Raw genomic sequence first — 72,089 nt, forward strand, 5'->3', positions numbered from 1 at the left:
CTCCCCTTCCTCCCGCTCAACAGCCTCACAGCACTCCCCTTCCTCCCGCTCAACAACCTCACAGCACTCCCCTTCCTCCTGCTCAACAACCTCACAGCACTCCCCTTCCTCCCGCTCAACAACCTCACAGCACTCCACTTCCTCCCGCTCAACAACCTCACAGCACTTCCCTTCCTCCCATTCAACAACCTCTCAGCACTCCCCTTCCTCCCGCTCAACAGCCTCACAGCACTCCCCTTCCTCCCGTTCAACAACCTCACAGCACTTCCCTTCCTCCCGCTCAACAGCCTCACAGCACTCCCCTTCCTCCCGCTCAACAGCCTCACAGCACTCCCCTTCCTCCCACTCACTCCCCTTCCTCCCGCTCACTTCCCTTCCTCCCACTCAACCTCTCAGCACTCCCCTTCCTCCCGCTCAACAGCCTCACAGCACTCCCTTTCCTCCCGCTCAACAACCTCACAGCACTCCCCTTCCTCCCGCTCAACAACCTCACAGCACTCCCCTTCCTCCCGCTCAACAACCTCACAGCACTCCCCTTCCTCCCGCTCAACAACCTCACAGCACTCCCCTTCCTCCCGCTCAACAGCCTCACAGCACTCCCCTTCCTCCCGCTCAACAACCTCACAGCACTCCCCTTCCTCCTGCTCAACAACCTCACAGCACTCCCCTTCCTCCCGCTCAACAACCTCACAGCACTCCACTTCCTCCCGCTCAACAACCTCACAGCACTTCCCTTCCTCCCATTCAACAACCTCTCAGCACTCCCCTTCCTCCCGCTCAACAGCCTCACAGCACTCCCCTTCCTCCCGTTCAACAACCTCACAGCACTTCCCTTCCTCCCGCTCAACAGCCTCACAGCACTCCCCTTCCTCCCGCTCAACAGCCTCACAGCACTCCCCTTCCTCCCGCTCAACAGCCTCACAGCACTCCCCTTCCTCCCGCTCAACAGCCTCACAGCACTCCCCTTCCTCCCGCTCAACAACCTCACAGCACTCCCCTTCCTCCCGCTCAACAACCTCACAGCACTCCCCTTCCTCCCACTCAACAACCTCTCAGCACTCCCCTTCCTCCCGCTCAACAGCCTCACAGCACTCCCTTTCCTCCCGCTCAACAACCTCACAGCACTCCCCTTCCTCCCATTCAACAACCTCACAGCACTCCCCTTCCTCCCATTCAACAACCTCACAGCACTCCCCTTCCTCCCGCTCAACAACCTCACAGCACTCCCCTTCCTCCTGCTCAACAGCCTCACAGCACTCCCCTTCCTCCTGCTGAACAGCCTCACAGCACTCCCCTTCCTCCCACTCAACAGCCTCACAGCACTCCCCTTCCTCCCGCTCAATAGCCTCACAGCACTCCCCTTCCTCCCACTCAACAGCCTCACAGCACTCCCCTTCCTCTCGCACAATAGCCTCACAGCACTCCCCTTCCTGCCGCTCAACAGCCTCTCAGCACTCCCCTTCCTCCCGCTCAACAGCCTCACAGCACTCCCCTTTCTCCCGCTCAACAACTTCTCAGCACTCCCCTTCCTCCCGCTCACTCCCCTTCCTCCCGCTCAACAGCCTCACAGCACTCCCCTTCCTCCCGCTCAACAGCCTCACAGCACTCCCCTTCCTCCCGCTCAACAGCCTCACAGCACTCCCTTTCCTCCCGCTCAACAACCTCACAGCACTCCCCTTCCTCCCGCTCAACAGCCTCACAGCACTCCCCTTCCTCCCGCTCAACAGCCTCTCAGCACTCCCCTTCCTCCCGCTCAACAACCTCACAGCAATCCCCTTCCTCCTGCTCAACAGCCGCACAGCACTCCCCTTCCTCCCGCTCAACAACCTCACAGCACTCCCCTTCCTCCCGCTCAACAACCTCACAGCACTCCCCTTCCTCCCATTCAACAACCTCACAGCACTCCCCTTCCTCCCATTCAACAACCTCTCAGCACTCCCCTTCCTCCCATTCAACAACCTCTCAGCACTCCCCTTCCTCCCGCTCAAAAACCTCTCAGCACCTCCCGGAGTGGTCACACCGGACAAAACCACAAGTGGGGCCCCCTACACTTCTATCTCCATTGTTGGTTGGCAGTCACGGTGATGTGATCATTACCAAAGCAAATCACGTGGCCTTTCCAATCCCGGATGTCCGGTGGCTCTCGTGCATCCGGCAGCAAAAAGGTTAAGAGCCTCAGGCGTGCGTGCGTGCGTGCGTGCGTTTTGTATGTGGAACATAGTAACTGCTACAGTTTTCCTTGAAGATGTTTGTGTTCAAGACCTGTTATTAACCATGATTATTTTACCTAACTCTTGTGCAAGACGGCAAACAAGAGGCTAGCCGCAAGTCCCGGATGGACGTTGGAAATACTCTTCGTAGCCGGAATTACCCAGAATCCAAAGCGACAGAAGCGAGGGTTGGTGCTAAGCAAATAACGTTTACAGCAATTTTTCTCCTCTGAAAAGGTTTAGCATCATATTAACTTTTCTAAAGGAAATTCTATACATATATGTTTCTTTGCGGCCCCACTAGAAAACAGAAGCTATCGTGGGAAAGAAGTTCTGGACTAGATTGTTTAAGAACAAGTTAGTACAGTTGCGGAAATGTGTTCCAATTTGCTTCGCCAGCGTTGTCGTGGTTTTCATCTTCCTTTTGCGTTTCGCTAACTGTTCGAGACAGTCGACATGGGTCAGGAATGTACATTACCGCTCTATTTTGCGCCTTTCGCTCTACTTTTGCGCAATTGGTCGTATAAACAGTAGAAAGCGCATGTGACTGGACGCCAGTTGCTTTCTCGTTGGCATTTTCCGTTGACGTTTGATGCTTGGCAAACGTTTTGCGAAGGCTGCCATTTTTGTGAAATTTAGTTTGATTTTAGCGCAGAAATTCTACCCTAAAACACAACCCCCAAAAAATATTACCTTAGCTGAATCAGGGGTCTCCCAAAGTAACTCGTCCCTCCCAGACTTAATTCCTGAAGACCCCCAGTTCCAATAATATTTGAATACTTGGGTCCCAATATAATTTAATTGATAACAGCCCATGTTTACTAAGCAGTGGTACTGTATAAGACATCTTCAGGCGATTCTTACCACCCATTTAATTTGCTATAAGGTACTAATGTATTGTGAAAAAGATACTAGGCAACGTCTCCTTTCCTCCTGTGTATCTCCCATACCTATACAGACTGTAAGCTCTTAAGACCAGTCACTATATACCTACATTATACCTCACATCTCTACATATGGAATGTAAGCTCGCTGGACTTAATGCTACATACCTACTGTATACATATGTAGAGTGTGAGCTCTACGCACAAGAAACCGCCTGTGTACCTCACATACTTGTTTATACATTTTAAGCCCTTAGGACGTACTCTCCATATAGCTCATGTATATCTATATATAAAGTATAGAGGGTAAGCTCTTATGGCATGTTTCTATAAACCTTTAGTATACACCACATACTTGTATATATATTGTAATCCCTTAGATCAAATTTCCATATAGCTTATCAATATATATATATATATATATATATAAATATATATATATATATATATATATATATATAAACCTTGTGTGTATACTGTACCACATACTTGTGCATACATCGTATGCCCTTAGGGCAAGTCTGCCTCATACCTATATACGTAAATTGTAAGCTCTAAGAACAAGTCACTCTTCCTTTAACTATCAATAAAGCTCTCTCTCCCCACAACATCGCTATGATCTGCACTGCCTAATTAATAACCCCTCCCCCTCCCCCTTCTAAGCATGTGTTACTGGCACTGGGCGCGTTCCGTATAATTTATCAATAGATATAAATAGAGTCATTGTTACCCTAACTCCGACGCAGAAGCGAGGGTGCTGTTGTTTTTGGACTGCTTGCCCAAACTTGCAGTGCTCACACACTCCTTTTTAGACGCAGACATTATTAAGGGATTTTAGTTGACATTTAACAATTTTGTACGTTAATATCCCCCTCGCTTTTTCCAAACTCTCTCTAATCCGGCTAAATCCAAGTATCAACAATCATTACTCCAAAAGAACAAGATGATACCAGTGCCTGCGCTCTCTCTATTACAGTGGCTGTTAAACAACATATGTTAAAGATGTAGTCCCGCATCGGGCAGGCGTCAACTGGTGACTGCAGAAGAGAAATCATTTTGTTCGCCAACCACGTGAAATTTGCCTATTTTGCTGTGCAAATAAAATGGTAGGAACCTTTTTGGCAAGCGTGAAAAGTCGACGTGCCAAGGCCTTTTGTGTACCGCCATTTTCACAAAATTCTGGTGAAAATGTTGGCCGAATTCTGCCTATTGGTGAAATTAACAAAAGGTGCGCTTCCGCCCCCCCAAAAATTCGGATACATTCAGAAAAGGAATTGCCAAAGATTTTGGGGAGCAAATTCACGTGGACCACCAGGGAGACAAGGGACGTCGTGGTCCCTGTAACCCTTTGGTGCCCACAGACTAGCGTTTTAGGGACCCAGCGACATTGTAGCTACATCATAATCATCTCGCTCGTTGTTGTAGGGGAAATCGCGTTCGGGCTGCAGAACCCGATCTTAAAGGAACGGAAAAGGAGGACTACCGTTCCATCGTCAGTGGCGGAGAGCGTTCACGTGGTCACTTTGGAGAAGCGGCCACGTGATCAAGAGTGCAGGAGGGGCCGTGGTTTATACTTTGTACTTATCTTGACAGTGATACTTACCCTAATTTTGTAGAATAATAATTGTTCTTGTATGGCGCTGCTAGTTTTACGTAGCGCTTTACAAAGACATTTTGCAGGCGCAGTCCCTGCCCCGTGGAGCTTACAATCTATGTTGCTTGTGCCTGAGGCACAGGGAGATACAGTGACTTACCCAAGGTCACAAGGAGCCGACACTGGGAATTGAACCAGGTTCCACCTGCTTCAAACTCAGTGCCGGTCAATGTCTTTAATCACTGAGCCACTCCTTCTCCCATTATAACATTATAACATTATAACATTGTTATTAAACTGTATTACGCTATTGCCATTTATTTGCACCTTCTCTTTTTTTCCTTGAGTCAAAATGAATTACCTGTATTGGTCTGATTTTTCTTTTTAAATGCCTCAAACCTCAATTATCAACTTTTAGCACATTGAATGAAGCCAGTAGCTCAAAAAAGCTTTTTACTGCTGGATGAAGCCTCCCCAATGATCTTCCAGGGACTGCAGCTGCAAACCTCTCCTCTCCACATTGCTCCAACATATTTTCAGATTTCATCTTCCCGTCTTACTCTTGGTCTTGAAATCCCTTGGAATCCCGTTGAGTGCCATCTCTGTCCAATGATGGCCATTTTGTCTTCTTTGATATGACCGGCCCATTGCCCATTTTAATTTCGTCACCCTTCTGTTGATGTCTCACACTTTTGTTTGCTTCCGAACCCATTCATTCTTTTTCCTGTCTTTCTGGGTAATACCCAGCATGCCTCTCTCCACACTTCTTTGGGTTGTCTGCAGCATTCGGAATTATCTTCGCAGTTAGGGTCCAAGTACTATTACATCCGTAAGTCGGCATGAGCAGAAAACGCTGGTCGAAAAGGTTTACTCTTGAGTAAAGACGGGCGAATCGCCCCCAAAATCCGTTCCGCGGTGTAAAATCCGCAAACGGTTTTGGGCGGTTTCAATCCGCAACGGATTCTTCAAAAAAAACGCCATCGGATACCACCCGTGGACGTATTTCGTAGAATCCGTGGATTGGAGTCTACAGATCCGTCCACGGATTGCGGAATCCGCGGTGATATTGGTCATAATAATTAAAAAATCCACAAAAGGCAAATCGCCCTTTTCAAATTGATCCGCTGAAATCCATGGACCACAGGAACCGGCCAATCCGCAGCAGATCCAATTTCGGCCAGAACATTTGCCTATCTATAGTCTTGAGGTTTCTTCCAAATGTGCTCCATCCCATCTTTATTGTCCTCTTCGTTTCATTCATACGGTTCTGATCCACTGATACCCGCTGCTCGAGGTAGATGTAGCATTTGATCACATCACGCAATATATATACTATACTCATCAAGCGCTCAATGGGTTAAAATATCCCACTTCAGGGGGCTCGCTATGATACTCTGCCTTGAAAACCACATTTGTTTTGTTAACCCCTTTAAGCGCTGGAGGAACCAGCAACGCGTGGCTGAGTATCACACGGGAAGGATGGAGCTTTTCAGGATAGCGGGGTTTACACTAACTGAGGACTGAGAAAAAGGTAACAAAGTGTCAGCTTCAGCTGCCATATTTAATGCATCCCATTGTAATATGCCTACATTTGCATTAGTAGTGATAAAAAAATAAATAATGGTTACATTCATTACCATGTTTTATGGATGTTTAAAGAAATGAACCATTAAGTCAAAAGCGATCAGTGATGTTTTTTTTACCTGGTCATTCTTGATGTTTTTTTTTCATGGGCGTATTTACTTATCGGGGTTGCCCCCAGGTGGGTCGGGGGGTCGGTGCTGCGCCTCCCCAGCTCCCTGACCACCTGCAATACTCCTCCTCCTCCTGTTGACGCCAGGATCAATATTCCGCCCCAACCAAAGGAGGGCGCTGCAGAGTCAGGCGCAGGAAAACTCCTCACTGCAAGGTAAATGTGTGTGGGTTGGAGTGAGGGGGGGGGCCCTCCTGCAGCGTCGCGTTGTCATGGCAACCCGATGTCACACGACGCAACATCGCAATCGCGACACGTTGCCATAACAACGTGACGACACACGACGCCGTGACGCTGCAGGAAGAAGGCCACTCTTCAAGTATTTCCAAACCTGCCATTGGCTGACATTGGGACGAGAGAATTATTTTCAGGGAGAAAGTAAATCTGGAAATCTTTCCCACATAAACAGGGAGCGTTGGTCGGGATACTGAGACTTCCGCATATATTAGAAAATTCCTGGCATAACCAATAATATTTCAGAGAGTCTTTATAAGTAATTAAGTATGATTAAACGTTATTAAGCCAATTATTTTTTTTATTTTTTTTAAATCATTTTTGAAGAATAGCAAATTATGTTATGAAGAGCAATCTGTGTCTTGCTCTCCCAAGAACCGAATAGATGCTTCATTATAAGAGGCGAGAATTAATGCCAGGGGGGTCTATTTTTGGAAAGCTGCTCCCTTGATGCTCAGAAAAAAATGCTCTTTTTATTGCCTGTCCTTTAAATAAAATAAAACATGCAATGTTTGCGGCTGAATATGTATAGGAGGTTGTATCGCCTAATCCCTAATGTATGCTGAGAGCAGTGTGAATCAGATTTATGACTTCATATGTAATGAAGGTGTTTAGATTATCTCAGGATCATTCAATCGACTGAAGTCGTTCTTTAGTATGAATTAGGATCTGGCTGGAATGAACAAAGATCAGGTTCTGTATAAGTACAGGCAGTTATAGTTTGCTCTGTGCTATGTTAATATAGACTAAAGATCACGCTTACTGTGCAAACTGAACCATGATTTTCACATAAGTACATTCACGTGTCCCCATCATCCCTTAGAACACAATGCGTCAACTGCAGCCTAGGATTCTGGGAAATTTCATGTGAATGATCGCACAGTGATACCTTTTGCATCAAACCCACGTTAACATGGGACCCCTAAAAGCGTATGCCTGCCGTATTACACAGCTTTTCAGCACAGCTTGGGTTAAAGAAGTGCAGAGCCGGTAACCCTACTCAGAGACTATTTATTTATTTATTTATTTATTTATTTTACCTTTTGAGTCACATCAGTGTCAGGCTGGTTATACTGGCTATGCCATCTGAAGCTGGGCTAAGTTTCAACCACACATTAAATAAGTTATGATGGGTAAAAAAAAAAGTCACGAAACCCGTCCACCGTACCGTGCGCAGCAAATACAAATCCCACGTGTGAGCACGTTCACGTCTCAAGACAGGTCTGCAGCGCTGCCCTTCCCCATTATCTCTTAGCATACAGTGCTTCCACTGCAGCCAGGGGTTCTGGGTAATGACATGCAAATGAGCTCGCAGTGCTTCTTATCCGTTTTAACATGGAACCCCATGGACTTGCTGTACAGGAAATCTTAATATTGTTATTTATTCGAACTATATTCTTGGTGCGCAAAATATAAGTTGGCAATGAAATATGTGTAGCATGTCTATATCAGAGCTGGCCAACCTGCGGCCCCCATCATCATTTGGAATGGCCCATGGTGCACCCGGCGCCTGAAGAGGGGCCTTCTCCGGAAGTCGGTCCCAGCTTCCACAACTGCCCGCGGGGCCCAAACTCCCCTCTGCCACGGGACTTAAGGTTTCCTCTCACCCCCCCAACATAAAATTCTTAGAGGGGGAGGGGGTGAAATTTAGTGAGAGGAGGAGGGCTGAGGGGGGCAGTAAGAAAGCGGACACCCCAAAAATGTTTACCCATTTACTGACACGCCATGTAACTCCCCAACTCCTCCTACTGACACCCCTCAAATCACACGCTGGGGCAGAGACGCAGAATGTGATACATCTCATTATAATCTGTGCCCCATGTAACTCTCCCCAACTCCTCCTACTGACACCCCTCAAATCACAGTATGGGGCAGAGACGCAGAATGTGATACATCTCATTATAATCTGTGCACCATGTAACTCCCCCCAACTCCTCCTACTGACACCCCTCAAATCACACGCTGGGGCAGAGAGACGCAGAATGTGATACATCTCATTATAATCTGTGCACCATGTAACTCTCCCCAACTCCTCCTACTGACACCCCTCAAATCACACGCTGGGACAGAGATGCAGAATGTGATACATCTCATAATAATCTGTGCACCATGTAACTCTCCCCAACTCCTCCTACTGACACCCCTCAAATCATACGCTGGGGCAGAGAGACTCAGAATGTGATACATCTCATTATAATCTGTGCACCGTGTAACTCCCCCCAACTCCTCCTACTGACACCCCTCAAATCACACGCTGGGGCAGAGAGACGCAGAATGTGATACATCTCATTATAATCTGTGCACCATGTAACTCTCCCCAACTCCTCCTACTGACACCCCTCAAATCTCACGCTGGGGCAGAGACGCAGAATGTGATACATCTCATTATAATCTGTGCACCATGTAACTCCCCCCAACTCCTCCTACTGACACCCCTCAAATCATACGCTGGGGCAGAGTGACGCAGAATGTGATACATCTCATTATAATCTGTGCACCGTGTAACTCTCCCCAACTCCTCCTACTGACTCTCCCCAAAGTGTAAGCCGGGGCAGACAGGGCAAAATGTTTTGTAACATACAGTAGGGGCAGGGTAAAAATTAGCCCTTTTTCTTTCTTCCAAAATTGCCTTTATATATAGTGCAGACTTCTAAGAACTTTAGAGCTGGGGAAGACCACTGCTGGTTGCAGCTGCTTAAAAATACAGAAAGGAGCGGTACTGTGTTTGGTATAAAATATTCCAAATGCATTGAACCGTGCAGCAAAGGCAGAAAATCTATTTTTTAAATAGAAACCACTGTTTATTGGAAAAACAAATTGGAACTGTACGTGGAAATAGTTGTACATTATACATACTGTAAATTAATATAACATTGTGAATAAATGCAAAAAATATATATTCTACATTTATTTAAAAAAAAAATGATATATATATATAATTAAGTAGCTGTACTCTTAACATTCCTTCCTCGGATTTCTTCCAGGGTATATGCTAAGGTCCTTAGTTATTTCCTCATAAGGCTTTTGATGGAGACCCATTGTCCTATCAAAAGCAGTTGGACCATCTCTCATCCCCCCATGTCCTTCTGGAAATGGTATGTATCAAGGAAAAGCATCATGCTGTATCGTGCTGAATGACTTACATTCTTAGCGAATGGTACTGTAATAAACAATGTCTAGACCTTTAAAAATATGCTTTAAAATGCAATTTCACTTAGCCTCACATATAAGATGTTTCGGCTGGGGAAAGAATACTTCTCCTAAGCAGAAAACCGCAGGAGGATTTCATAAGGAAGTGTGTGATCGGGATGGAGAGGACAGGCGAGCGTTGCAGGAGGTGACATTGTTGGTGCTAAGTGGAACAGCACTCACTGTTCCATTGTATTTCGTATCGTGCTTTTCTCCCGTTGGGACTGGAAGCGCGTCACAATTACAGTACAGTGTGCAGGACGCAGTGCTGTACGTAGGAATGTTACAGGCACAGCCCCTGTCCCACAGAGCTTACAATCTATATTTGTTTTGCCTGCGCCACAGGAAGATAAAGTGAGACCCAAGGAGCTGGCATTGGGAATTGAACCATGTCCAATTGAGTCAAACTCCACATCATTGTTTCTAGAGGCAGGTACACACTGAGCCGCTCCTCCCATATAATGCAGTCCGTGCAACACATGCAGTCCATGCAACACATGCAGTCCATGCAGCACATGCAACACATGCAGTACATGCCGGACATGCAGAACATGCAACACATGCAGAACATGCAACACATGCCGTCCATGCAACAAATGCAGTACATGTCGGACATGCAGCACATGCAGTCCATGCAACACATGCAGGACATGCAACACATGCAGTACATGCAACACATGCAGGACATGCAACACATGCAGTACATGTCGGACATGCAGCACATGCAGTCCATGCAACACATGCCGGACATGCAACACATGCCGGACATGTCGGACATGCAGCACATGCAGTCAATGCAACACATGCCGGACATGCAACACATGCAGTACATGTCGGACATGCAGCACATGCAACACATGCAGTACAATATACAAATCCGTATCATATTCTCCTTTTTAACGTCAAATAAATTTGTCGTTATAAACGCAGAATTTATATTCATACTAATGCACAATATACATTTTTGAAAGTTAAATGTGGGGGGGGGGGGGGGGTGACACCTACTGGTGACGGGTTGGGGCGGTGAGAGAGGCTTTAGGTGACCCCCACATTCCGGACGTATCGCTACTTTTTATGTATAACTGGACGTCTCTACTATTTATATTTTTAAAGACACCGCGGATTTATTTTCAAAAGGTTATAATCCTTTCACATCGCGTAATCTTTTGCGCAAGGAGCCCGGCCCTAATGTTTCACGGGTTTCCGAATTTCGGGTAATCTGGCGCAGTACCACTGCTTTTGAGGCAAGTGACTGGTACATAAAGGTAAACGCGGTTTTTTTTCCTCCTCTAAATATAGGCATTAATAGCCATAAATTTTTAGGCAAATGTAATTAATTTTCAGGTACCATAGAGGGGAAAACTCCACACACAACAGGGTTTATCTAATGCAGGGGGTGGCCAATTCCAGTCCTCAGGGGCTATAAAAAGGTCAGGTTTTCAGGATATCCCTGCTTCAGCACAGGTGGCTCAATCAGTGGCTCAGACCGAGCCACTGATTGAGCGACCTGTGCGGAAGCTGGGACTGATTGAGCCACCTGTGCTGAAGCAGGCATATCCCGAAAACCTGACCTGTTGTTATCTCTTCAGGACTGGATATGCCACCCCCTTGCTCTAATGCATACGGTTCAACCCATACAAATCCCTTGCGTTTCAATTTGATTTGAAACCATTTATTTTTATTTCGGGAGCCGCAATACCATTTTCCGACCCAGACATCCCCCCCCCCCCCCATCACCCCCCTTTTCAATCTTTTGTTTCCTAATTAGGAATCTATTTAGAAAAGGATTTTTTTCTTCTTCTTCTCACTTTGTGTCTACGGAAAAAAAAAAAAAACTCCTTCCAAACCATTCATCCAGGAATTTTCCCAGCAACGCATAATGTATGAGAGAAGTTGTATCATTGAATAGATCGTTAGTGAATAGGGGCACACCACACACACACACACACACACACACACACACAAAACCCATGTAGAAAACTTCTTTGTGAACGAAAATGTTATCGTCGTATAAAAGGCATTGATTTAATTTTTTTTAAGTAGGGGTTTCTTTTTATCTTGATGACTTCCTGATGCTTTCTTTAAAAAGAACATTTCTCCCCCTTAGTCTCGCCCGTGTTTTAAAATAACGCAGTTAACCAATCTCATTAACGGCAATCGCCACGGTTCCGCCTGTGAATAGAATGCCGCCCCTTTGGTGTTGAGTTTCCATTGTTAGCTTTTTTTAGTGGGGGGGGGGAACCGACATTTCTGCACACATTTTTTCACATTAATTTGCAATGTTCTTTTCAGAGATGGAGCCATTAAAACCTCCCCCAAGATTAGACACATTTTAGACCAACACGGAATTCTTTTCACTCGGGGCTTAATCGCTGCGAATACTTGAGTCGCCATGCCCTCTAGTGGAGCTTTTCAAGTAGATAATTGATCGTCACCTTGGCTGAGGTTTTATGTCACTCTTATTGCCGCTGAGAAAGAAGAGACACCATACACAGCTGTCTTGAAGGAGCAATCCAAGCAATATCCTACAGGCACTTTTCGTTATTTTTTTAAAATAAATTATTATTAGAAAATGCATTTTTTTTATTTTTTATTATTGAACTCTTAATGCCATTTTTTAAAATGAGTTTTCGTATACTGCGCATCCTTTGATTTCTGTACCAGTTTTTAGCCCACCTCCCCAGCAGTGCAACACTTTCCTGTTTCGGATCATTCGTTGCCTATGTTCCCAGCAGTTTGAGCTGCAAACTGTAACAATAGATATAATTCGCTTGGTAATAAAAGGATACATTGTAGCTGCCGAGTTACACTGACTGAAGGATTGATTGAAACTGAAAGGCAGCCATTTAGTGAACCCAAGGAAGCAGGAGCTTTGCTGATTGATCACGGGTCAACCAATCAATTGGCAGCGTAGCTAATTCGTTAAAGGTAATCAAAGGCTGCGTATATTAAAACAAAAAAAAACTTTTTTTTTTTAAAGTGCTGCTAGGGCTGTCTCTTGAAGACTTTTTGGCGCTAAGGCCGCGATTATAGGAGCGCGCAGCACGAGCAACTGACAGCACGCTTAAATATTGCGCGTTTTAACAAATGATGAGTTTGCAGAGATGTCGAAACTCGAATAAGTGACATTTGGGGTTTAATGAGCTAAAAATTGCATTTGAATGGGCCGCTTGTTATCGGTGAGACTCCACGGACTCTCGCCAAACCTTTTATGCTGAATAACGGTGAGTTTCATTTTTTGGTTAAACATGGATTCTTCTTTCCACTGAAAAGATAACAGGTGAAGGCTACTTATAAACGTATAGGTATTTTGAAGGGGGGGAAAAAAATCTGTTGCTCTGACAGTGGCTCAGTGAGTAAGGTCGCGCTTATAGGGCCGGCGACGCGACCGATGATGTCACCCGTTGCCATTGTGAAAGCTGTAATCGGGTTTGGAGACGTCGCCGGCTACAAGGGGAGTAAAGTCAGCAAGGGGGAAGGCAGAGGGGCCATGTGATTGGCTTATAAACAGTCACATGGGGAGAGCGTCTCTGCGAAATCAAATTCTAGTGACTACAAGGATTTTGGTAGCGCCATCGCGCCGTCACGTCCACTATAAACGCACGCGACGGCATCAATACAATTGTTTTGAAGCAACTTCTCGTCCCCGGCACTATTAGTGAGTTTGGGGGGCAGAAGAAGAAGCTAGGGGGGAGAAGAAGCTAGGGGGGAGAAGAAGGTATTATAACTAATATTCCACTATTCATTTCTACTGTTATACACTACAGGCATACCCCGGTTTAAGGACACTCACTTTAAGTACACTCGCGAGTAAGTACATATCGCCCAATAGGCAAATGTCAGCTCACGCATGCGCCTGTCAGCACGTCCTGAACAGCAATACCGGCTCCCTACCTGCACCGAAGCTGTGCGCAAGCGGGGAGACTATAGAGCCTGTTACACATGCGTTATTTACATCAGTTATGCACGTATATAACGATTGCAGTACAGTACATGCATCGATAAGTGGAAAAAATGCAGTGCTTCACTTTAAGTACATTTTCGCTTTACATACATGCTCTGGTCCCATTGCGTACGTTAATGCGGGGTATTCCTGTAGTTCTAAATACAAAAATACACATAATTCTGTTTTCAAATAAATTGTATCAGTCAGATATGCACCTAACGCAATGTGACAAAACAGCGCATTTCATCATAATGTATGTATAATGCAGGCCTGGTATAATGCCTTCATACACACAATGCACATTATATGAAGACTCGTATTACTTTTTTGTAAGTGGGTGTTTGCGTTGCACCCCCAGGACAAAAAATAGGTAGAGAGGGTGACTCCAAGAAAAATGTGTACATTTATTCGATCATAAAAATGAGGTACAGTGGGCCCCTGTCTTTCTGCTCCTATACTCTTGAAACCTATCTGGACTCTTTGCTGTATTACTTATTTGCACTGACATTATACAATATAAAAAATTATCTTGCTCTCCTCCTCACCAGCTTCTCCCCCACATGCTCCCCTCCTCACCAGCTTCTCCCCCACATGCTCCCCTCCTCGCCAGCTTCTCCCCCACATGCTTCTCCCCCACATGCTCCCCTCCTCACCAGCTTCTCCCCCACATGCTCCCCTCCTCACCAGCTTCTCCCCCACATCCTCCCCGCCTCACCAGTTTCTCCCCTATATGCTCTCCCCACCTGCTCCCCTCCTCCCCAGCTTCTCCTCCACATGCTCTCCTGCTCACCAGTTTCTCCCCCACATGCTCTCCTCACCTGCTTCTCCCCACATGCTCCCCTCCTCACCAGCTTCTCCCTACATGCCCCCCTCCTCACCTGCTTCTTCCCACATGCTCCCCTCCTTACCTGCTTCTCCCCACCAGTTTATGCCCCACATGCTCCCCAGCTTCTCCTCCACATGCTCTCCTGCTCACCAGTTTCTCCCCCACATGCCTCCCTCCTCACCAGCTTCTCCCCCACATGCTCCCCTCCTCACCAGCTTCTCCCCACATGCTCCCCTCCTCACCAGCTTCTCCCCCACATGCTCCCCTCACCCGCTTCTCCCCCCCCCGATCACCCAATACCGACAATGAATACTCTTTTAAAATAGAAACCTAGTAACACCACTAGTTCCTGACCTAACCTGCAAGTTATGCTCTCCTCCTCATCAGCTTCTCCCCCACATGCACCCCTCCTCCCCAGCTTCTCCTCCACATGCTCTCCTGCTCACCAGTTTCTCCCCCACATGCTCTCCTCACCTGCTTCTCCCCACATGCTCCCCTCCTCACCAGCTTCTCCCCACATGCCCCCCTCCTCACCAGTTTCTCCCCCACATGCTCTCCTCACCTGCTTCTCCCCAACTGCTTCTCCCCACATGCTCCCCTCCTCACCTGCTTCTCCCCACCAGCTTCTGCCCCACATGCTCCCCTCCTCACCACCTTCTCCACCACATGCTCCCCTCCTCGCCAGCTTCTCCGCCACATGCTCCCCTCCTCGCCAGCTTCTCCACCACATGCTCCCTCCTCACCACCTTCTCCACCACATGCTCCCCTCCTCGCCAGCTTCTCCGCCACATGCTCCCTCCTCACCACCTTCTCCACCACATGCTCCCCTCCTCGCCAGCTTCTCCGCCACATGCTCCCCTCCTCGCCACCTTCTCCACCACATGCTCCCCTCCTCGCCAGCTTCTCCCCCACATGCTCCCTCCTCACCACCTTCTCCACCACATGCTCCCCTCCTCACCACCTTCTCCACCACATGCTCCCCTCCTCGCCAGCTTCTCCGCCACATGCTCCCCTCCTCACCACCTTCTCCACCACATGCTCCCCTCCTCGCCAGCTTCTCCGCCACATGCTCCCCTCCTCACCACCTTCTCCACCACATGCTCCCCTCCTCGCCAGCTTCTCCGCCACATGCTCCCCTCCTCGCCAGCTTCTCCCCCACATGCTCCTTCCTCACCACCTTCTCCACCACATCCTCCCCTCCTCACCACCTTCTCCACCACATGCTCCCCTCCTCGCCAGCTTCTCCGCCACATGCTCCCCTCCTCACCACCTTCTCCACCACATGCTCCCCACCTCACCACCTTCTCCACCACATGCTCCCCTCCTCACCACATTCTCCACCACATGATCCCCTCCTCACCACCTTCTCCCCCCACCGATCACCCAATACCAACAATGAATACACTTTTAAAATAGAAACCTAGTAACACCGCTAGTTCCTGACCTAACCTGCAAGATATTGTTCATGTGTCAGTGACACATGTGACATCTAGAGCAGCAGTGAGCATGACGCCGGGAGAAATAGCCCTCTCGCAAACGTTAGGTGCGGTGAACGCTGGCAGCACTGCAACATCCTCTATTTTCCGGGTGACATCTTTGCGTCCTAGGGGTTTGTTTTCTTTGGCGCTCTTTCACACGGGCTTGAAAGTCGTCACCTGTCGTGCAAACGGTGTCAGGCATTGTGAAGGTCTCTGCGTCATTGTTTGTGTTTTTATGGTTTGAAGGTGCAATCCCTGACAGCCGACCTAGAAACACCATCTTATAACACATTTACCAACCTACTTGGGTTCCTTATATTAATCTAACAGTGCTAAAAGCAAATATCCGTTTACTTAATTTTCTTAAGGGCCTCTGAATGGAAAGAGGGGTTGGGGGGGGAGGGCGGGGAGTCTTCCCTACCATTATCCCACCCTGTCCTTATTAGAAAGCCAATGAAGATAAGGGGAGGGATAGAGAGGGTTGGGTTGGGGCGTTTAGTCACGGTCAGCGTTTAGCTGCCATTCACCTCACCGCAGGGACATCTCACCACCAAGGTAAGCTCCTAACCTTAGCCCTTACCCAAAAACCTTACCCGGGTCCTCTTACCCTAAAACCCCTTACCCTAAAAGCCTTAACCGTACTCCTTACCCTAAAAGCCTTACCCTGGTCCCATTACCCTAAAAACCCCATAACCTAAAAACCTTACTCTGGCCCCCATAGTCTAAAAAAAAATCCTTACCCTAAAAACCACTTACCCTAAACCTACCTTGGGGCCAAAAGTCTGCGGCAAAACGGCCGCGTCCGCTCATCCCATTCCAGAGACGGGGAATTGCCTGGGGAACACACTGTGACATCAGACCTAAGGGAGCAGCCAGAGGAAATCATCCCCCCTCCCAAGTCCCAGCACAACACAATGTATATACTGTAACAAAACGACACCTAAAACACACACTACTATGTAACACAGTATAGTGCAGTGACCACAACACTTAGTGGTTCCCCCAAAGTACTGAGGGTGCTGTGGCACCAATAACCCCTGGAGTCTGTCCCAGCAATCCCACCCAAATGTGAGTTAGCTCTACCCCCTGTAAATGTTGGTCACGTTGGGTACCTGCCTGGGTACTCCAGTACCCAGGTGCCGCTTGCAGAGGTGTGTTGGAGTAGGGGCCTCCGACAACAATTTCCCCCTCTCCTAAGGGTCCCGTTCCTCCTCGTGGGGTGGTCTCCAGCCGGGGTGTCTCACCCAAGTGTTCTGGAATACTGCGGCCTGGTCCGAGGTCGTGGGTGTCCGCCACCGGTGCAGCAATAATAATAATAGGAAGAGTCCTTATCTGGGGCCTTCACTGCAACATGCCAGCCAGCGTCTACTGGTTCCTCTCAGCCAGCATCTACTGATTCCTCTCAGCCAGCATTGAGTGGTCTCAGCCAGCATTGAGTGGTTCCTCTTGGCCAGCATCTACTGGTCCCTCTCAGCCAGCATTGAGTAGTCCCTCTCAGTCACAGGCAGCATTGAGTGGTCCCTCTTAGGCAGCATAGAGTGGTCCATCTCAATCTCAGGCAGCATTGAGTGGTCCATCTCAGGGAGCACCTACAGCCAGCATCTACAGGTTCCCCTCAGCCAGCATCTACAGGTTCCTCTCAGCCAGCATCTACAGGTTCCTCTCAGCCAGCATCTACAGGTTCCTCTCAGCCAGCATCTACTGGTTCCTCTCAGCCAGCATCTACTGGTTTCTCTCAGCCAGCATCTAGTGGTCCCTCACAGCCAACATTGAGTGGTTCCTCTCAGCCAGCATCGAGTAGTCCCTCTCAGTCACAAGCAGCATTGAGTGGTCCATCTATATCTCTGACAGCATCTAGTACCTCTCAGCCAGGTATCGAGCCATCCCTCTCAGTCAGTCTACTGGTCCGTCTCAGCCAGCATCAACAGGTCCCTCTCAGCCAGCATCTAGTGGTCCCTCTCAGCCAGCTGGTCCCTCTTAGCCAGCATCTACTGGTCCCTTAGCCAGCATCTTCTAGTCCCTCTCAGCCAGCATCTACTGGTCCCTCTCAGCCAGCATCTACTGGTCCCCCTCAGTCAGCATCTACTGGTCCCTCTCAGCTAGCATCTACTGGTCCCTCTCAGCCAGCATCTACTGGTCCCACTCAGCCAGCATCTACTGGTCCCACTCAGCCAGCATCTACTGGTCCCTCTTAGCCAGCATCTTCTAGTCCCTCTTAGCCAGCATCTTCTAGTCCCTCTCAGCCAGCATCTACTGGTCCCTCTCAGCCAGCATCTACTGGTCCCCCTCAGTCAGCATCTACTGGTCCCTCTCAGCTAGCATCTACTGGTCCCTCTCAGCTAGCATCTACTGGTCCCTCTCAGCTAGCATCTACTGGTCCCACTCAGTCAGCATCTACTGGTCCCTCTCAGCTAGCATCTACTGGTCCCTCTCAGCTAGCATCTACTGGTCCCACTCAGCCAGCATCTACTGGTCCCACTCAGCCAGCATCTACTGGTCCCTCTCAGCGAGTATTCCTCTCAGCAGCCAGGTAGGATCAGAATGCAGAGATTTACTGAGGATTAATTAGATCTTCTAATCTCTGGCATAGGGGACCAACATGCCAAATTATTTGGGGAGCTGTGCTACAGAACAAGCGAAGCAGAAAAAAAACAGAATTTCAAGAGACATCCTCATAGCAATTAATGCTCTGGGCCATGCAGCGAGAACCACAGAGATGCTGAAAAAGCGTTGGGCTGACAGCAAGCACAAATGAAAAAAAGAAGCTGTCGGACCATGCCAAGCCCGTGTGGAGGACCACCAGCAGACAGCAGCGGATTATGGAAGTGATATCGCCAGCCAAGGTGGTAGGACTGCCGGGCACTAGAGATGGACGAATCCGCCCAAATCGCGTTCCCAGATTTTCTCGCATTCCCCCTCCCCCCCCCCGATATTCGTTTCGTGGTGTAAAATCGGCTGACGCATTCGGTCGGTTTTAATCTGCGCAGATTGATCTAAATCCACGGTTGGAGACAACCCGTTGACTTATTTGTAGAATCCAATCTGCGGATTCAGCAATCCGTCCACGGATTGCGGAATATGCGGAGCGCGTTGGTAATAATAAAAAAATCCGCGAAACGCGAATTGCCCTTTTTGAGATTGATCCGCGGAAATCTGTGGAACAAAGGAACCGGCCAATCCGCTGCGGATCCAAATTTGCCCCCAAAAAATGTGCCCAACTCTACCCAACATCGCAGACACTGAGGGAAGAGGAAGCTGGTTCGTCATTTCCAATGACGTATGAATATCAATATCAACGTAACCGTTTCCTAGTGACACATCACACACATATTACTCAGGTCAGTCCACGACAACGTTTTACATATAACAGTTAAAGTCCACTCTAACACAAATAAAGTCTACTAAGAATAACTTCATCTTTCCTGTCTGGCCTTCAAATACTAACTGGGCAAGCTACCCGCCTATCTGAACAAGCTTCTCACCCCTACCACACGCAGCACTTATCATCTGAGATCTGACTCTAAAAGACTGCTCATGGTCCCAAGGTTCAGCAAAGTATCCGGCCGCTCCTCCTTCTCTTACCGTGCACCCCAAAACTGGAACAGTCTACCGGAGACTCTCACAGCCGCCACCAGTCTAAGTTCTTTCAAAACTAAAGCTGTCTCACATTTTAACCTGGTCTGTAACTGTTACATACGCCTATAATGTATATTATCTTTAACTGTGCATGCTATGTCTTGTATATAATGTATAATATAACCCGGCTCACTTAATGTAACCATGTATCTGTCATCATAACTCTGTGCCCAGGACATACTTGAAAACGAGAGGTAACTCCCAATGTATTACTTCCTGCTAAAACATTTTATAAATAAATAAATACAAATAAAGTAGGATAACCAAGAAATATAAAAATGTTTTATAATAACCTGGCGCCGACTGAGTTAACATTCCGTTTTCAATCCAAACACCCCAAAAATATCCTCTCGGCATGGGGTTCTTGGACTGTAAACGCGATGATTCCAGCTTGTCCGCCAGAATCTGACACCCAGTGAGCATTTTAATATGTTGCTATAAATGTCAGATACACATACACTCCCTTATGTAACTGTATAAATCAAGAGCTGTAAATAGTCCAAGTTCTGCTTTATAGTAGCGACGATATTTACTGTTCGGCTCCAACGATGTCCAAGTCCTGATGCGGGTGATGGATTCTTGTTTCTCTCTCCTCTCTTTGAACTCCCTCCTAGAGAACAGATATGCTGAATAGATATGCTGAATAAGACAACAGACATTAGGAGACGAGAACAGCAATGCTATATGTCACATTTGAAAATATCCCAGAAAGAAAACATAGAGAAGACCAAAATATTAATATAAATAACATCATACCCTGTAGGGCCCATCATATACACAGTGCTGTAGATACCTTTTTTAAGGTGCCGTTCACTTCCCTCCCCCCCCCCCCGAAAAGCTAACAATCTAATTTCTGGTGCTGCAGGCACGGAATGGGAGTGATGTGTTCAAGGACACACAGAGGTCACAGTAGGATTGGAACCAAGGTCCTAGACCCATCCAAGGAACTTGGCCCATCCTCTTCAAACCTACTTTTTTATGTGATGACACCTCTATATAAGCTGAAAGGTGCCCGCTGCTCCGCAATAAAAAAAAAATAAAGGTCCCCGTAGAGGATGCACCTAAAGGAAAAATCCAAAAATATCCACGGGGGGATGGAGAGGAAAAAGTCCCTTATTCAGTGAACAACCTCCAATGGGACGAGCCATCGTATGTGCTAGAAATGTAGCTGATGCGGGTGCTAATGACCTATCAAAAGAAAGTTCTATGATGGTGGTACAGTAGCAACGGAGTTGGCACAACAGTGTGACCACCAGGAATGGACCTTTACTGGAGCAAGGGATAAAATAATTGTTGTATGTGATTACATGCAGTATAATGAATCCCGTTTTATTCCTTCTAGGTGTCTCCCTGGACATCCCTGAGCCTCGTATAGGTTGAGGGTGCGCTCCCCGGTGCTCGAGCGCCATGACGTCAGCGGCTCATGTTGCCGGGGGGTGGGGAGGAGGGCGTGACGGTGGGCATGTGCAATGTGGTATTGGCTCCTCTGGCAGTGAAGGGCTTATTGTTAATATTCTCTTTCCTTTGCATGGCACCCACACATTCTTTAGCGCAGTACAAATTGAAGAGGCAAGCCAACGATTTTGTATTTTTTTTATGTATAGGATTGAAGCAGGGAGGTTCTCCGGAGCTGAACCCCATTCTTTTCATTTCCAGGGACCCCCCCTGCTTCCGGAGATACTTACCTCCTCCGTAGGGGATCACCAGTAGCTGCCCCGCTCGGCTACCAGGGTTTACGGGGTGGCGGGAGTTTCAAAGCTCCCGCGCTCTGTGGGCCAACAGGAAGCCGCGACATCATCAGGTTAGGGCTTCCTGTTGGCCCGCGTGACGCGGGAGCTTTCATCTTTGCCGAGACACCGGCGCCCCCCCCCCTTCGGGGGTCCGTATCTCGGGAAGCAGGGGGATACCAGAGATGAAATTAATGGGGTTCGGCTCCGGAGAACGTCTGCTTCAAACCTAGGTTTAAAAAACAAATCGTTGGCTTGGATTGCTTCTTTAATATGTATTATGTATTGTGTTACAGAATATGTGGGTGCCGAGTATACAAAAGCTAATATTAATAATAACCCCTTCGCTGCCAGTAACACCAAAAATAATGATAATTTAAAAAAATAATACTCATGAATTGCTCCGTTAACCTTTCCCAGGTGCAACTCTGGGCTGCAATTATTTTGTTGTTCTAGTTTGTCAGTAGGGAGATTGTCACTCCTAACCCCCCAATAAACAGATAAGATGTAAAAGCAGGGGGACTGGGCTCCAAAAGCTGGGGGCACACCCATTTCCTAAAAATGTGTCAAATACAGGCATACCCCGCTTTAAGGACACTCACTTTAAGTACACTCGCGAGTAAGTACATATCGCTCAATAGGCAAATGGCAGCTCACGCATGCGCCTGTCAGCACGTCCTGAACAGCAATACCGGCTCCCTACCTGTACCGAAGCTGTGCGCAAGCGGGGAGACTATAGAGCCTGTTACACATGTCTTATTTACATCAGTTCTGCACGTATATGACGATTGCAGTACAGTACATGCATCGATAAGTGGGGAAAAGGTCGTGCTTCACTTTAAGTACATTTTCACTTTACATACATGCTCCGGTCCCATTGCGTACGTTAATGCGGGGTATGCCTGTGTTACATAGTTACATACATGCTCCGGTCCCATTGCGTACGTTAATGCGGGGTATACCTGTATATCCAAATATTTGGGGATAACAAGAAGGAGCTATTGAGAAATACGTGACCCTGCTGATGCGCGGAAAGCTGCCTTTTCACAGCAGGTTGCAAGATAATAATGTACAAAAGATATCCCACCGGGCCCCCCCCCCCAAAAAATGCAGCTTGGCAGAATTAGCAGACACGATGGAGGCTTATGTATCCATGTTACAGTATATAGAAGCCGATAAAGGTGGCGAAACGCCGGTGGAGCAGTTCCGTGCCCGAGGCGAGTCCCTGTCCACGTGTGACCTTGTGCAAGGTCACCTTGTGTCCTTGTGCTCTACTTTGTAACGAAGGGGCCGGTGCCTGTAACATTCGAGGTGCAGCTGTATACACTGCCACAGCTAGGTACAGTACTATTTGCATTCTGCAATAATTGGCATAGTTGCCTCAATGCCCTTGACACCTATTTCTGCCCCGTGTGTGATTTAGGGGCTAATTATACGAAAGATTTGCCAGATTCTCCACGCCGTGGATGGATGGTATCCAGACAGTCCCTTCAGGCAGATGATAAACCTGTCCTAGACCATGCAACCATTGGTTTCCAACTATTAATTTTTATTGTGCTCTCAATAGCTTCAATATTTTCCTCCCCCCCCCCCTCATGTTGCCCAAATGTTTGTTTATTTACCTCGGTATTGTAGTAACCGACCTGGAAGGCACAAGTAGAGCACGAGACCGTGTTGGCCTCGTAGATTGGACACACAAACGTAAGGTGGAAGTGGTACCTTTCAGTAGCTAACTTTGTGGGTAAAAAGAGTGCAAGCTCTCAGGACCACGAAGGTCCCTTCAGGCAGATCTGTTACCAGCCTGAAGAAGAGACCGTTGAGGTCATCAACGGGTGCACTTTTTTTTTTAACCATGATTTAGCTATGAAAGGCTTCAGATCTCACCTTACTCTTGTTTGACATGGAAGTTAGAATTGCTTATTTACCCTCCAGCACTGACCGATCACGTAACCGCTCCCCGGTAACGATCGTATCATTGCGGCGTCACTGACGATGGATCGGAAGACGAGAAGTCCTCCTCTTCTGCTCCTCTTCTGGCCAGATCACTCCCCACGAGCCCATGACGCGTCCTTCCCTAGAAAACCGAGAACATCGAATATGACGTCGCTGCTACACCATAGGACCCAGCGCTCTTCCCCACAACAATTAAACTGGCTGCCACAGGAGAAAGCGGGGGGCCTCTCTAAGAGAGCAGCCCTCCTCCATCAACTTAGCAGCATCACGCGTTGCTGCGTCATCATGGCGACGCGACGTTCCACGGCGACACGCCATCACGTGACGCAGCGACGCCATGATGTCGCGGAAGGAGGGTCGGCAGGTAAGTTAAAATGGCCCGGCCCTCATCTCACCTCCAATCCGCCCCCGATGGGACCGCAGACCAGGTGGCACAATAGCTACTGCCAGGGGTAACCAAGGGGTTAACAGCCCGTATCCCGTAACCGTTGCGTCAGCACATATAGAATTTCGGTTTTAGTCTGCGGGAGAGAGATGCTACAGTCGTGCAAAAGTTTTCACTGCATTATAACGAATGATCCTCACCAGCACCGTGCCCTTAATTAGAACAAGTCGCACAGACGTATTGTCTCCTATATTTCCTCTGTTATTTTTTCGCTCTCTCTCTCTCTTTCTCCGTTCGAGACAGATGGGTTCCATTAAACATTTTAGCATTTAATGTGGTTCTCTTAAATTACTTCTCAAGTCTTCAAGTTCTTTTTTTACAATTGCGACTTTTTTTTTTTTTTTTTCTTCTTTCTTTTTCCCCAAAGTCTGTTTGATTTTTTTGATTTTTTATAATCATTATTTTCTTCGCGTCGCCGCTCGGTGGAAATATCGTTTGTTCGCTTATTTTGGAGGAGCGAGGTTTCGGGGAGAGAGGAATGCATCACAAAGGACATGAAACAGACCGAGTCTTGACTTGGTGCAAGATTATACATCGTTTCCCCCATTAAGACACTTGCTGGATTTATAGGCGTGGAAGTTAATTCCACCGCCACTAACGACTCCTGTAACTAGTCAAATTACTCACTGTGGCACTGATCTAGGGTTGCCCGATGGTTTCTCCAAAAATACCGGACACAATGATGAAAGGTGTGACACACTTGAGACACACACACCCCTCTCACCTCTGCATGCGGTTTCCTCCTCTCCTTGGCCGCACCCCCAGGCTCCTGGCTCCTCTTGATTGGCTGCCTTACCCAGCAGCAGCCAATCAGGATGGCGGAAGCTCCCCAGCCCCCTAGCAGCAGCCCTGCTCTCTCCCCGCTCAGGGAAATCATGCGGCCCCCCCAAGCCGGTCAGGTTGCTATGTCCAGAGAGGTAATACCAGTATTACCTCATTTATTACTGGACAGAGTGTCCAAATACAGGACAGTCCGGTTCAATACTGGACACCTGGCAACCCTACACAGATCCACAAACCTGTTACATGACCTAACAGGATGTTATGTGTTCCAGGGCTGGCTGGGAATTTTGCGGGGCCAATGAGGTTACAGCAAGGTGATTTTTGATTGGCGCCTTCAGGAGGGATTGTCATTTCTAATACAGGATACTCACACATCATATTACCCACTCTTTGCAAGAGTTTGACTCATATGTTTGTTTATTGTTGACATTCACTATCATATTCTGAAACTATAGGAGCACCCATTATCCTCTATTTGAAACATATATATGTAGGGAGAGAGAGAGATCTGTTTATATATTGCTTTATTGATAAACGGAAACCTCTTGTTATTGTTTTAATACCATTTCTAATTGAGCCCTGATCACAGCATCTCTGGAATGACCTCTGCTTTCTTTATTCCGTTGCATTTGAGCCACTAATTAGCTACCCATAAAGCAGCAGATGCGGCACAGTCTGTAATATTAGTTATTGTTCTTTCCTTGTTGTGCCTGCTTTGCAATCACTAGCCGCTTTATCATGCAGAATCGGTGAACAAGCGTTGACTGTTTCAAAGGATGAAAAAGCTCTCTCTGAATGGGTCCCCTGACTCTGTACTTTTTTTTTTATCCCAGGCTTCGCTGTACTAGCTTTGTAATGCAACAGAGGAAAATGAAGGGAGTTCATTTATAAACGCACAGGAACAGGTCCGCTGATTATCTTTTTATGTGCCCGGGTACAGTGTTGGCTTGGGCCCGTGATGTGAGCGGATGGGGTTAATGAGCCCTCAGTACCTGCGGCCCAGTGATGGACAGAAGGCACGGCCTCGGCAGCAGAGGGGGGCCCAGTCGACGAATGATCTTCATGGTTATGTCCAACTTCTAGTGATGTCCTAGGCAATGGGTCACAACTTCTGTGATTGTCCGCCTGGCTGTGCCCGGCTCTGCCACTGCTGCCATACTCGCCTCTGCTGCCGAGTCTGAATGATCTAAAGCAGAGGTCCCCAACCCCAGACCTCAAGGACCGCTAACAGTGCAGGATTTAAGGCTATCCTCTCATTAGCCCAATCATGTTGACTGAACCACCTGTGCTCTAGCAGGGGTATCCGTAAAACCTGCACTGTTAGTGGTCCTGGAGGACTGGAGTTGGGGACCTCAGGTCTACAAGACGCCCACTTCCCCCCGGCTCAACAACCCTTCACCCACCCGGCTCAACAACTGGGGGGGTGGGGGTGCTCAACAACTGTGGGTGTCCAGGTCAACACTGCCCCCTATCCCCGTTAAAGCTGTCGGCAGGCCTCTTCGCTTTGTGGCTCCTCCGACATTCGTTACCAAGTCGGACAGGGATTAAAGACGGATATCTGTAGAAGACACGTGACTCGGTTTAACGACCTTATAACACAGTTTTTACAGGAATCATTACTCGATGGAGGCAGACGGCTGAGATGTTAGAGCGGGGGTTTAGCATTTTTAGCCGCGCCGCTAACGAGAAATACTTGTGTTCATCGGGGGGGGAAACACGAAGAAAGGAGACCGTCACTGGAGCCAAAGCTCATTTGGAGATGGTTCCCACAATTTCAAAATGCAAAATAGCCGAGCTTACAAGAAAATAACAAGACTAATGGATTATGTGCGGTAACTGAAACCATATTTACCCCATGAAGGCAAGGGATGATAGTGAAGGGAGGTTTCAAATTTGGATTAGGAACGTCCCAGTGGTAATGCCTTTAAAGTAATCTGACCTGTCTCCTTGTGGCTTTGTCTGTGTCACTCAGGGCCAGATACACTAAATGGTGCTAAACGTTAAAGGGGCCGTGCCTCCTAGGATAAAAGTGAACTAAGGAGAGTGGCGTGTTTTTTTGTAGGTTGCAGGAAGCTGATTGACACCTTTTTGTTATAAGCACTTTCCACGGTAAACAAATATTTTGGAGGCTTTTCACAATCTTTATCTGATGTCTTTTAGTAATGTTTGTCAGTTCTGAAACCCACAGCCTTTTTGTGGTTGCTCTGTTTCCAAAGTCATAAATCCATTAGTCAAACAGATAGACATACTGTAAGTAGCTGTTCTGCTTGAATCCAGTGTTCCCGGAGAAAAGCGAAACCTATTCATTTTTCACCAGATACAAATAAGTACGACTGTTACTTTAAAGGTGCTGGAATCTTTCTAAGGGATCCAGTTACACTGATTTTTTTTAAATTGCCCCAATACATAGAACTACGTTACGGAACTTTATCGGGAAAAAATGAAGGTCCGTATTGGCTAAGTGGTGCTAAAAATGAAGGTCCATATTAGCTAAGTGGTGCTATTCTATCAGACCGGAAGGTGTCTTATGGAGTCTCAGCATTTAGTAAAGATGGCCAAAAATTCTGCCGTGGCATCTTTTCTTCTGCACTGTGGCCCGTGGTTTGCCACGTCCTAACCAGGCCACCGACAGAAAGGGCTCTCAATGACTTTATGTTGAACCCCTTTGGCACTGGAGGGTGGGGGGAGGTTCGGCAATGCATTCTGGTCATTGGCACCTTCCCCAATCGCACCACCTCATGGAACTTGTTGGCGCTAAACACGCAAACCCGTTGGCAGACAGTATTTGAGATCTTTGCGGTGGGCCAATAACTCAAAATTGGAACTCGTCAACCGTGACCGAATCGAAACATCCAAGAGCGTGACACTCGATTTGTGGTCTTAAAGCTGCTGCTCGTCTTAAGGACACCAAACCTCTCAGCCTCGGAGTTGCCTGGCAGCGTGTCGAGGGCACGCAAGGGGTTTATCAACCAGTCGATCGACGCACCAAAATTGGCGCGCCAATATCTTTTTCCAAAAGGGGGGGGTGGCATTGGCAAAGTATTGCGTGTTCTGAAATTGGACCAGTGCTGAAGAATACATGTTTGTTTTGCTTTTAATTACGGATCTGTCTCTGTTCTTTTTTTTTTTTTTCCTTTCTCAGAATCGGGATGTTTTAACTTGGTTTTCTTGTATTTTTCGGGTTGCATTTCTGTGTTTCCCAAGAGGCCGCCCTGTTTTTTTTTTTTTTTAATATTTGCTCTTGAATAGGATTTATTTTTCACGGAGTGGTAAATAACAGTTCGCAGTGTGTAATTTGGGGGATACTTGTCCATAACTGCAAGAATGCTGTTGCAGACATAACAAGCAGACTCTGGTTGCCAGCTGATTCAGAAATGTAGACAACAGATACTTTATCCTATATCCGTACTTACAGTATATTGACCCAGAGAGAGGCAAACAGAAAACCCCAGTGACTCATTATCCAATGATATCTCATAAGGGGGTAAATAAATTCCTGTAACAATGCTCGTCTCAAGCAGGAAGCGGACCCGCAGGGCTCAGGAAGGAAGGTGAAAGAACCGACCTGAGCCGAGGGACAGAGTCCTGACAGAGTAGTGAGTCGTAGGCCGAAGGTCAGCGCTGGCAGCAGAGTTAGGCCTCGGGCATGGTCAGCGCTTAGGCGCTGACCCATTGCTGAGGCGCGCTGGTGCTTACCAGTGAGCCCCTGCAGCCGCAATGAGAGCGGCTTTAGTAGGGGCTCGCGCACGCTCCTGCAAGCGTGCGGAAGCGTAGGTCTTATCCAAATTTTAGATTTCGCGCTCATGGGAGCGCAGGGCCGGTCACGTGAGCGGTTCGCCCAATGAGGGCGAACCAGCTCCGTGACGTCACTGGCCCGCCCCCCGACACGCCCACGGACGGCGCGCTAACCAAGGCCAGGGAAAGCACCCGCTTTCCCTCAGCCTCAGCGCGCCTCCGCACGGCTGCTGCAACCCTGGACGCAGCCTGACGTAGTCGATGTGGATGCAGAGGTCGAGGCCGGCTGAAATCAAAGGTTAGTCGAGGTACGTGAGCCGGGTCTGGTAACGTGAAGACAATAGGGAAGCGCGTTGCATGTACTCGCCATGAACTGAAACTTTGCTCGGCCACTTCCTGCTAACAGGGCTGTCCTTTAAAAGGAAGTTGCCAGGAGCAAAAATGGAAGATCCAGCCACAGAGGGCGAGCAAGATCCCGGAAAGGATTTTGCCAAACCTCATAATTCCTTCCTGACTCCAAATATTGGCAATCAGATTACTCCCCGGATCAACATCCTGCCCATGTATACTTATTTGGTATATCCCTGTATACCTTTCCTCTCTAAAAGAAAGTCCACCTTTTTAAAAAAAATATCTACTGTATCTGCCATTACCGTCTCCATGGGTAATGAATCCTACAGGTCTGTGTGATCCTATATACTTAGGCAACAGAAAATACAATCCAACCCTATTTAATGTCACTTGAGTTTGTACATATAAAGTTTCTGAAATCAGTCGGCAATAACGCTGCAGTTCAGTCAATATCCTGCATGTGTGTTTTTTGTTTTTTTAATAAATCAGTTCTGTAGTAAGAAAAAATACTTTTAGCATTTTCTGTTTTAAAAAAACAACTTTGAAAGACCAATTTTCTTGTATTCTATTTTAACAAGCATGCTTGTTCCTATAGCAACCATTTACATTCCCCAGATCTAAAGATGTCGCCAGACTTCGCCGATCAATAGACGGAGAACGAATTGACCGGCAGCTATGCAGTTCTTTAGGTAATTAGAGATTGCCCACATGAAACTATTTAAAAAAATAAATAAAAAAACGGGAGCTTGAACTGCTTCTTACTGCTAAAGTTAGAGAGTTAATCATATTGGATTAGGGATGTCTGCAGCATTAAGTAAAAGACAATATGGGTTGTTTAAAAGACGTGTGTTGGTAAATGTAATCTTTATATAAATGAAAAAGGAGTGAAACTATTGCAAACAGATAATGATGTTGTCATCAAAACTATTTGATGTAATTAATTTTAATCAACAGCATTCGGGTTTTTTTTAGAATATATTTGTATACAAGTTTTGCAGCTAGCGTACTGTATTTAAACCTTAATTTATACCTATTTAAACAGATAGGCAATGGAGGATATTGGTTCTTCCATCTGCAAAACCAGTGTAAAAAATAACAACACATTATTTAGCATCAGGACTAAGGAAGGAATGTATTTTTCTCCCGTATGAGATATCATTGAATAATGAGTCACTGGGGTTTTTTGTTTGCCTTCCTCTGCATCAATACACTGTAAGTACGGATAAAGGATAATGTATCTGTCATCTAAATTTAGCATAAGTTAAACTTGATGGACGTATGTCTTTTTTTAACCTCATCTACTATGTAACTATGTAACTATGTAACAATGTAACCATATAACTATGTAACCGTATAACTATGTAACCATGTAACTATGTAACCATGCAACTATGTAACCATGTAACCATGGCTCCAGTTTTCAGATCTTTATAAATACCCTGTGTTTCTCAGATGCTGCTGGAATACACAGTATACAGCATTTTTGTCCTGTTACGTACTGTATTTGGAAATAGTGTACTAGATATATAACATTGACCGTCACGATTATATTGGAATACATGAAAACATACTCTGCACTGATAACGTTACCCAGAGTTTATTTACGGGACTAGTCGATGATAAATTCTTCTGCATATTTAAAGGAAATTTAATGCCTCTGCTGGGTGTTTAATTCTCAGAAATGCCCTGGCCCAGAATGATGTCAAGTAAAAAAATAACTGTATGTAGGTTTCTCAGAACAATCGAGTCAAGAAATTTTACTAGTAAAAAAATGATAAAAGTTCCCTCAAGTATGTGGTCAGCCGTACATAACAAATAAAAGAACATTTTGTTATGATAAAATCGGCTTTGCTGATGCTTAAAATATCGTATGAATTTTTTTTGTCATGTTGGATAGTTTTAAAATTTCACGTTCATAATGGTATTTAAATGTGTCTGCTTTTATACAATGAACTTGATTCATACACCAGGAATATCCTGTTACTCCTTTTTCGGGGCAGAGGGGGGTGGAGGGGGGGGGGGGGGGGTAACAAGGCAATTTTGGAGCAAATTGTATCATTTTCATCTTTAGTCTCTGAGTGCGACTGTACAGGTAGTCCTCGTATCCAACGTTTCACTTTACAATGAATGGCATATCCAACGCTTTACAATGCAACCCTACGGGGCGTTGTCCGACGCCTGAATGCGTTATCCGACGCTCACCACCACTGATTAACATGGGACTCACTTTACAACGGTTTCACTGTCCAACGCTACTTCCAGAACGGATTCCGTTGGATAACGGAGGACTACCTGTATTGTATTCCTTGCTCCTAGCTTCACGTCGTGGGTGTCATCTTGCGGTATAGCGAGTGTAAGTCAGGGTGGAGTTACTTGGATCACAGATGATAATGAGATGTATCAAGCTCTGCATCACAGCGTGTCTCTTCTATATCTTGTATGTGCGGCCAGCAATATCTGGCTAACCCTCTGTTTCCCATGTAGGAAACTCGTGCATGCCATAAATGAAGCCACATGCCCAAGCAAAGGACTATCCGCATTTTCTTTACGTTTGTACATCTCCATGCAGTCGGATGAGAACTGCCTCACCTGGTCACCTGCTGCTGCAATGCCAGTTCTCAAGGGCCACTAACAGGTCAGGTTTTAGGATATCCCTCCTTCAGCACAGGGGGCTCAACCAGTGGCTCAGTGTTTGACTGAGCCACATGTGCCGAAGCAGGGATACCCTAATACCTGGCCTGTTGGTGGCCCTCGAGGACTGGAGTTGTCCGTCCTCCCTTGTGCTTCTGTATTACCTTTGGCTAAGATATTAAGTGAAACCATAGCATTATGTATGCAGTAGGAGAGCGTTAGGGGAGGTGGTAATATACAGAGATGACAGAAAGGGGTGGTTATTTAATACGCTGGATCCAGGGCCGGACTTCGACCTTCTGAGGTCCTAAGCTAGGTCAAGTTTAGGAGGCCCCGAAAAGGAGAAATAGATTTATTATTCTGTCTGAAGGGACCATTGAAAATATAAACATGAAACTGCAATGAATGACAGCATTATACCGGCATTGTTATATACACAGATAACGGTGTGACGCGAAAATGAACATTGTTTGCCCAACACATTCATTTTAATATGAACATTTTTTTCTCTCGTGAATTTTGGAGAGCAAAGCCATTGATGATGTCTCCAAACCATAAGCTGCGCAGTTTGTCCGTTCCGATGCACACGATGCTCTGGGTCTTACTTGAACGCAAACGGCCACATTTATAGAGAATCTTCTTTTTTGCCATATATTCTTTATTTATCACCCGATTTTAAAACTGGAAATCCATTCATTTGTTTCTTTTTTTTGAGACCCCTCATATTGTGATGCCCTAACCTGCAGCTTAGTGAGGTTTTCTTTATCTAGTTTTTTTCCGTAACACTGTTGGTTAAGGTTAATGCACGGACTTAACGGGCCCATGGTGGCACACTGCCAGCTGCCCCTCCCCCCCCCCGCCCCGTTAATAAAAAGAGGGACTTAACTAGACGAGCAGCGGTGCAGCGGCATGACGTCATGGCGTCATGTGATGTCACATTGCCATGACAACGCGCATCACGGCGGTATGTAACGTCACATTGCTATGGCAACGCCCCGTCATATGACGCCGTGACGTCACTTTGCCATGGCAACGCATCACTGAAGGAGGTGCGCCCGCTGCAGAGAAGGTGATGACTTACACCTCTCTGCCGGCCCGGAGGCCCCATGCTCCTTCCTCCCTCCTCTTCCGTGGATTCAGCAATCCGTGGCTCGGATTCTACAAATCCGGTTCACGGGTTGCAGAATCTGCAGAGTTTTGGTAACAATCATTTTAAAATCCGCAAAACGCGAATCGCCCTTTTCGACATTGATGTCCACGGACCAAAAAAGCCAGCCGATCCGATGCGGATCCAAATTCGCCCCCCCCCCCAAAAAAAAATCGCCAACCTCTAGTCAGTACCCTACACAATTATTCCATACCATCCATAAATATACTCTCGTCTTCAGTCTAGAAGTACGTGTCAAGGAAAGTTTAAAGTTGAGTTTGTAGCTCTTCATGACGGAAAAGCTCTGGACAAAACCGATGTAACTTTGTTAGCATCATTTGAAGTGTGTTTATATCTCGGAGGTAACATTATCAAGTATGATGAAACTTAAATGTAAATAACAAGCCGGCAGACTACATCGATCCACGGGGGTGAATGGCTATCAGGGAGAAAAATGAGCTCAACCTTTCTCCCGAAGACAGTATTGTTGATGTTTGTTCCAGACTAATGGTTAGAGTTCTCTTTGACCATCACAGCCCATTGGAAGCCTCATCTCCTTACAAGGAGAGAAGTACTTCTGTCCAGGACGTGTGAGGGGTAAAGGACATCATTTACACTTTGTGTCCCTGGCTAATGTATTCTGTGAATGGTATTATCCAGTTTTTGGGAGAGAAAGGGCATATGTCTCCCCGGGAAGTGTGTTTATTGTAACCTTGGACATAGCTGGTGGTGAAACCTTTCAGCAGTAGATAAGAGATGATGAAGGGAGCCATTTAAATAGAAATTGGTGGGCTGATGTGAATGTAAATAACACCCAGTGAGGTACCGGATATCTGTACCTGTAAATTATCTATTTATCTATATGTGTGTGTATATATATATATATATATATATTTATTTATATATATTTGTGTGTGTGTGTGTGTGTGTGTGTGTGTGTGTGTGTGTGTGTGTGTGTGTCTGTGTGTGTCTGTGTGTGTCTGTGTGTGTCTGTATATATATGTAGAGAGAGAGAGATTTGTGTGTGTATATACATATGATTGTGTGTATGTATATGAATATATTCACGGGAGGATTTGTCAGTAAATAACTTTAGGAGATGATTTGATCTAGTTATGGAATACACACACACACATATATATATATACACACGCTTATATATGTAAATCTATCTTTAATATATATATATATATATACACGCTTATATATGTAAATCTATCTTTAATATATATATATAATATTTAGTTTGACAAAATCGGTTGAAAAAACTGTCTTGGGAAAAGTCTTTTTTTTTTCATTCACAGTAACGGAAACAGGCTTTGAGCGAAATTCTGACAAATTACTGCTCTACTGAAAGAGTAGTTGAAGCACTGAACAGCTTCCCAGCAGAGATGAGGGCATATGCAGTCAAACAATTCTGGCGGGCTTGTGATAAATACAAGGAAGCCCTGTGTAATGCACAGTACGCACGTAGAGATCTTTGGGGGTTATTCATTAAACTCTGATAGTGCTGATCGGGGCACCATCGCACTGAAACTCCTATAAACTTCAATGGGAGTTTCCGTGTCATAGTGTCCCAATTGGCACTATCCTAAACCCGGACCAAAATCCAAAACCAACTGCCTCGTGGCCAGACCGAAAGAATTTTAGAGGCAAAAACCAAAACGCGCTGGGTCAAGTGGCTATCTCTATTAATATTGCATTTAAAACAAGCTGTAGGGATACATTGTCACAAGTTGGCACTCTGTGCAGGAAGAAGCCAGGTGCAGCTCTGTGGCTTGGCAGACACCTTTCCAAGTCTGAAATCATCACTGCAGCCTCTGCTGTCTACCGCCGAGCTCCGATCTCCCACGTGGAAGAGCAAAGCACCTCTTGTATTCCAATGGGACACATGCAACGTTACTTCGCTTCCATTTAAACACTAGGGGGCCCGGGTACTCCCGTTTGCACGTCATTACCCAGAATCCCTGGCTGCAGTGGAAGCACTGCACGTCAAGAGATAATGGGGAAGGGCAGGGTGGAGACGTGCGAATGCACCGCAAGTAGAATTTTTATTTGCAGCGCTGAAAGTAATAGAAACCTTCATAACATGACACACGGAATGTATGAAGGTCAGAATGTGGGCATGAACGGTTGGGAATTAATGCTGGCGCGCTGCGTTATGCTGAATACCTGATGAATACAATTTAAATAAAATATAATTATGCGTTTTTTTTTTTTTAAGTGTTAGCAAATATAAATTACCAGCTGAAAGTACACGGTGTTGCCTGCGAATTCTAAGAAACCAAAAAATACTGAGATTGATAAATAGATAATTTTATCTTTTAGTTTCTTCATGCGAAATTTCCCCCCCCCCCCAGCTCAAACCACAACAGCTCCATCCGGAATAGTTTAATTGCCTCTGAGGTCCCTGAAGTGTTCCACCGAGAGCCTCTAACGCTGCGTGTGTGTGTGGGGGACATTGCACTCCCGTCCCTAACACTGATCTCGCACGCGGGGAGAGCTATGGCTGCTCCTGTATTTGTGCTAAAGTTGCACATCGGATTTTCAGAGTGACCAAGATGAAGTGGTAGCTTGAGGCTTGTGTGATGGAATCATGTCATCTGTGATGTCATCAGTGATGTCATTTGTGAACTGTATCCAAACATAGACAAAAACCTGTTCCTTGATCTCAGGAACCATCATGCAAAATGGGGTTACGATGTTTTAGGAGGTGTCCATTGCCGAGCGAACAGACAAACAACTTTCCAAAATATATACATTTTGTTAGCCTATATCATGAAATATCCGTACTGCCCAAGTTTCCAGTGTATCCATGTCCTTCGGAGGGGTCCCCTTCTTCCGGAGATAATTACCTCCGTAGGGGGTGCCGGTAGCTGCTCTGCTCAGCTAGCAGGGTTCACGTAATGGCCGCTTTTCAAAGCTCCTGCACCCTGCGGGCCAATGAAAAGCTGTGAGGTCACCAGGAGCGGCTTCCTATTGGCCTGTGTTACGCGGGCATCTTCAACCATCTGCTGACGCGGGACCTCTCCTGCCACCACCGTCCGCTTCATCCTCCGCTGACGCGGGACCTCTCCTGCCACCACCGTCCACTTCATCCTCCGCTGACGTGGGACCTCTCCTGCCACCACCGTCCGCTTCATCCTCCGCTGACGTGGGACCTCTCCTGCCACCACCGTCCGCTTCATCCTCCGCTGACGCGGGACCTCTCCTGCCACCACCGTCCGCTTCATCCTCCGCTGACATGGGACCTCTCCTGCCACCACCGTCCGCTTCATCCTCCGCTGACATGGGACCTCTCCTGCCACCACCGTCCGCTTCATCCTCCGCTGACGCGGGACCTCTCCTGCCACCACCGTCCGCTTCATCCTCCGCTGACGCGGGACCTCTCCTGAAACATGGTAAGTGAAAAAGTAATTTTCCTCGATTTTAAGGGCCAAATAGATGGTGCGTCTTACAATCGAGGAAATACGGTATATAAAGGGGGTGAAGGGGGGGTAAAGGGAGGTGAAGGGGGGTAAAGGGAGGTGAAGGGGGGTAAAGGGAGGTGAAGGGGGGTAAAGGGAGGTGAAGGGGGGGTCTAGGGAGGTGAAGGGAGGAGGTGGGGGGAGGTGGGGAAAGGGGGGAGGTGGGGGATGGGGGAGGTGGGGGGTGAAGGGAGGTGATCGGGGGGTAAAGGGAGGTGAAGGGGGGGGTGACGGGAGGTGGAGGGGGTGGTGACGGGAGGTGGAGGGGAGGGGTGACGGGAGGTGGAGGGTGGGGTGACGGGAGGTGGAGGGGGGGGTGACGGGAGGTGGAGGGTGGGGTGACGGGAGGTGGAGGGGAGGGGTGACGGGAGGTGGAGGGGAGGGGTGACGGGAGGTGGAGGGTGGGGTGATGGGAGGTGGAGGGGGGGGGCGACGGGAGGGGGGGGTGAGGAGAGGTGGAGGGGGGGTGAGGAGGTGGGGTGAAGGGAGGTGAAGGGGGGGTGGAGGTGAAGGGGGGTGGAGGGGAAGGGGGAGGGGGTGGAGGTGAAGGGGGTGGGAAGGTAAGGGGGGTGAAGTGAGGGGGGGGGAGGAGGGGGGGAGAAGTGAGGGGGGAGGAGGAGAGGGGGTGAAGTGAGGGGGGGAGGGGGGGGTGAAGTGAGGGGGGGAGGGGGGGGGGAAGTGAGGGGGGGGTGAAGTGAGGGGGGAGGGGGGGTGAAGTGAGGGGAGGAGGAGGGGGGGTGAAGTGAGGGGGGGAGGAGGGGGGGGGTGTGAGGGGGGGAAGTGAGGGGGGGAGGTGGGGGGGAAGTGAGGGGGGTGCCAGAGGGGTGGGGAGGTGAGGGGGGGGGAGGTGAGTGACAATGAATGTATCACGTGGGCGCTTGCTCCCCCTTCCCCCACTGTTTGCCGGCCATCTGTTCGCCCCCACCCGAAACCTTCCATCTGTTGTGGACATCTGCAGACGGGGGCGCGTGCATGCGTCGGCCGCTCCCTCAACCTCACCCGCCCGCCCGCTCCCACGCGGATCTGAGGCGGGAGGCAGCGTGTTCTGGCCGCTCCCCCGGACGCCTGTCCGCTCCCCCGCTTTGTCCCGGGCGCTCGCTCCCGTGCTGACTCTAGCGGCCGGGGTGTGAGCTTGGAGGCAATGCGGGAGGCACAGGGGTTTTGCGCTGGGAGGGGAGACACAGGGGTGAGGCAGTGGGAGGCACAGTAGTGAGGCAGCGGGAGGCACAGGGGTTTGAGGCGGCGGCAGGGATGTGCGCTGGGAGGGGAGGCGGCGGTTTAGTTACTTACCTGGGCGGGAGGTGGCGGATGGCAGGTGGTGTGTGTGTGTCACTGTTAGACCACACCGGCCAATGAGAGGTGTGCGGGGGCGGGCGGGCGGGCCAAGGGAGCCATCTCATTGGCCTGAGGCGGAGTGACGGACCTTTCATTGGCCTGCGGCGGAGTGACGGGCCAAAGGTCCAATGCGATTGCCCCTAGACACGGAGACACAGGACAGACAGACAAACACACATACGACGGTTTGAGAAATAATATATATATAGAATAGAATAGAATAGAAAGAATAGAATAGAAAGAAATAGAAATATATAGAACTAGCTGAGAGACCCGGCGTTGCCCGGGATGTAATGTTCCCGTTCCTCTCTCTCTCCTCCCCCCTCTCTCTGTTTGTCCCCCATTCACATCAATCCAGTCCCCCCCCTCCCTCCCTCCCTCCTTTACAGCTTCATGTAGCGTGTGTGCGTCAGTCACTGTGTGTTTGCGCGCGCGTCAGTGAGTCTGAGGCAGAAACACAAACACACACAGACTGACTGACGCACACACAGTCAGTGTGTGCCTCAGTCAGTGTGTGCGTGTGTGTGTGTGCGTCAGTCAGGGTTTGTGTGCGCGTCAGTCAGTGTGTGCGTGCGTGCGGCAGTCAGTCAGTGTGTGTGCGCGTGCGGCAGTCAGTGTGTGTGTGTGGGGGTGTGTGTGCGCGTGCGGCAGTCAGTGTGCGCGCGTCAGTCGGTGTGTGTGTGTCAGTCAGTGTGTGTGTGTCAGTCAGTGTGTGTGTGTCAGTCAGTGTGTGTGTGTCAGTCAGTGTGTGTGTGTCAGTCAGTGTGTGTGTGTCAGTCAGTGTGTGTGTGTCAGTCAGTGTGTGTGTGTCAGTCAGTGTGTGTGTCAGTCAGTGTGTGTGTCAGTCAGTGTGTGTGTCAGTCAGTGTGTGTGTCAGTCAGTGTGTGTGTCAGTCAGTGTGTGTGTCAGTCAGTGTGTGTGTGTCATCAGTGTGTGGGAGGTGATGTGAGTGGAGCGCCGGGGAGGGGAGCACCAGGGAGGGGAGTCAGGGGAGGCGTCAAAGGCAGGGAGGGGAGGCGTCAAAGGCAGGGGGGGGGCGTCAAAGGCAGGGGGGGGCGTCAAAGGCAGGGGGGGGGCGTCAAAGGCAGGGGGGGGGGCGTCAAAGGCAGGGGGGGGGCGTCAAAGGCAGGGGGGGGGCGTCAAAGGCAGGGGGGGGCGTCAAAGGCAGGTGGGGGCGTCAAAGGCAGGGGGGGCGTCAAAGGCAGGGGGGGCGTCAAAGGCGGGGGGGGGCGTCAAAGGTGGGGGGGGGGCGTCAAAGGCAGGGGGGGGCGTCAAAAGCAGGGGGGGGCGTCAAAGGGAGGGGGGGGCAGGGGGGGAGGGGGGGGGCAGGGGGGGAAGGGGGTGAGAGGTGGGGAGGGGGGGGGAGAAGTGGGGGAGCGACACACGCGACACCTACCTGTAGTTCCGGGCACCGCCATCTTCTCACTGGGCGCCGCGAGGGAGGAAGGGGGTCCTTCCGGGCGCCGCCATCTGTTCCAGTTGGAGCGGCGGCGGGGAGGGAGAGAGGTGAGTTGTAGCGGCGAGGGGGAGAGAGATCTGGCGTTGCCCGTGAGTAAAATTTCCCGCTCCCTTCTCTCTCCCTCTTTCTCCCGTGTTACCCAGAGGGGAGGGACGAACAGTGGACAGGAGGGGGGGGATGAACAGTGGACAGGAGGGTGTGGGGGGACAGGATGGGGGGGGGGCAGTGGACAGGATGGGGGGGGGACAGTGGACAGGAGGGACGGACAGTGGACAGGAGGGACGGACAGTGGACAGGAGAGGGGGGGGGGGAGGGAGGGGGGCAGTGGACAGGAAGGGGGGGCAGTGGACAGGAGGGGGGGCAGTGGACAGGAAAGGGGGGCAGTGGACAGGAGGGGAGGCAGTGGACAGGAGAGGGGGGGAGGTGGACAGGAGGGGGGGGGGCGGTGGACAGGAGGGGGGGGGCGGTGGACAGGAGGGGGGGCGGTGGACAGGAGGGGGGGCAGTGGACAGGAGGGGGGGCAGTGGACAGGAGGGGGTGGGGCAGTGGACAGGAGGGGGGGGCAGTGGACAGGAGGGGGGGGGCAGTGGACAGGAGGGGGGGGGCAGTGGACAGGAGGGGGGGGGCAGTGGACAGGAGGGGGGGGGCAGTGGACAGGAGGGGGGGGCAGTGGACAGGAGGGGGGGGCAGTGGACAGGAGGGGGGGGGCAGTGGACAGGAGGGGGGGGCAGTGGACAGGAGGGGGGGCAGTGGACAGGAGGGGGGGCAGTGGACAGGAGGGGGGCAGTGGACAGGAGGGGGGGGCAGTGGACAGGAGGGGGGGGCAGTGGACAGGAGGGGGGGCAGTGGACAGGAGGGGGGGGCAGTGGACAGGAGGGGGGGCAGTGGACAGGAGGGGGGGGCAGTGGACAGGAGGGGGGGGCAGTGGACAGGAGGGGGGGGCAGTGGACAGGAGGGGGGGGCAGTGGACAGGAGGGGGGGGGCAGTGGACAGGAGGGGGGGGGCAGTGGACAGGAGGGGGGGGCAGTGGACAGGAGGGGGGGCAGTGGACAGGAGGGGGGGGCAGTGGACAGGAGGGGGGGGCAGTGGACAGGAGGGGGGACAGGAGGGGGGGGCAGTGGACAGGAGGGGGGGCAGTGGACAGGAGGGGGGGGGCAGTGGACAGGAGGGGGGGGCAGTGGACAGGAGGGGGGGGGGGCAGTGGACAGGAGGGGGGGGCAGTGGACAGTGACACACACACACACACACACACACACACACACCAGTTGATGCGCCCTTTCTCAGTTCCGTTTGGCGCCGGAGGTGGGGGAGCGACACCTACCTGTACTTCCGGGCGCCGCCATCGTCTGACTCGGCGCCGCGAGGGAGGAAGGGGGTCCTTCCAGCCGCCGCCATCTTAGGCGCCGCGTGGCAGCTGCGTTCCCCCGCCGGGGGGGGGGGGAGAGGTGATGCCGCTGGGGAGGGGGAGAGTTGAGTTTGAGCGCCGCTGGGGAGGGGGAGAGGTGATGCCGCTGGGGAGGGGGAGAGGTGATTTGGAGCGGGGAGGGGGGAGAGGTGATTTGGAGCGGGGAGGGGGGAGAGGTGATTTGGAGCGGGGAGGGGGGAGAGGTGATTTGGAGCGGGGAGGGGGGAGAGGTGATTTGGAGCGGGGAGGGGGAGAGGTGATGCCGCTGGGGAGGGGGGAGAGGTGATGCCGCTGGGGAGGGGGGAGAGGTGATTTGGAGCGGGTAGAGGTGATTTGGAGCAGGGAGGGGGAGAGGTGATTTGGGGAGGGGGGGAGGTGATTTGGAGCGGGGAGGGGGAGAGGTGATGCCGCTGGGGAGGGGGGAGAGGTGATTTGGAGCGGGGAGGGGGGAGAGGTGATTTGGAGCGGGGAGGGGGAGAGGTGATTTGGAGTGGGGAGGGGGAGAGGTGATTTGGAGCGGGGAGGGGGGAGAGGTGATTTGGAGCGGGGAGGGAGGAGAGGTGATTTGGAGCGGGGAGGGGGGAGAGGTGATTTGGAGCGGGGAGGGGGAGAGGTGTGTGTGTGTGTGGTTTTTTTTTTTGGACCTTTGGCCCGTCACTCCGCCTCAGGCCAATGAGAGGTGTGGGGGGCGGGCCAAGGGGGTGGTGTGAGTGTGTGAGGCCAATGAGAGGTGTGCGCGGGCGGGCCAAGGGACCAATGAGATTGCCCCTAGGGACACCGGACATCCAGGCAGGCAGGCATGCATGCAGGCAGGCATACAGTGCTTTCACTAATATAGTATAAGATAGAATAGAATAGAATATATAGAATAGAATAGAAGATAGAAGATAGATATAGAGGAATTGCTGCTTTAAAATTAATACATTTTAAATACATTTTAAAGTTAATATATACATATTAACCCTTTGCATGTCCCAGGACGTACTCACTACGTGATGGGGACTGGCTCTCTCTCCATGGGCGCCATGAGTTAGTGACTACGTCATGCTCAAAGGACTTGTTTTTTTTTTTGTCCGGGTTTGACCTCGTTCTGGTTCCCCGTGGCGCGCAGGACGCGATCTGCCCAGCGAGGAAACGGAGGAGGACGCCTCCTCTTCCGTATCCTCCCACCGCCACCGCGGTTTCAAAACGTGGTCGCAGTGTGCAGGAGGGGCCCGTGGCACTCGTGAACCACGACCCCTCCATCACTCAAAGGGTTCATATGACTTGAACTTTGGGGGGGGGGGCTCCCAGACTTGAACCGCGGTGCTGCCAACCTCTGTAAATCCTCCCCAGTCCCCGAGATATTTGTAGTTATTTTTGTACAAACAAAAAAAAAAAATTGGTCTTTTATTATTTGGTATGCTACTGTTTTTCTGCTGGCACAGAGTACAGCAATGAAAAAGAACACACGAGCACATTCACATTTTTTTTTAGGTAGGTTACCCCCACTCCTGTCTTACCCATACTCACACAGAACACAGTGCTGTATTACCCAGAGTCCCTTGCTGCAGTGGAAGCACTGTAATTATGGCGACAGGCAGGTTTGGGAACAGGTACTCATACGTACAAAAACAGAAAGGCTCAGCGCAACATACAAAGTGACCCAACATATACAGTAATACAATACTTCAGTGCTGATCTGCTCATGAGTAAGGGTCATTTAGTTAAACCCTTTGGCCAAAGCGTTATAAGCCTGAAGCCACTTCACAGCATGACCAATCTGCAGGTCCTGGCACAATTCTCGTGTACCTCTCTTTTCTGCTGAAGGGAGAAAGACCATACTGGGTCTGTGATTCACAGGATCATGATAAAAACGGCCAATTGGAAAGTGGGACGGGGCGAGCTTTAAACCAATGGAAAAGAACACATGAGCACATTGATATTTTTTAGGGATGTTACCCCCTCTCCTGTCTTACCCATGCTCACACAGTATTACCCAGAGTCCCTTGCTGCACTGTGTAATTATGGAGTAAGGTACTCATACGCATTCTTTGTCATTACAACACTCTTTACAGTAGAGTCTTTTTGTTACGTTTCTTCTCACCATAACCGGTTGTGTATCTCGTTGTACAGAGCGTGGTACAGGATGAGCAGTGGACAAAGTGGCATTGGTTTCTAAAAGATCTACATTACTTCAACGTTTGGGCAAAGCTCGGCAGATTGTATGTGAAGAAGATGTAAGCAATATGTATTAAATAAAAGAAAAGTCTATTATGTAAGTTTGTTCATTTAAAAAAAAGGGGGGGGGATAGTACTTGTGAAAATAACCCAAAATTAACTGTAACATGTACCATTCCAATTTGACTGGACGAAATGTTGAAACCACTTTATTTTCTGGGAGATCCAGCAATTAAACCACATTAAATGTCAGACCTCTTCAGCAGCTAAAGGGTTCAATTTCATGACCATGTAAACAGCGTATCAATAAACAGCAGCAGCCCAAGAATAGAAGGTACTGTGCCACATGTATGCAAGCGCCTTGTGCTTAAAAGATGCTTAGGGGCTAATTGGTTTTGACACGGCATAAGGAATTCAGAGTGTAAATTAAACACGTTGGCATCTGCATGTGACAGCACGTTACCCCTCTGAGATGATGGTATAATAAAAAAAAAATTAAAAAAAAAAAAAAAAGGTTGAAAAATTAATGAAATGTTTGGTATTATGATGTCAAAAAGGGCTGGAGCCAAAGGTGTTTTGCTAAGAGAGACTCCAGACTTCTCAGCAGTTAAAGAGATTACACTATTCTCAACTGTTCTAGCTGTTTACACATACCAGTGTTCCCTGTGACTGCTTCTTTGTGGCAAGATGTTTACATGAATTTATTTTGGGAAATTCCATTAGACTGGACCAAGTTTTCTACATAAATCATTGAATCTACAGCTTGTGTACTGATAAAAATCGGGTTAGTCATGTATTCTCCGGAGCTATGTGTGCTCATTATACTTGGAGAGCAATTTGCACAAGTAACGTTGAAACCCCCTACCCCCCCCCCCAAAAAAAAATACTGGATTGTCTGTGCCTGTTTTAGTCCTGCCGACAGGGTTAACCAAATCAAAGGTGGTACGTTGAAGACATTAGGGCTGTAGTTAAAAAAAGAAAATATTTGGGGTTAGTGTGGTCTCAATACCTGGGAAATTTGAGGGTGCGGGTTGCTCTTTGGGGTGGTTTTTTTTCTTCCATCATTGATGAGCCAGACTCCACGCTGCCACCAAGGCGTTTAATGTAGACATCGAGTTTCATTTGTTCGTTTTTTACTACATTTGCAAAGATGGCGGCGTTATTACGCAATCCCCCCCGAAATAAGGATAAAGTCCAGGCATCAAATGAATTATTTTTATTCTTATGTAGTGCGAGACAGTGTGCACAGAATTTTGCAGGGACCATGAGTCTGTACTACGTATTCACTTCTTTATAACAACATTTATATAGCGCCCTTACCAGTGCGCTGTACATTAGTTAGTAGAACTTGTTTGGTCGGTGGGCAGGGGACTTTATGGACCGGGCTATAGGTTAGGAGCATTTAAGAGCTTGGTTGGTGGACAGGGGTTGGGGTAAGGTCTCTGGATTTAACCTGGTCGGTGGCATGGTGATGTGTCGGACAGTGGTGTCAATTGGATCTTGAGGATCTTTGGAGGGTTTTGGAGAGGGTTTAGGAAGGGGTGAGGGTAGGGGAGATCATGGGCATGGGGGAGGGTGGGATGAGGGAGGGGATTGGAAAGGAGGTTGGGTTGAATTCACCAAGGTCTGTTTCTGGGTAACGTAGCCAATCCGACATTCAGTTTGATTACATCCATCTCCGAATGTGCATTTAAACGCCAAACTATGGTTTGGAATCGGAATCAGACTTGTGGTCTCGGCCGTCTCGCTGCGAGCTTGTCTCCGTTGCCATTTGGCCGCCGAGGGAGCCTTTACTGCAGATGATCCGCCGCTGGGCACTTAGCCGCCGGCCGCTTTTCTAAAAAGGTAAGGACTACAGTTAAGGCCTTACCTTGGGCGCGAAGTGGATGGCGGAGAGATGTCTCTGTGGCGAGGTGAGTGGCGGCTAAATACCAGAGGCGATTCGGTCGCAGCAAAAAGGACACGGCCAAATGTTCTCAACTAAATATCTTGGTAGCTACAGTCCTGGCCTTATCTTATATTGACTGGAAAAAAAAACCCAGAGAGAGATGAAACCAATTATGAGGTGGTATTCTAATGATCTAAGAATACTCAAAATCTATATTTAAACCATTTGGAGAGAGGGTTTCTAACTCATAGATCCAGTAGGCTTCTCGCCTACTAATCTGATTGAGTCTATCACCCCCTCTCCAATTGGCCGGGGCAATTTCTATTGCTTGACACACCAAACCCGATGAAGCATACTGGACCTATGAGTTAAAAACCCTATTTGTAATATTTGTATTGACGTATAATATTTAAGAGTCATAATGCCTCCATTATATTCCTGTTGTATTAAGTTCATCTGAATTTATGGTTGTTCACTGCTGCTATGTTGTAATGTGTATTTTGCATGTTTTTGTTGTATATTCTCTCGTAAAGCTGTTCGTTTAGTGTTAGACATGATTGGCAAGTGCTGTGACCAATCATAGCGATCGCAGTAGAAGTGATTGGTGGATTTTTGGACCAATCACAGCTATCGCAATGGAATTAAAAGCATTCAGTTTCTAGCATTATTATTATTAACCCCTGAAGAAGTGACACGCAAGCGCACGAAACGCGTAGGGACAGAGTTCACGCGCTAAACCAGACGGAATTAGCGTATGCAGCGTGTCAGGCTGTGTATCGGATCGGCAAGCAGGAAGAGGTTCTTCTCCCCGAGGTCCGCCCTCAGTGTCGGAGTATCCGTTCCAGTAGCGCGGGACAGCGTCGGAGTGCATTCACTGAGACTCCATTGCTAACGGAAGACAAGCTGTCATCTCACTGGGTTTGATACACTTTGCCTGATTACTCTCATTATCTTGTGAGTAGGATTCTGGCTTATACCAACCGGACCAGCTGCAATACTGCTATTCCTATTATAGCAAATTGTATTGTTTTATATGTTTTTTTTTTAAATTAGCTCTATATTTTCAGCCTTGCTATTAATTTTAATAATTTATATATTTGTTGTTGTTATTTGTATAACATATATATATATATATATATATCTCTGAAGGAAAAAAGCTGCGCCTTACAGGAACATATAAACTATGTATGTCTATGTAAAAATATATCTATTGTATAACCTAATAATCTAAGCAATAATGTGTAGGTATACAGACCTATAACCATAAGATAGGCCCATTACAAACATAAAACATGTACACATGGAAAAAAAGCAATTGAAAGGATAAACCAGTCCTCAGATAGTTCCGATGATGAATATGGGTGCTGGTATGTAGGGTCTCCGGCAGCTCTCAATGTGGATCTACCACGTCCACAGGATATCTAAAAAGGAAAAGAGAGGAGAGAGCGCACGCCCATAGCGTATAAAAGTATATTTAATGAAGGGGAGGGGGGAGGGAGGGGTAAAAAACGCACTTACAAGAAGTACAATAAAATCAAGCATATGTGATAATAATCACCACCATCCGGTCTAACTGCAAGCTCTTGGGGCAGTCCCAGGCTCCGTTGGTGAAGGAGCAGCGTCTCAGCAGATTCCAGGACTGATGTAGGTCATCCGGTCAAAATGCAGACTTTGGGGGCATTCCCAGGCTCCGTTGGCAAATGAGCAGCGTACCAGCAGTGTCCCAGGGCTGGTGTGCTGTAAATAGTCCCAGACAAAAGTTCTGTATGGATAGTGCCTGCAGCACTCTATATATATATCTGTACCGTGTTAGCCGAGCTTTAATAATCAAAAACGAACAGACGATACAGTTCTGTGGCTAACGCAATGCTTTTATTTGTGCGAGCTTTCGAGATACACTGATCTCTTCTTCCGGCGATGTTACAATGATGAATGAAGCAAGCAAGGGTTTTACTTAAAAACAGTGCCTCCTGGAATGTTATCTGTGACTGAAACCTATCCCTCCCCCCTGTGCAGTATGCGATAATTGACTTGAGGTGCTAAATAGTCCCTGAATGTTAGGTGTGTGTGTGTGTGTTTGTGTGTGTGTGTATAAACATTTATGCAGAACTATGTACATACAGGTGCAGCCACGAGTATCCGAACACTTGCCTTAGAAAATCTGGGGTATTTCTGCAGACAGACTAATGGCCCATCGGATAAACTCAGCGGGGTCCCTGGCAGTCCCATTCAAACTGACCAGGTATCCCTGCTGTGTTTATCCGATGGGCCATTAGTCTTTCTGCAGAAATGTCAGAGAAATGTTGCAGCATTACTGGGAGATTGCTCCAGATATTTCAAAGCAGTGTTCGGATACTCGTAGCTGCATCTGTAGCACGTCACAGCAGTAAAACACGTGACAATCATATAAATAACAAATAATACAAATAACACATAATGGGAAGAAGTGTTTCAGACATAGAAGTAACATTTCGGAAGAGGAGTCCCTGCTCCGAAGAGCTTACAATCTAATTGGTAGGTAGGAAGAACATACAGAGGCAGTAGGAGGGCATTCTGGTAATACACACACACACACACACACACATATATATATATATATATATATATATATATATATATATATATATAACATTCCCGTAGGCCTTTAGCACAGAGAGGGCGTGGCCACCACTCAAGTTCTAATGGGCTTATTACCATCAAAGGCGACATATGATCCAATGAGCTTTTATTGTAACTTTTTAGGGACATATTTGAATTCTGTCATCATTTCCCATAATTGTTTTAATGATTGTTCTAAAATAGTATAGGAAGTACAGATCAGTCCATATATGATTTAAAAATCCAAATCCTCAAAGGAATGTTTAAAATCACATAAGCACACTATCCCAGTAAGCTCTAACCCCAGAAACCACCACATCATATATATATATATATATATATATATATATATATATATATATATATATATATTCGTAGCAAAAGGAGTGCTACTGAGCGTGGCCAAATGTATTTATTTATTTATAAAAATGTTTTACCAGTAGTAATACATTGAGAGTTACCTCTCGTTTTCACGTATGTCCTGGGCATACAGTTATGATGACAAATAATACATGGTTACAAATACATAGTTACATAAGTGAGCAGCGTTGTACATTATATACAAGACATTGCATGCACAGTTAGAGATAGTATATATTATTGGCGTATGTAACAGTTACAGACCAGATTAAAATGTGAGACAGCTTTAGTTTTGAAAGAACTTAGACTGTTGGCGACTGTGAGAGACTCCAGTAGACTGTTCCAGTTTTGGGGGTGCACGGTAAGAGAAGGAGGAGCGGCCGGATACTTTGCTGAACATTGGGACCATGAACAGTCTTTTGGAGTCAGATCTCAGATGATAAGTGCTGCGTGTGGTAGGAGTGAGGAGCTTGTATACAACAAAAGACCAAAATACCCAATGCTACAGCCAATGTGACAAAATACATAGTTAAATACTTCAATGTTAGTATTCTCATGAGTAAGGGTCATTTAGTTAAACCCTTTGGCCAACGTGTTATAAGCCTGCAGCCACGTCACGGCATGACCAGTATGCAGCCACGTCACGGCATGACCAGTATGCAGGTCCTAACACTACCTGTGAAAACTCTCACGGTATTTTTGTCTTTTGTTGTTTAATTGCGCTCAAGAACAGAAAACATTTGAACTCAACAAGATAATGCTATTTGACACCAAAAAAAAGAGGATGTAATGCTGATATGGGGGGTTCTTACAAACGATGACATTTTCTATTTATGTTTCTCCCTGGCTCCTTGTTAATTTTACAGTTTAAACCTTGCTCCTCCCTTGCACCCCTAACCCCCTTCACACTGCTGATGGATGGATGGATGGTCTTACATGCTCTTCACGTTTCTCACTATCCCTTTCATCCATATATTGCCCTGTCTGTTTATTTACCATCTCCTCTGCCAGACCTTCTTGACCTCATCTGCCTTTGCGTGTTATCTTGGATTTTAACTCTGTGCTAAACTCATGGAATATTTTGTAAATCGGAAGTGCATGACCTGAGGCAGAGAGGAGAACTGTCGAAAGCTCGTCCGATGATATCAATTGTTAGTCCAAATAAAAAAGGTACAGCCTAATACTGCAGTGCTCATTTACTCTGCACTATCGCAACTGGACTAACATTGGATGTTCGATGTTTGTGACTAGCTGGGGGATCTTGGCATATGGGGGGATTTTACATCTATATTAAACTCATAGAATATTTTGTAAATCAGTATCGCCGACCTGATGAAGAGAGGAGAACTCTCCAGCGCTTGTCTTATAATATCCATTGTTAGCCCAAATAAAAAAGGTATCACCTAATACTGAAGTATTTATTTATTTTGCACATGTACAGATAGATAGGCACGTATATATAAATATGTGTGTGTATTATATATACAGTATATATACAGCTCAACCCCCTTATAACGCTGTGCTTGGGGTCCAAAGAATCACATCGCCTTATAAGCGGATCGCGTTAGAAATAATGTACAATTGTATGCATTGTACAATAAAGTATTTAAGACACCAATAATTGTGTTGTAAAGTATTCTTAAATACGAAAATTGGGAGCCACCGTTGCATCGCGTTATAAGTGGATTTGCATTGTAACGGATCACGTTATAACGGGGTTGAGCTGTATATTTGTATGTGCGTACATGTGTATATATAAAGTATATGAATATTTATATTATCTAGTAATACAGCGGTGCGCAAACTGGGGGGCGCGCCCCCTCGGGGGGGCGCAAGATTATGTAGGGGGGGCGCAGGCTGCGTGCGGGGAAACCTGGGGGCGGGCGGCCAGAAGCTCCGTGCAGAGGCTGCTTCCAGTTCTCTGCTGTGTCTTGCAGAGGGGGCGGGGCCTTGCAGAGGGGGCGGGGCCTTGCTGCGGGGCCTTCCCTGCACACAGACAAGCCCTTCTCCTCCTCCTGTCTTTTACCCGCCCGTTTTCAGCAGCACATGGGGGGACCTGAGCAGGTTTAGTTACTCTCTCCCCCTACCCACCAGGTGTGTGTGTGTGTGTGTGTGTGTGTGTGTGTGTGTGTGTGTGTGTGTGTGTAGAAATGTGTGTATATGTAGAAATGTGTGTGTATATGTATGTGTGTATATGTGTGTGTGTGTGTTTTGTATGTATATGTGTATATGTGTATGTGTGTGTGTGTGTATATGTAGAAATGTGTGTGTATATGTAGAAATGTGTGTGTATATGTAGAATTGAGTGTGTGCTGTGTTGGTTGTGATTTGAGTGGGTGTTGTGTATGTGTGTGTGTGTATATGTATGTGTGTGTGTATATGTATGTATGTGTGTGTATATGTATGTTTGTGTGTGTATATATATGTGTGTGTGTGTGTATATATGTGTGTTTGTGTGTGTATATATATGGACTGTTGTGTGTGTGTTTGCGTGTGTGTGTGCCTGTTGGTTGTCTGTGTGTGTGTTGTGATTGAGTGTGTGCTGTGTTGGTTGTGATTTGAGTGGGTGTTGTGTGTATGTGTGTGTGTATATGTATGTATGTGTGTGTGTGTTTGTGTGTATATATATGGACTGTTGTGTGTGTGTGTGTGTGTGTGTGTGTGTGTGTGTGTGTGTGCTGTGCCTGTTGGTTGTCTGTGTGTGTGTGTGTTGTGGTTGAGTGTTGTGTGTGTTGGTGGTGATTATGTGAGTGTTGGTTGTGACTGTGTGTGTGTAGTGATTGAGTGTGTGCTGTGTTGGTTGTGATTTGAGTGTGTGTTGTGTGTGTGTGTGTTGTGATTGAGTGTGTGTGTTGGTTGTGGGTGTTGTGATTGAATGCAGCGTTGCACAAACTGAGGGGGGGACGCCCCAGGCGCAAGATTATTTAGGCGGGGCGCGTGCAGAAAAAAAACCTGGTTGTGCAGGCGAAAAAGATGTGCGCGCGCGGGCGGCCAAATAGAATAGTGCAGGTGGGGCCACGTGATTCGGAGGTACGCGGAGGAGCACGCCTCAGCGCTGTGATGTCAAACGCCCCTCCCTCCGGTGTCTGCCTACAATAGCGCTGTGGTCCTGCTCTCCTCCGCTGGCAACCTGCTTCGCTGCGATCCTCTTCAAGTGAAAGGGTAGGCTGCCAATATATCAATCATACTATGAATGTACAGAAATAATAAAAAAAAGTGTAAACACTTCCCCGCTCGTGCTTGCTAAATGATGCAGGACGCCCTGTGCTCATGCTTGGAGAGTTGGTGATGTCACCGCTCTCCGCGGCGGCGTGGACGCAGCCTAATTTTGCAAGAGCGAGCTGTTGAAGTATGTAAGTATTTAGGCTGCGCTTATAGTGCCGGCGACGCAACGTCGCCCGAAAACAAATGCATTGGCGCCGCCGCGTGCGCTTATAGTAAGCGTGACGTGGCGACGCGATTTTTTGAAGCTGGCAATATTTGATTTTTAAGGGGCTGTCGCCTCATATGACAGCCCTGAACCAATCAATGGCCTGGTCGCCCACGCCGCCGCCGCAAAGCGAAATACAACTTTCGCTAGCGGCGACGGGTGACGTCGCGGGCACTATACGCGCGGCCTTAGACATATTTGTATTTACATTGTATACCGTTTAATAAAGGGTTTTTTTTCATGGGATTTTGATTACATCAGGCAGGGGGGGCCCGAGAAATTTCATGGATAAAAAGGGGGGCTCGGCATAAAAAGTTTGCTCACCCCTGTAGTAATATATGAAAGTATTTGCTTGCAGGACCCCGGGGACAGTGCATTTTCTTCGGTCTCACCAGCGTCTACCTAACCGTTCATAAGATTCCTTCTGGCTATGTTTTTTTTTTATTTGCAATGTGTGTATTGCCTATGTCCTTCACAACTGACTTTCTATGTCCAAACAAGGGACAGCACGAAAGAAAAAAAACCTGCTCTACTTGCCACTCATTTCTCAAGTGGGGACTTTGTCCAGCAAGTCAGTGACTAACACAAATGAACGGGAGCCTGTGAAACAAGTGTGGTGTTGTCCCAGACAGAACCCCCCTTGAAGCATCAGTGCTACTTTTCAAGTTTCAGCACCTACCGAACTGGGAAGGGTTGGGCTGGTTTTGATCAGCGGAGTCTCGATGTTTACCATGGTTTCTGGATGAAGCTAAGCAGAGACAGTATTAAAAAAAAAGACGCCTGGGGACTTAATATTACTTTAATACTAAAAAATTCTGTACATAAATAAAAGCGTAAAGAACTCCCCGAAGGTTTTTAAAGCCTCCAAAGAAACTGAAAATGTGTGCCAAGGTTAACAGAGGCAGAATTTCCATTGAAGCAGGAAGACTTGTGGGGTCTTCTACTGCAGTACAAGCAAACATCAGAAGAACTGATGCCCGTGTCCTTAAAGTCCCTTACGTACAGTACACTAGTCAAAGTCATGGTTTGCCATGACATGTACAGTTCTACCACAGTTTTACCATCACTGCCATAGCTGGTCAAGGACAGTGATCGGGCCAGCCATTCCATTTTTGGATTTCCCTCCAGCCCAAGTTTTCAACCTACCAGAATCTATTAACAAGGTGAACCAGGTGAATGGGACACTAACCCTATTTCAGGTAGTGTCCTGGAGCCAACATGTGCTAGGAAGGATGCAGCAGCCCTCTCTTTGGGACTGTCTTGCTGCTGAGACCTCCATCCCACATGGAGAGCCTCCATGTCTTGACACTCTCCGTCCAAGGACGGACTCTTGCATGCTGTCTAGTATTTTCTCTGCTGGTCTGACGTTGAGAGCCTTGTTTTGTATCCTGTAACTGTGGTACTATACAGTTCTCTTAACCTATGTTTCACTTTCTTTTCTGCCCTTCCAAAGAACCCATTTGGAACCTGACGGTATGTGTTGTAAGGACTCAGTTGTTGGAAGGGGAAGGCAGAGTTGTTGACCAGGAGTCAGGCTGGGGTTTGACCTTAGTTATTGAATCATGGGATAGGGAGCTGAGTTGTTGATCAAGGGGAAACCTGAGTTGTTGGGGGATGGACTGTTGTTGAATGGGGAGAGGGGTTGAGTTGTTGACCAGGTGGAAGGGGGAACCTGAGTGGTTGAGTGGGGGTAAGGCCAGTGGGACCTGAGTTGTGTGCCCCATTTCATCAGCAGGAAAGGGGGGAGCCCGTTGAAAGTAAAACAAGCCCCATTTTATTGTGGACAGCTATCCCCCCTGCCGTGGTCCTGATCCTTCTTGGATCCCAGTTTGCAAAACTGGGGCAAAAACAGCTGCTTTATACAGCCTCTTATAGGGGGGCATTAACAAAAAATACATTTTATATCACTCCTGCATACCTCACATTCTTAACATTCAATTGCTAACGTGTTTCCAAAAATTGCATTTTTTTTTAGTTTTTCCCAATTTTAGGCTTAGCTGCTTTCATTAAGCCCTGGTTAGTGGCCCGTGACGGAGGCAGGAATGCTATCGACAATTCCCAAACTTCGGGAACACGGGTCGGAGTCAGCAAGTCCTCCTGGGAAAATTCACAACGACGAACCTTTTTTTGGAGGGGGCATGAAAGTATTATTGCGCATGACAATTTTTCTACAGTAGGGAGCCACTAAAGTGTAAAAGTGAATAAATCCGAATGAGAACAGAAAAGTGAAAACAGATCAAATATATTTAGATTTTTTTTTCCTCTTCCTAATTTGCTCCTGTATTTCTTAGAACAAAAAAAGTTGGCTTGTGTATGATTATATCTACGGCTTAGCTTGTGTCTGGATAGATGTACGGGTTGGCTTGTGTCTGGGTGTATATGTAAGGGTTAACTTGTGTACGGATATATGTGCAGATTGGCTTGTGAATGGGTGTATATATGGATTGGCTTGTATACAGGTATATGTACGGTTGGCTTGTGTATATGTATGGTTTGGTTTGTGCACTGTGGGCAAATCTGTGCTGCCAGAGAGATCCCAATGGAAGAGAGACTCTGTTCCAGGCAACACCGGTCCCTGGCCCCCACACACACCACCACAGAACCTGGACTGATGTGGAGAGCACCCTGCCTACAGGAACTTCTCTTTTAAACTTGGTTCAAGGGCCTAGCCACCCAGCCCCGCAGATAGGGACTGCTGACGTTACTCAGTCCCCTGCATGGGGTTCGACCTGGTTATTGTTTTCTGTTCTCATTGGTTTTCTGTTTAAAGCTGCTGGCTATTAAAGCCTACATTTATATTCACCTGAAAACGCCTCCGGTGTGTTACCCTCTGCGCACATCTCCTCCGTCCCTCCTCTTCCACAGCCGTTATTATTGGCTGCTCTCATATGCATTACAGTCACATGTCCAGAGCACATTGGAGAGGAATCTGCCAAGGGGCGGCATTAGGCTAGGTCCCCGGTGCCTGCTACAGCGCACATTATGGCGTGCGCTGCAGTGACAAAAAGCGCCCCCCAATGGGGCCGAGCCCGCCACCTACCTTGGCCGCCGCATTGAACGAGCAAATTTGTCTGAATACAGGAAAACTGTTCAGGACATGCAACGGAGTGCTAGGCCACGCCCCCCCGGGGGTTCAGCCAATGAGGGCAAACCTGCCTGGTGACATCAGGGCCACGCCCACATCACACCCCGCCCAATCTTTCCCCTTGCATCTCACCGCAGACCGGGGATCACAGCTGCATGCGTCGCCGGCCTGGCAGGCGCCCCTGCAGCGCCGACACCGGGGGGCCTCAGCCTTTTGAATGCGTGGAGCTCATCACCCAGGGGGGTTACAGCAACTGATAATAACATGCCGTATTGCGTAGGTTTCATTTATCTGGCAGATTCCTAAATATTCCATTCCGTAATCCTAAACTATTTCATGCTCTGTCTTTCCAGACTGGTCTTGATGCCGGGACTCCCTTCAGGCTTTAAATCAACCGCGTCTTCCTTATCAGTGACACTCACAGTAGCTGTTTTTCTAACTCGGAATGATGTATTGTAGCACTGAGCCTGGGGGGACTTACCGTCTGACATCCATGTTTCCTTGGCAGCTTTATTTTATGTTACATATACGTGACTGGAAAGAAAATAAGCGGAGAGCTGATACCGCGTTTCCTTCTGCATACAATACAAAACGGATGTCTTAGCCAGGAGGTATCACGTGGCATACGAGTCGTTAACTAAAGAACTTTCCGCTTCACAAACTGACACTAATTATCCAAATTTGAATGCTTAAGGGCCATATTAATTAAGCAGTGCTCTGCCATAAGAATGGGCTGCCAGGTGTTTTCCAGTGCCAGAAGGTGTCTTATGGCGTAGCACCATTTAGTAACTATGCCCCTGAACATTTTCAGTGCCCTGTTGCATTCTGGGAATAGTGCAAGGACTGGCTCTTGTACCATTTCCCGAATGGCACGTACATTTGTAGCTTGTTGATGGCTGATAATGATTGAGCCACAGATGCAGTAGCAACAGAGGATGAGGACTTCTTCACTTGTGTGAGGAGACGCTGGGTGCCCCAACATGAACGCTTCTCTGACTTCCACGGGTGCACAAAGATGGCCGCCGAAACAGGAAGTTAGCTTCGTCTTTGAATTGCTAATTGTCGGCATCTGGTCTAGGCCTATACATGATCACCAGAGTGATCAGTCCTTTTGCTGAGCAAGATATCTCTTACTTTGTGTTCCTGGACCCCGTCTGTATCCTGTTACGCTTTGCCTTGTTAAACCTCCGGTGGAACTTGGACCCTGTTTACCGCTCTCTTGCCCTAAACTTGGAACCGTGACCTCCGACCTACGCTTGCCGCACCTCGAACTGAACATGGAACCATGACCCCGACTATGCTGCTGCACCCTACCCACAATCCCGGAACCAGACCTGACTATTCTTGCTTGTCTAGATACCAGGTCCCAGGTCAAAGGTCGGCTGCTATACTCCCTACCTCTGCCCTGCGGGTCTCCTCTCCCGTGAAGAAGTGAAAAGACTGCAACGCTCCCCCAATGGAAATGAGAGAGCAAGGGTGACTTCCAAAAATTAAAAACGTGAATTTGTTCCTGTGCAATTGAAGAACTGCCATGTTTCGCGCGTAGGGCGCTTTCTCGAGGTCTCTTTCTCAATAAATGTTTTCAATTTTTGGAAGTCACCCTCGCTCTCTCAATTCCATTGGCGGTGCGTCGCAGACTCTTCACTTCTTCACTACAGCTCCATCGCGGACAGTACACCGGAGGATTCTGATCGTGCCCTGACTGAGGAGGACAAGAACAACACACCACAGCAACAGTGAGTTAATCTGACCGGCTGGAGAGGACCGCAGTCTTTATTGGGGGCCTATGCCAGTAGTCAAACTGACTTATAAAGAATATTGGGCGCCATACACCGTTCCGGGAGTTTGCAGGCTCTTATTAAGAGTGAAGCCAGGTAGGCGCCATCTTTATTACATTCACCGGTCACCAGTAGCCCCCAGATTGTTGCTCCCTATATATATATAAGGACTTGATTGGAATCCCTCATATACTCTTGATGATTTAAGGGGAAAGATTAGTAATCTCGTTACCGCTTCTGTTTGAATACTCTTGAGCCACAGATCCCTTAATTGGACTTCTCTATCTGTGGGTCGGTCTCCTGGACTCCTGGACTGCCGTTAGCAATGTTTCAACTTGCTGATGTCATGGGGGAAGGGCCAGGGCAACATGACTGCTACATTGGACCTAAGATGACCCCGTTGCTGGAATATCTATGGTTCTCTGGCGCTATGGACGTTTATGGCAGGGGTGAGCAAACTTTTTATGCCAAGCCCCCCTTTTCATCCATGATAGTTGTCGTGCCCCCCCCCCCCTGCCTGATGTAATCAAAATCACGTAGGAAAAAAAAACTTTATTAAACGGTTTACAATGTAAATGTGAATACAAATACATATAAATACTTGCGTATTGCGACATTTTTAAAACATTACGTGAGGCCTCTGCAACTTCACTTACCTTCTCTTCGGCAACGTGTTACCATGGCAACGCGGCGTCAAATGATGCCGCGGGGTCATGTGACGGCACATTGGCATGGCAACGTGACATCACGTGACCCCGCGGCGTCATTTGACGCTGGGAGCCGAAGAGAAGGTAAGGGAGGGGGTGGGGGGGGGGGGGCGAGCAGGGAGGAAAGCAGGAGGGGGGCGCGAGCAGGAAAGATTGTGGTAGATCATACCTCACCATAACAACCTTAACTTACCGTAGTTGACCAGAGAAGAAAAGCAGAAAAACACAAATGTTTTCCATCTGGAAATTATCTGCATTTTCAGCAGTGCAGGGAACAGTATATTACAGGAAGATATCAAACTTTAAACAAAAGAATCCATGCGTCATTAATCTTTAAGCTGTGGTTCTGCACCATACTGTGAAACAGACTAATACCAGAATGTTACTGACCTTCCTCTGATCTATCCGTGTTTTTTGTTCTACTGTGGATTCTAACGAGTAATAAGTATCTCATGAAGACAGTACCAAGGCAAAAGAGACCTGCAAGGGGACGTATATACCGGTGTATATATGTATACACCATGCCCTGTCATTTCATTGATGAATGACGCCCATATCGGTCGTTGGAAAGGTATCAACAAACCGGTAACTCTCCCTGTATGTCAAAATATAGGAATATTGTCCCTTATGTATGAATAAAGTGGTCGGCGCTGGCACCTTTACGTAAAAAATAATCAAAATAAATACAACTTCTGAAACGCATCCTATTTATTGAGTATTTCTGCACTTGTAGAAAATGGCGCAGGCGGCGCTAGTATTCTGTGCTACTGAAAGAATGACGCCAGCTTTAAGGTGATGGAGAAAACCGACCCAGAACACGTCAAGAAAAGTAACGCAAGTCGCGCACTTCTTTATACATAGAACTGCGCCGATATGCAAATGTAACTGCGCCTAACTCCTCCCGCTCGCTCCATAAATCCCTCATCTCGTCGCAGACGTACTCGTAAATAGCGCAAATAAGATTATTATATGGATGCTGCTTGGTGAAGGTTTAGTTCAGGGCAAGCTGCGACAAAATAACGACTTTGCGCCTAACTTTTGTCTTTGATGCATAGAGCCCATAGAGTGTATGTTTGCGATTATGTACTGCATCTGTATAAATATTTTATATCTATGTAGGGTCAATACCTTTTAGATGAGTGCCACTTGTTTGAGGTTGAATCCTGATAAGGTAGACATGCTCGTGGTGGCTGATCACCGTCGGAAGACAACAACAAGACCACAAGAAGGTCAACACACTGGCCTTAAGCTTGCGGGCTCCCAGTTAGTAAACTCTGTCCATGTGCCGAATCTTGGTGATGTCCTTGACTGTGACTTGACCCCTAAACATCAGGGGTCAGCCGTGATCAAATCTTCATTCTTCTACATAAGGAACATAGCCAGGATTAAGCACTTGATTCCCCCCTCCGCAGAGGACCTTACTATGTTTGTCCATAGCCTTTGTGTCCTCACGCCTGGATTACTGCAATGACCTCTACCTGGGTCTTCCAGAAAAAGAGCTGCGCCACCTGCAGCAGGTGCAGAACGCTGCGGCCAGGTTAACTAACCAGACTTGTTCTTGCTGCGACACCTGTTCTCCGTTCTCTGCACTGGTGGCCTGTAAAATGGTGAATTTATTTTGAAATTGGCTTGTTGACATTCAAAGCCCTACATGCCCAGGCTCCCAGCTATCTGAGAAAACGCTATATAAATAAAGTTATTATTATTATTATTATTACTAATAGACCAACAAGCGACTTCATTATACAAGTGGAAAAGAAACATATACTATTGGGGCCATAGGGTGTTTTCTTTTGCTAGGAAGGTATCTTATAGAATAGCGCCACTTGGTGGAGATTGGGAGGTGCGTGAGAGAGAGAGCCCACCTTAGATACAGTACCCTAATGAAGTATGCAAAGTATATTTAAATGTCTCACATCCCACATTCTCCCGATGTATCCGGCTGTATTTTGCAGTTCCCTATCCGCTTTCGGATATCAGTGTGCGAATCGGAATTTGGTAAAACCAGTGTGGAAAATCCGCGGATCCGATTTTGACACATTCGTCCATCTTTAATTATTACCTCATTTAGTAATAATCCCCTAAGTATTCATCATATATAGTTCATAACATTTTTGTTACACTTTGTCACATTAGACATATGGGTCAAAATGTACAGCTATTAAAGATGTAACCCCTTCTTGGTTGGCTACTAAATGGTTAATTGGTTAATGGGTAGAAGGGGTTACGCTGTGTGGGATCACCATTTCTGCCCCTCCCCTCTTAGATTGTCACCAGTGATGTCATCGTGGGGAATATGCGGGTATAAATAGCCACGCCCAGATTCCAGAAGCACATGCTGTCCAGTAAAAAATTAGAGGTAATACTGGACATGTATGTGCCTGGCGTTACCTCTCTGGACATGTATGTGTCCAGTATTCATCCAGTATTACCTCTCTGGAAATAGTGACCTGACAGCTTGAGGTGGGTGGGGGGTGCTGGATTTCCCTGAGTGGGGAGAGAGCGGGGCTGTTGCTAGGGGGCTAAGTAGCTTCCTCCATCCTGATTGGCTGCTGCTGAATAATGCAGCCAATCAGGAGGAGGTGTCAGGAGCCTGGGGGTGCGGCCAAGGAGAGGAGGAAACTGCATGGAGTAGAAAGGGGTGAGAGGGAGGTGTATGTGTGTCTCGAGCACATCGCACCTTTCACCATTGTGCCCAGTATTTTTGGAGAAGCCGTCTGGCAACCTAATCACCTCCCCAAACAGTAGGACTTCCGTGTGTCGAGCGACTTTTCCAGTTCTGAACGATAAGTCTCAGATACTTTGTGTCTTTGTATTATGCGTGGGGTCTTGTGTATGTGTGTGTGTGTTTATTATTTGTTATCAGAGGAAACTGCACCAATGTTTATACTCTGCAGGAGGTGACAACTGTGGCATGGTTTAAAAAGAAAGGTAAGAATGACTGTATAAAGCATAAAAATGTTTTCCAACTGAGGAACTCCGGTAACTACTGGCTTACTAATGGAGGCATAGTTACTGTCTCCATGACTTGGAAAGGCGCTACATAACTTTTCTACCACTGGCCACAGAGGAGCCACTGCTCCAGGCCAAACCTCCCTCATTTCATCTGCCTCATTTCATCTGCGTTGTGGTAGTAGTTTGAAGTCCGACATTTCTTGCGTGTGTGTGTTGCGTGTGTGTGTTATTAGCAGCTTTTTACTTCCCCGGCGCATTCATCACCAGCGTAATTAACATGCGATGGTTTCAAAATGAGCATTAAATTGAGCACAAATACCAGATTACCGCTGTGTTTTTCTTTCACTCGCTGCTTAATTTGACCCTAATTAGTAGCACATGGGTAATGTTATTCGCAGGGACGTATTGTCGGAGAATGTAATTGGGAGCTGGCCGTTTGTGCGCTTGGTGAAGCTTTCTGTATGAAAGGAGAAGCCAGTAACTATGTGTCGGAGCTTTAATGAGGTTACTGCAGTGCCATCTTAAGGCATGGGTTAACCGGGCTACAGCCCAGGGACCCCGACTTTCCAAGGGCCCCTGACCTTCTCAGGGCCACCGAACTTCCGAGGACCTCTACCCTTTGAGGACCTCTACCCCCCGACCTTCTGAGCGCCCCTGACTTTCCAAGGCCCATGACCATCCGAGATCCCCAACCTTCCAAGGGCCCCATACCATCCAAGGCCTATGACCTTCTGAGATCCCCAACCTTCCAAAGGCCAGATACCATCCAAGGCCCATGACCTTCTGAGCGCCCCAACCTTCCAAGGGCCCCCGACCTTCCAAAGGCCCATGACCTTCCGAGATCCCCAAACTTCCAAGGGCCCCATACCATCCAAGGCCCATGATCTTCCGAGAGCCCCTCACCTTCCGAGGGCCCCCGACCTTCCCAGGGCCCCTGACCTTCCGAGGGTTCCCAACCTGCTGAGGGCCCCCGACCTTAAAAGGGCCCCCGACCTTCCAAGGCCCATGACCTTCCGAGATCCCCAAACTTCCAAGGGCCCCATACCATCCAAGGCCCATGACCTTCCGAGAGCCCCCGACCTGCTGAGGGCCCCTGACCTTCCGAGGGCCCTCGACCTTCCGAAGGCCCCCGACCTTCCAAGGGCCCCGACCTTCCAAGGCCCATGACCTTCCGAGATCCCCAAACTTTCAAGGGCCCCATACCATCCAAGGCCCATGACCTTCCGAGAGCCCCCGGCCTTCTGAGGGCCCCCGACCTTTCCGAAGGCCCATGACCTTCTGAGATTGCAGTATTTATTTATTCATATGTTGCCGGAGCACCTTACAATCCCAGACATGTCCACCTCTATCCCAGATCAGTGAGACTGACATCTTTCGCCCTATTCAATATGCAATGAAGACACCTCCCAGTGCTGGAGAAGAGTTCAACTCCATTCGAATAAATGGGACTAAAATCTTATGCAGTGGCATCACCACATGTTACATAGAGGTCTGTGACGGAGTAGCAGTGATATTACAGCGTGTGATGGTTCTAAGCCCTAGTTCAATGTATTGGAAAGGTGTAAGTAGGGTTGTCTTTACAATATGTATCGGCTGTCTTTCGGCGATAGGACTGTTTGTCCATCATAAATGCAACGGGTTCTCTTTTTTTCCTCTTTGGTTTCAAAATAATGATGAAGTATCCTTAGTCAAACAGATAAATATGAGTAGCTATGTTTGAATTCAGCAGGCGTGTAGAAATGCAACACATATTCATATTTCACAAGACGCAAATGAGTAGTTACATAGTTACATAGTTACATAGTTACATAGTAGATGAGGATGAAAAAAGATGTACGTCCATCAAGTTCAACCTTTGCTAAATTTAGACAACAGATACTTTAGGCTTTGTCCCCGCTGGCGCTGAGCGCGCTCATGCTTGGAGAGCTCTCCAAGCATGAGCGCCGGGTGTCCTTTAAATTTTCGCAAGCACTCGCGGGGGGGAGGGGTGGGGGGACAATTCAGGAGAAGCTGAGCGCGTTAGTAAGTATGAAAAATTTGTTTATGTAAGCGCAGAGCGCCGGTGAGCGTGTGTGCCCGCGCATACGCGGGCGCGCATTGCGTGAGCGGGGACTTGCATATATATATATACTAGCTGAGAGACCCGGCGTTGCCCGGGATGTAAATGCGTAATAGGTAGTATTATTTATAAATCGTGGAACAATAGGTGAGTATTTGTTGTAAAGGTTGGATAATAATGTTGAAAAGAAAGATGGAATAAAATGTAATATGATGTTGTTTAAAAATGGTTTATTGTAAACACACCACAGTACAATGTATATTTTGGTGACATAACAGATGTAAAAATGTGAGGCGTGTGTCCTGCTAGGGTGTGAGGCGGCAGGTGGCGCGTGGGTTCTGAGTGCTGTCTGTGAGTGGGGGTCCTGCTAGGGTATGAGGCGGCAGGTGGCGCGTGGGTTGTGAGTGCTGTCTGTGAGTGGGGGTCCTGCTAGGGTGTGAGGCGGCAGGTGGCGCGTGGGTTGTGAGTGCTGTCTGTGAGTGGGGGTCCTGCTAGGGTGTGAGGCGGCGGGTGGCACATGGGTTGTGAGTGCTGTCTGTGAGTGGGGTCCTGCTAGGGTGTGAGGCGGCAGGTGTCGCGTGGGTTGTGAGTGCTCTCTGTGAGTGGGGGTCCTGCTAGGGTGTGAGGCGGTGGGTCAGTGATGTCGGTGCGTAGGGGCGGGAGGCAGCAGGTGTGTGTGGCGGCAGGTATGTGTCGAGTGTGGCGGGAGTCTGTTGAGTGCATGCAGCGGCTGTGAGGCGGTGGGTGAAAGGCAGAGGCGGGCGGAGTAAGGGCGGGTGAAAGGCAGAGGCGGGTGGGCGCGAAAGCAGAGGCGGGGAGGCAGGAAGGCGGGCAGGAAGGCGAAGATTGGTGGGAAGGGGGGGAAGGGTGTGGGAGGGGGGGAAGGGTGAAGGGTGTGGGAGAGGGGAAGGGTGTGGGAGAGGGGAAGGGTGTGGGAGGGGGGAAGGGTGTGGGAGGGGGGAAGGGGGTGGGAGGGGAGGAGGGGGAGGGAAAGGGGAGGAGGGGGAGGGAAAGGGGAGGAGGGGGAGGGAAAGGGGAGGAGGGGGAGGGAAAGTGGAGGAGGGGGAGGGAAAGGGCAGGAGGGGGAGGGAAAGTGGAGGAGGGGGAGGGAAAGGGGAGGGGGAGGGAAAGGGGAGAGGAGGGGGAGGGAAAGGGGAGAGGAGGGGGAGGGAAAGGGGAGGTGGGGGAGGGAAAGGGGAGGAGGGGGAGGGAAAGATGAGGGGAGGGGGAGGGAAAGGGGAGGTGGGGGAGGGTAAGTGGAGGAGGGAGGGAAAGGGGAGGAGGGGGGAGGGAAAGGGGGGGAGGGAAAGGGGAGGAGGGGGGAGGAGGGGGAGGGAAAGGGGAGGAGGGGGAGGGAAAGGGGAGGGGAGGGGGAGGGCAGAAGGGAGGAGGGGAGAAAGGGGAGCGGGGGGGGGAGAAAGGGGAGCGGGGGGGGGGAGAAGGGGGAGAAAGGGGAGCGGGGGGGGAGAAAGGGGAGCAGGGGGGGAGAAAGGGGAGCAGGGGGGAGAAAGGGGAGCGGGGGGGGAGAAAGGGGAGCGGAGAAAGGGGAGCGGGGGGGAGAAAGGGGAGCGGGGGGGGAGAAAGGGGAGCGGGGGGGGGGGAGAAAGGGGAGCGGGGGGGAGAAAGGGGAGGGGGGGAGAAAGGGGAGCGGGGGGGGAGAAAGGGGAGCAGGGGGGAGAAAGGGGAGCGGGTGGGGGGAGAAAGGGGAGTGGGGGGGGGAGAAAGGGGAGCGGGGGGGTGAGAAAGGGGAGCGTGGGGAGAAAGGGGAGCGGGGGGGGAGAAAGGGGAGCGGGGGGGGGGAGAAAGGAGCGGGGGGGAGAAAGGGGAGCGGGGGGGAAGAGGGGGGGAAAAGAAGGGGAGGGGGACGGGGGAAAAGGAGGGGGGGGACGGGGGAAAAGGAGGGGGGACAGTGGACAGGAGGGGGGGGACAGTGGCTGGGGGGGGGACAGTGGGCGGGTGGGGGGGGGGACAGTGGAAAGGACAGTGGACAGGAGGGGATGGGAGGGGGGGGAGAGTGGACAGGAGGGGGGGAGAGTGGACAGGAGGGGGGGAGAGTGGACAGGGGGGGGGAGAGTGGACAGGAGGGGGGGTGACAGTGGACAGGAGGGGGGGTGACAGTGGACAGGAGGGGGGGTGACAGTGGACAGGAGGGGGGGAGAGTGGACAGGAGGGGGGTGACAGTGGACAGGAGGGGGGGCAGTGGACAGGAGGGGGGTTGGTTTGCTTTAAATTGACGGGTCCCTCCTCTCCACTCCCCCTGTATCTTTCTCCGCTCCTGACCCCCCCCACCCCCCACCCCCCATGTGTAGCTCCGGTCCCCACTCTACAGTGTCTGAGACACAGTGTAACACACACACGCACACACACAGACACACACACAGTGTCCCACACACACACTGTCACACTGTGACACACACACACACTCACACACACTCACTCACTCACTCACACACACTCACCGCTCCTTCTGGCCGCCGCCATGTTAGTTAGTCCGCGAGGGAGGAAGGGGTCCTTCCCTCCGCCGCCATCTTAGGTGCCGCGTGGCAGCGGTAGGCTGCCCTGGCCAATGCCTGTCCCCGCGCCAGGGAGGTGAGCGGGAGGGGAGGGGAGGGGAGGTGAGCGGGAGGGGAGGGGAGGTGAGCGGGAGGGGAGGGGAGGTGAGCGGGAGGGGAGGTGAGCGGGAGGTGAGGGGAGGTGAGCGGGAGGTGAGGGGAGGTGAGCGGGAGGTGAGGGGAGGTGAGGGGAGGTGAGCGGGAGGGGAGGGAGCGGGAGGTGAGTGGAGGCAGCGGCAGGCTGCCCACTGCCTGTCCCCGCGCCGGGGAAGTGAGTGGAGCGGGAGGTGAGTGGAGGGAGCGGGAGGTGAGTAGAGGGAGCGGGAGGTGAGTGGAGGCAGCGGCAGGCTGCCCTGCCCACTGCCTGTCCCCGCGCTGGGGAGGTGAGGGGAGGTGAGTGGAGCGGGAGATGAGTGGAGGCAGCAGCAGGCTGCCCTGCCCACTGCCTGTCCCCGCGCCGGGGAGGGAGTTGAGCGGGAGGGAGGTGAGTGGAGAGGGAGGTGAGTGGAGCAGGAGGTGGAGGGAGTTGAGCGGGAGGGAGGTGAGTGGAGCGGGAGGTGGAGGGAGTTGAGCAGGAGGGAGGTGAGTGGAGAGGGAGGTGAGTGGAGCGGGAGGTGGAGGGAGGTGAGTGGAGCGGGAGGTGGAGGGAGGTGAGTGTGATGGGGGGGAGAGGACAGAGAGAGAGGTGTATGTGTGTGTGTGTGTGTGTGTGTGTGTGTGTGTGTGTGTGTGTGTGTGTGTGTGTGTGTGTGTGTGTGTGTCCGTCCCTGTGTGTCCTTTGGCCCGTCACTTCGCCTCAGGCCTATGAGAGGTGTGCGGGGGCGGGCGGGCTAAGGGACCAATGAGATTGCCGCTAGGGACGCAGACATACAGTGCTTTCAGAAATATATAGTAGATAGTAGATATATGTGTGTAAGTCACCTCGCCAAGCGCCGCCCACTCAGCGAGCTCAGTGCTAGCGGAGACGCAGCCTTATCCTATATCTATACTTCCTTATTGATCCAGAGGAAGTCAAACAAAAAAAACCCAGAGTCATATCATCCAATGATATCTCATAAGGGGAAAAATAAATTACTTCCTGACTTCAAGAATTGGCAATCAGATTACTCCCTGAATCAACATCCTTCCCATGTTTACTTATTTGGTATATCCCTGTATACCTTTCCTATCTAAAAAGATGTCCAACCTTTTTTTGAACAAATCTATTGTATCTGCCATCACAGTCTCCATGGGTAATGGATTCCACACTGTAACTGCCCTTACTGTAAAGAACCCTTTCCTTTGTTGCTGGTGAAATCTCCTTTCCTCCAACCTTAAGGGTAGAACAATTACTGATTGTATCTTTCTATAACCCTTCTTGCCCAGTACTGAAGGAGTTGACATGCGCTGGCTATACACGCAGCTTAGCTCAGTCTCTGTTACCTTGTATGTGGGTAGCTAGTCTCTCCAACCATCTGCATGGGGGGTCAAAATTGCACACTGGAGTTTAGCCCTGAAAATATACACGTCGGAAGTTATACAAAATTACATTTACAATTTAGTGGTTGCAAATCTCTTTTTCGGGAAATGGCCATCTTAGATTTGTGATATAATTTGTGTATGGAAATTCACATCATGTCTAAAACACTCAGTAAGGGAGAAAGAAGAGTAGACAGGTTTGGGCTGTGGCTAAACAGATGCAGAAGCCAAAGGGATTGGAAATAAATCTCAACCCACTTCAGCCCATATTTATTAATGGTGCTATTCCATAAGACACCTTGAGGGCCACTCTGGTGAAAGGACCAGAATGTGTCGTCCGAGATCGGAAAATGTCTATGGAATAGCACTGTTTAGTAAAAATGGGTGTTCGTCTTTCTAGTGTTATAAATAATATGGCAAGTTGAAGATTTGAAGACATATTAAATATTTTATTTTAGTATATCTCCACTAGGGAAATACATTTTAACTCTTAGAGCCTACGTTTTAAAATTGATTGAACTGCCTTAAATAGCTGAAATAATGTGCTAGGTTTTGAGAAGTGCAGCTGAATCACATTATAAAGAGGTGCTCGGGGTCCACATAATGAGACTGCGTTATAACCGGGATCGCGTTAACCGGTTATAACTCTGCAGCTCTCTCCTCTCTCCCTGCTTCCTCAGGCTGCGTCCACGTGCGCGGCACACATCTCCAAGGTTTTTTTTTATTTTAATAACATTTAATGCTTTATTGTTGATGGACACACACACCCACACACTTCACACAGTAATAGGGATTATCTACCACTGCAGGATTACCAATAGGATAGGTGTGATGTCATTGGACTCTATTATCAAACTTAACTTGTACTGCACAGAACTGTCTTTCAGTAATGTTTACTAGAAGTTAAGTTTATATATAGAAGAATTTACAATGCATCTGATCTCAGACGCGCTATTAGAGAGGGTTGGGGTTCTTTACAATGTATCTGATCTGAGACGCATTATTAGAGAGGGTTGGGGTTCCTTACAATGTATCTGATCTCAGACGTGCTCTTAGAGAAGGTTGGGGTTCCTTATAATGCATTGGATCTGTGACGCGCTCTTGGAGACGGTTGGGGTTCCTCAGAATTTCACAATATAATTATAGGGTTCCATAACCAAAAAAAGGTTAAGAAACACTGATCTGTGCACCAATAGGAATATTCTTTCTTTAAGTAAAAAGTTTGTAAGACATCAAGTAATGGTGCTCAATGTGTACTCCCCTTTATACTTTGATCCCTTTAAAGTCTACAAGCAGAAAGTATTAAACGACCTTCACGTTTACCATGCATCTCATGTAAACCATCATAGCAAACCATGTTAACGTAATGTCCTGTGTCCTTCTCCCAAGGTCGGGAATGAGGAAGTGTGCATATACAGTAGACTCACGTTACTCATGGACTTTTTACACATCACAAATTCCATCACAGGATATCTTCCATGCCATTATCCACTATTAGGTTGAGAAGATAAGGTCCCAATTTTTTTTATCGTGGATGTATGTGAGAAGGTAGAATAGAGGCTAAGTTATTGGCCCCAATGAGTCCAAAATTGGGCATTTCCTAACTTTTTGTGACCTCGTAAGGCAAGAGCCGGAGGATACCTTAAAATCGTTTGGTGTAATGGATGCCTTTGTTTTGTTTGGGTTTGAAGTGTGAGTGGAACCCCCTGGGGTTACCTTTCCAATAATGCCTGCTCTCCCTGTGACCTTAAAGTGGCATCGGCTCTTGACATTGTTTTTTTGTTTTAATAGAATCAGAAGTTGCGTAACTTTCAGACAATGTCATTAACTAGAACAGGGGAGCGCAAACTTTTGGAGTTGCGCCCCCCCCCTTCCTGCTCCCCCCTCACTTTCGCGCCCCCCTCACCTCGCTTGGCGGCGTCAAATGACGGGACATCGCGTGACCCCGTTACCATGGCGACTGCCGTGTGACGTCACTCCGCATGACACGGCGACGCGTCACACCAACGCGTCTGAGCCCCGGTAAGGTTGTTGCAGAGGCCTCGCGATCCCCCCGGCATTTAATGTTAATGCCATGGGGAAGATCGCAGGGCCTCTGCAAGCGCCCGCGCCCCCCCAAAAAAGTCCAGCGCCCCCCACTTTGCACACCGTTGATCTAGAACACAAAGAGAAATCGAATATAAGCTCAAGGAGGACAGCAAAATATGAAAATTATAGCAAATATACCGGAGCCTAGAATATGGGGTTAAAGGAGGCAACAACTGTAATGATAGGTCTCTAATATAGTGGAGGGTAGGTGAGGACACAGATATAGGCAAATTAAGGCTTGTTTGTGAAAAATACCTGTATGGGCTGAGATAAGCCTCCCAGGAGTTTAACAGCCTTAGTTAATAGCCACGCGTCAAACTGCAATAGGTGTGGAGTAACGCTACTCAAAATGATACACCTTCCTGCTCCTCCAGCTGGTAAGCGGCGTCCGGATCAGCTGCTCCTCCGTGATCCCCAACGGTACCCGTTCGATCCAAATAGCATGAAGAAGAGTGGATAGATCAAAGGTATTTCCGCGCCGAAGGAAAAAAAATCAGGAAACTGGACAGCAAAAATAAACTAAAATCAATTTAATGAGACTACATAAAAAAAAACGTGAACAAAAACAGAAGAACTTGAATTAAGAATCTTCTTAATGTCATTAGTTAAGCTGCCGACCAATCCGTTCTCCCGTGATGAATCGGCAAAGATCCCACTTCACAGAGCACCCAATATGGCCGCCTATTTCAAGACAGGAAGGGCTGTGCCTTCGTAAGTGGTTGCTATAGCAACTCAGGGAAGCGTAATGCATTACAACTCGTTAAAAAGGGCATACAGAGTGGGGGATGACAAAAGAAAATGCAGTACGTATTATCTAATACTACGCAACTAATTTATTAAATAATACACAAAGGATTTTGAAGGCTTTAACCAGTCACTTTAACTCCCTGTTCCTCAGACACCAGCATTAGATTGCAGGCTCGTTGGGGGCGGGGGTCCCGGTGATTTAACAAACATTGTGTTATTGTCCTCCTCTCACTTTCTCAACTTGAGTTGGGCCTATATCAGGGCCTGGATGGGAGTAAGGCTAAGGCATTCTTAATGTCACGTTATTGGAAGATAACCAAACGTTATGCTGCAATGATGTGATGTTAGGCCTATGGCAGTGGTTTGCAAACTTTTTATTTTTGGTTAAGGAACCTTAGCATTGGATTGTGAAATTCTGGGGAACCCCACTACGTCATGGGGCCCCGGGAGGAGTGCCAGACCCATGACGTAGCCATTATGTGGTGGGACCCCTGGAGGAGTGCCAGACCCATGATGTAGCCACTATGTCATGGGGCCCCGGGAGGAGTGCTAGACCCATGATGTGGCCACTATGTAATGGGGCCCCAGGAGGACTGCTAGAACCATGACATAGCCACTATGTGATGGGGCCCCAGTAGAAGTGCCAGACCCATGACGTAGCCACTATGTGGTGGGATCCCTGGAGGAGTGCCAGACCTATGACGTGGCCACTATGTGATGGGGCCCCTGGAGGAGTGCCAGACCATGACATAGCAACTATGTGATGGGGCCCCAGGAGGAGTGCCAGACCATGAGGTAGCCACTATGTGATGGGGCCCTAGTAGAAGTGCCAGACCCATGACGTAGCCACTATGTCAAGTGGCCCCTGGAGGAGTGCTAGACCCATGATGTAGCCACTATGTGATGGGGCCCCTGGAGAAGTGCCAGACCATGAGGTAGCCACTGTGATGGGGCCCCAGTAGAAGTGCCAGACCCATGACGTAGCCACTATGTGATGGGGCCCCTGGAGGAGTGCCGGACCCATGACGTAGTCACTATGCGATGGGGCCCCTGGAGGAGTGCCGGACCCATGATGTAGCCACTATGTGGTGGGACCCCTGGAGGAGTGCCAGACCATGACGTAGCCACTATGTGGTGGGACACCTGGAGGAGTGCTAGACCCATGACGTGGCCACTATGTGATGGGGCCCCAAGAGCACTGCTAGAACCATGACATAGCCACTATGTGATGGGGCCCCTGGAGGAGTGCCAGACCATGACGTAGCCACTATGTGGTGGGACCCCTGGAGGAGTGCTAGACCCATGACGTGGCCACTATGTGATGGGGCCCCTGCACAAGTGCCAACCCCATGACGTAGTGACCACATCTTGGGGCACCCAAAGAGTTCAGGCAGGTAGTTATACACTAGGTTCTGTATCCTGACAATACAATAATTAAAAGCAACAGCATTGACCTAAAGGTCTCTTAATCGGGTACAGCTGCTGTGCAGTGCAACCTGTTTTGCAGATAAGGCAATTGGAGGCAGACTGAAGGATAATGTGACTGTGTCTACGACGTGGGAATCTCTGGTTTGAATCCCACTGTCACCTTGACTTGTGACCTTGGGTGAGTCCTTTTTTTTTCTCCCGGTGCCTTGTACACCAAAAGGGGATTGTGCCCCGCTCTGCACCGGCAAAATGCAATAGCTGCGTATATCTAACTATGAAAATGTACAAGGATACTGACGTTTCATGGGCTACAATTATAAAGCAGTTAAAAGGCACATTTATTAAATACACCCTTGAGGCCAATGCTGTGTGTGTCCTATGTGTTAAAAAAAATATGCAATCCTATTCATTTAGCGAGATAGTTTACACTACTGAGTTTGTTTTGTAAGCTTCATTTCCCTGTTATAACCTCTCCAATTCCTTCAGTTTAATCTGCTACTTTGTGTCTCCTTCTCCCATTTTCCCGTTAACCATGTTATCAAAGTGTTGTAAATCATCAATGTTTGAGCTGCATTAGAAGGTCTTGTTCTTTTGATTTTAATATATGCAGCCTTTATTAATAATAAACAATTAGACTGTAAGCTCCTCGGGGCAGGGACTCCTCTTCCTTAATGTTATGTTACTTTTATGTCTAAAGCACTTATTCCCATGATCTGTTATTTATATTATCTGTTATTTATTTGATTGATTACCACATGTATTACTACTATGAAGCGCTATGTACATTAATGGCGCTACATACATACATACATACATACATACATCTTACTATATATTTGTGAAAGTGTTCTATGTGTCCGTGTCTATATGTGTCTCCCTGTGTCCCTCCCTGTGTCCCTAGCGGCAATCTCATTGGACCTTGGGCCAGGCCAATGAGATTGGTCCCTTGGCCCGCCCCCGCACACCTCTCATTGGCACCACACACACACACACACACACACTCCATCCCCCTCCCCACCCCCCCCCCCCCACACACAGAGCACGCGGCTCTCCCCTCACACGGCGCTCTCCCTCACCCCCCCCCCCCACACACACACAGAGCACACGGCTCTCCCCTCACCCGGTGCTCTCCCTCACCCCCCCCCCCCCCCCCACACACAGAGCACACGGCTCTCCCCTCACCCGGTGCTCTCCCTCACCCCCCCCCCACACACACACAGAGCACGCGGCTCTCCCCTCACCCGGCGCTCTCCCCCCCCTCCCCCCCCACACACAGAGCACGTGGCTCTCCCCTCACACAGGCCTCTCCTCCGGCTGTCTCCGCCTCTCCTCCGGCTGTCTCCGCCTCTCCCCGAGAGAGGCCCAGCACCTCCTCACCGGAGCGTCTCAGCCTCGCCGCGGAGAAGCCCGAGGTGGACGAGGAGGGCGGCTGTGTGCAAGGTGAGTACATGCAGGGGAATGGCTTATTTAACGCTTCCCTGACTCCCCCTGCCCTTTGCCCTCCCCCTGCCCTTTGCCCCCCCTACCCTCCCTCCCCCTGCCCTTTGCCCCCCCTACCCTCCCTCCCCCTTCCCTTTGCCCCCCCCTACCCTCCCTCCCCCTTCCCTTTGCCCCCCCCTACCCTCCCTCCCCCTGCCCTTTGCCCCCCCCCTACCCTCCCTCCCCCTGCCCTTTGCCCCCCCCTACCCTCCCTCCCTCCCCCTGCCCTTTGCCCCCCCCTACCCTCCCTCCCTCCCCCTGCCCTTTGCCCCCCCCCTACCCTCCCTCCCTCCCCCTGCCCTTTGCCCCCCCTACCCTCCCTCCCTCCCCCTGCCCTTTGCCCCCCATGCCCTCCCTCCCAATGCCCTTTGCCCCCCCTCCCAATGCCCTTTGCCCCCCCTGCCCTCCCTCCCAATGCCCTTTGCCCCCCCTGCCCTCCCTCCCAATGCCCTTTGCCCCCTCTGTCCTCCCTCCCAATGCCCTTTGCCCCCTGCCCTCCCAATGCCCTTTGCCCCCCTGCCCTCCCAATGCCCTTTGCCCCCTGCCCTCCCGCCCCCTGACCTCCCTCCCCCTGCCCTTGCCCCCTGCCCTCCCTCCCCCTGCCTTTTGCCCCCTGCCCTTTGCCCCCTGCCCTCCCTCCCCCTGCCCTTTGCCCCCTGCCCTCCCTCCCCCTGAACCTTTGCCCCTGCCCTCCCTCCCCCTGCCCTTTTCCCCTTTGCCCCCCTGCCCTTTGCCCCTCTGCCCTTTGCCCCCCTGCCCTTTGGCCTCTTGCCCCCCTTCCTCCCTGCCCTCTTGCCCCCTCCCTCCCTGCCCTCTTGCCCCCCTCCCTCCCTGCCCTCTTGCCCCCTTTCCCCCCTCCCTCCCTGCCCTCTTGCCCCCCCTACCCTTTGCCCCCCTCCCTCCCTGCCCCCCGCCCCCCTCTTGCCCCCCTGTCCTCCCTGCCCTCTTGCCCCCCTGCCCTCCCTGCCCTCTTGCCCCCCCTGCCCCCCTGCCCTCCCTGCCCTCTTGCCCCTCCCTGCCCTTAGCCCCCCGCCCCTCCCTGCCATTTGCCCCCGCCCGCCCCTCCCTGCCCTTTGCCCCCCCCGCCCCTCCCTGCCCTTTGCTCCCACCCCTCCCTGCCCTTTGCCCC

Source organism: Ascaphus truei, chromosome 22 (genome assembly GCF_040206685.1).
Source record: "Ascaphus truei isolate aAscTru1 chromosome 22, aAscTru1.hap1, whole genome shotgun sequence".
Classification (NCBI taxonomy): domain Eukaryota; kingdom Metazoa; phylum Chordata; class Amphibia; order Anura; family Ascaphidae; genus Ascaphus; species Ascaphus truei.